At 39.6% G+C, this 72,089-nt stretch overlaps 1 pseudogene; it reads left to right on the forward strand.

Annotated features, from left to right (window-relative positions):
* The first annotated feature begins 22,438 nt into the window (after positions 1–22,438).
* LOC126511291 (phosphoglycerate mutase 1-like) lies at positions 22,439–49,039 on the forward strand (annotated as a pseudogene).
* Positions 49,040–72,089: the final 23,050 nt, after the last annotated feature.

A 72,089-nucleotide genomic window follows, 5' to 3' on the forward strand; every position in this document is an offset into this window, starting at 1 on the left:
GCAGCATCCTTCTCAGACTTTCACCCTAAGGCATGGCCATCACCCCTCCAACAAAACCCAACTGTTTCATGCTGCTGCTCCTCAGGGCTTCAAAATATATCTGGAAAACTCAATGTTTTAAGCTAAGAACAATAGTGATTAGCCCATTAGGCGATGGTAAGTGGGGGTTAAGCTCCAGCTGTCCCACCCAAATTCTCCAGGTATGAAGCTGCGTTCCACCACTTACCAATGAAACCATACACAAATGATAATCTGTGGCTTTATTTTATAATCAGTAGAATAGGAGTAACATGTACTTTAAGTGTTGTTAGTAGTATAGGCTTCATGGAAAGTTTTTGTAAAGTAACTTGAACATAATATATACACAAATGCTAGGTCAATTATTATTTCTCATCATTATTACCAATAAAGTATTTCAAATGTATTATTCAGATGAGTGACGGCAAAACTCTAAGAATGACTGTCTTGATAATAATTTCAAATTCAGAAAACAATTTTGGAGTGCTTTAGGTCTTATTATTGAGACCCATGGTCACCACTTAAGAAAAAGACATCCAAGATAACAAAAGCCATGACACTAATCTAGTGGTTTTCTGCATATTTTACACATACCAGTGGTGTGTAGGGACTTCTGAGAGATATACAGACACAGTCACACTGTGTAACCAGGCTGCCCTCAAATGCTGTGTAGCCTAGACAGGACTTGAACTTGCTGTCTTCCTGGGGTTATCCTTCCTAGTTCTGGAATTAGAAATGTGCACCACCATATTTGGCTGATAGAATGGTCTAAGGGACTGAGTTTTCATGTATAAAGTGTCAAAGATTAACAATAAAGTATAAGTTATCTTTTCTTTCATTTTGCAAAAAAAGTATACCCCCCATGTAGATGGAAATTTCTGTTCTGCCTGGTCTTGCAGCTATTCATTCCCAAAGAAACACACAGGCTTATATTGATTATAAATTGTTTAGCTTATTAGCTCAGTCTTATTATTAACTAGCTCTTACAACTTAAATTAACCCATAATTCATATCTATGTTTAACCACATGGCTTGGTACCTTTTCTCAGTAAGGCATCTTGCTTTCTCTGCATCTAGCTGGTGACTGACTCTCTGCTTTTTCTCTTCCCAGAATTCTCCTAGTCTGGTCACTCCATCTACACTTCCTGCCTGGCTACTGGCCAATCCACATTTTATTAGACCAATAGGAGTCACAAATCTTTATAGTGTACAAGAGCATAGAACTCAGGGTCATGGGTTCAAGCCTCATGTTGAGCGCTATTTTTAGACAGAATTTATGACCAGCCTGGTCCTGCAGCACCCGCCGTGTCCTAAAGATTCTTCAGAGTTTAAAAACATGACAAGTAAGGAAAAAGGCAACATTTAAAACTTGGCAGTTTTTTTAATTAATTAATTAATTAATTAATTTATTAAAGATTTCTGCCTCTTCCCCTCCGCCGCCTCCCCTTTCCCTCCCCCTCCCCTAATCAACTCCCCCTCCCTCCTCAGCCCAAAGAGCAATCAGGGTTCCCTGCCCTGTGGGAAGTCCAAGGACCACCCACTTCCATCCAGGTCTAGTAAGGTGAGCATCCAAACTGCCTAGGCTCCCACAAAACCAATAGGTGCAGTAGGATCAAAAACCCATTGCCATTGTTCTTAGGGTCTCAGTAGTCCTCATTGTTCGCTATGTTCAGCGAGACCGGTTTTAACCCAGGCTTTTTCAGACCCAGGCCAGCTGGCCTTAGTGAGTTCCCGATAGAACATCCCCATTGTCTCAGTGTGTGGGTGCACCCCTTGCGGTCCTGAGTTCCTTGCTCGTGCTCTCTCTCCTTGTGCTCCTGATTTGGACCTTTTAAACAAAGAATCCAGAAACAAAGAACTCTTAACAAGCATTTTGGGGATTATGAGCCAGACAGCTTCCTTAGTTTTGGAAGAGATAGACTAGGATTTAATCAGTTTTTCGGTTGGCAGATCATTAAGCAAACTTTCCTTACTCAATCTTCTGAGGTAAGCGTTGGCAATTCATACCTAAGGAGCATTATCATTGGACTGTGTGGAATTCTGTTCCCACGCCTAACTGCTTGATTATGTGAGCACAGATTGTCTGTAAAATTGCTATGCCTAAAAATTAAAAATGGGAATGAAATTAAATGCTCAAGATTTTCATATTTTAGCAATGAGACAGAGTCATTCATGGATACCTACAGTAAATATTAGAAAGGAAAACAGTTCCGTGTAACATTTTATCCACTTATATTACATCCCACAAATTTTATATACATATTTAATCAATTGTTTACTAATTATTATAGCAATTCAATATAGATAAAGTTTCAAATGTTGAAATTTAAATATATAGAGAGATGTATACTTGTTATAATGAATATTATAAGGTAGTTAAGGTAAGACTTTTAGGGCAAAGTAGCTATTTTAGGATAAAATTATGTGGCAGTAAGGATATTAATTCAAACGTATGTAATAAAAATTTCAAATAGATATGTTCACTTATTTCAATATGAAAGAGTGACAAATTGTTATATTTTTATTTCATTTGATATGTTTTTAATGATTTAAAGTTTGATAATAATGTGTACAATATGCTGAAATAATATATCTTTCAGTATCTATCTAAATTTGTAGGAAAAACATTAGGCTTGAAGATGTGAGATGTATAACATCTTAGCCCTTTTAGGGACTAAACATGTGAAAAGTATTTGCAGATCAGTGCACTTTAGCATCCTTTTCTTTAACTGCTAGCGACTACTCTAGGACCTGCAGGTCATGTGCTGAGACCAGTGTGGTCAGAACTTAAGGTTGCCAAATTTCGCAGAAGGAACTCCACCACGTGTATCTGATGACTGATGTCATGTCGCATAATCCTTTTCCTCTGCTGTACTTCCTGGGTCTCAACTTCATTCCTCTTGGATGAGCCTTTGGTCCAACTACTCGTTGGATATCTGGAGAAAGCCTAGTTTTGTTTTGATTTTCCCCCCAGAAAATTGAAGTTTAAGACTGTCTTTTCTACTGTTTTTATAATTCCTTCCTGGGTTGTGGAGAAAAATGACATAATTCTAGAAAATTTTGCTGATACCCAACTATGAACCCGCAGATCAGAGAGAAAGGGTTTGAGAAATCTGATTAAGAAACAATGAAAGATGAGTTCAAGTAGGCAACAAGCAACAGTGTGAAGCGGAGGGATAGGATAGTATAAGGATGAAGTAGACCACAGTTGAGCCCACAGTGCCTTCTTATATTAGCCATTAGGCAGTTTGTAGTGGGGTGGGGGTAGGGGAATGAGCAAAGAACAGATATGAGCCTAAGAAACTAGGGAAACTTGCAGCAGGAGGTTGAGGAGCTCTGTAGGCTGGCTTTCAATCATGGTATAGATGAAATAACTGAAGTGGTTTAAAAGCAGCACTTTGGGGCTTGCTTCCAGGTAAGCCGATGCCAGCTGATAATTGGTTTTATGCATTAATCCTTTGTTTATGGAAAGGCTATGATTATGGAGCACCATTCAAGACTCCAGATAAACAGACATGGCTTTCTTTGTCTAGGATTTTATAGTTTAGTTGGAGGCAGTCATTGAAAGATAAATAAGAACTACAGTAACTGAGGGTGTGGACTGCAATAAAGACAAAGGAGAGAGTGCTATGAGATCGTGTTAGAGAGTACTTTATGGTACTTAATCAGTGTGCAGTTTCCCTGAGGACATCATACTGCCTAGTACCAAAAAATGTGCTAAGAAGTAAAAGTAGACATAGTTAAGGCTTGGTTATTTCTGAATTAACTGGAAAGACTGATGGAGGAAACAGGATAATGTAACTGATTCCCAAAGCCTCCGAGAAACTGTTCATTGCCTTCCTCACTTACTTTTTGTATACATGCCATCTTCTTCTTGCATGCAGCCTTCTCTTGAGTCTAAACAATTAACAATGCATTCCACTAGAAGTGAGAAAACATTGTGCGGCCATCATTTTGGGAGAGAGATAGCAGGTATGAATAAACGGGAAAAGCCCAAAGTGCGTTTCACTTTTTCTGGGTGGAGGTGGTGGAAAGTTGCCCATGATAAAATGCAGAAGTACCTTCTGCTGGAATGTGCCCTAGGTCCACTGAGTCATCGCATGCCCCGGTGTAGAGATGGACTTTTCTCCCTTACTGTGGTGGGTCCCTGTGACTCACCAATAGAAGATGTTTGAAAGAATGCTGTGCTCATAGAAGAAAAATGTGACTCCCTGGGAAAAGCACAGCTGACAGGAGAATGCGTGCCAATGAGAAAACACCAGATTTATCAATGCAGTTCAACAGAAAGCAGCACTGTGTGGAGCGAACATGGCATAGCCACCTGCTGTCACTGGAGTATGATCTGCTTTTAGGATCTCGCCTTTTACCAAAGACAATAGACCTTGTTATGTTTCTGTAAGGCCGGCCTTGGCAAGGGTGAGGTCTGGATATGTCTTAAAATTTTCCCAACATACCAACTAAAAACCAGGACAACTTTCAGTTTTTAGGGTGAGAAATGAAATACCTCCTCATCCTGGGGACTTTTTGTCAGTATCCCCGGGGAGCCTCTTGGATGGGAAGAAATTAAAATCTGAGTAAGGTCCACAACTACTGGACTTGTGGCTCAGCTGCAGTCTCAGAGAACCCTACAGAAAGTTGGGTGCCTCCTTGGCTCTTGGATATATCTACCAAGGTCCAAAACAATGAGCCCAAGAGAATGTGGTGATGTTGGTCAAATGCTATGAAGCTGGAGCTAAGGGCAATGGATTCTAAAGATCTATAGAGGAGACACAGGCCTGGACAGCTGTATAAGACTGGATGACATTATCAGTACAAAACAAGAATCATGTGAGGTTGTATATTTGTTAATTAGATACATTACACAACTCCATGATTCATATCCAAAAAATTTTAAAATGGCATGCTATTCATGATAGATACATACAATATTTACTGATTCAAAATAAACACATGTAAAACTCAGCATTTAAGTAAAAACAATTGCTATAATCTTAGAACAAGATTATAGGCCCATAATTCATCTATTTCTAGAAAACAAAGTAAGAAACAACCCAAAATATCAAGAGTAAGGCATTCTGTTAATCCCGAAACCTTCATACTTCTTTTTGTACCCATCCATTCACCCATAATGAATCCAGCCACTCATCTATCTATCCTCTCATTCAACCATTTACTCATTCAGCCATTCACCCATGCATCTACCCTTTACCCACATTCATCCATTCATCTATCCACCTACCCATTTAGCCATGAATCCCCCATTCAACTATCCAGCCCTCAACCTATTCATTTAGCAAATGTTAAGTAAGCCATTGTTAAGTTTCTACTTGAAGTTTCCAAGTCAATAAAATGGTTCCTTTCTTCAAAAAATAATTGAGTTTTTCAATAAATTATTCTACAATTGCATAGCTTAGGTGCTAAGGGAACTCAGGATGGAGTAAGGAGTTGGGATGAGTGTCTTTAAGGAAGTGTTATACATTTGGCAGAGGAGAGGAGGAAATACTGTTCAAAAATAAGGTTGTAGGCTAGAAAGACAGCTGTTGGTAAAGTGCTTGCTGTGCAAGCATGGGGACCTGTGTTTGATACCCCAAAACTCATGCAGAAAACCTGGATATGGCAGTGCATGCCTATAATTCCAGCACGAAGGAGGCAGAGATAAGAGAATCCCACAGATTTGCTGATCAAACACGTTAGCTTCACGTTCAAGGAGAGACCATGTCCCAAAATGTAAATAAGCTGGAGACCAATTGAGGAAGTTATGCAATATCAGTAACTGGCCTATACACACATATATACAAATGTGCACATGTTCCTGTATGCACACAAGATACGTACAAACACTCAAACATGTATATATGTACACACATACACACAAAAAAATAAGGATTTTCTGTTTATTCCTAGGTAAGATTTACCCCTGCTGAGCTTGTAGTCCAGTTGGGTTTTTAGTGGGCTCTGTAAGAAGTCAGGAACTTCCTGAGTCTGAGACAGGTACACACAGAGAAGAGTTCAGCAACCTAGCACTCCACTTGACTTGGGCTATGCACACACTTCTCCTCTAGTGCATTTGGTAACCTGCACATACTAAGTCTACATGCCCATACACACTAAGTCTACACAATTCTCTCTGCACAATGAAATTGTTAATAGCCTAGGACCTCCAATGATACCAGTCTACAAACATCCTCTACTCTGAACAGTGGGATATGTTTCTCTTTTCATTATCAACCATAAACTTGAACAGTTTCTATTCAAATGTATTTTCAATATATCTGGGAACAAGAAGGAGGATGAATCTGGCCACAATCATTTTTGAATAGATGCTCAATAAGGAAAACTTTATCCTCTAAGTGAACTTTTGTTTTTTTTTTTTTTATGAAAAATCCTGTTTCTCATTTTATGCCTCTGCATATTTGAGTGCACCTATGACTTATGCGTTATGGAAGGGACCTTGAGCAAAGATTTACACAATCCCAGTCTCTCAATTAAATGGAGAACCACCTGTTATGACCTAAGCAATGGAGCTCTGCCTCATCTTGAACTCCTAAAAGAAAGTCCCTGACAATAATTGCAGCCCTCGAGTACCCTTTCACTCATGTGGCTCACCATCAAATTTGAACTGTATATTGCTTTGAATAAAGCTACCTTGCTAGTTGTGTGGTCTATGTGCCTTTACTTCATTCTGGAAGAAGACACCAGGAACCTGGCCCACCCAACACCATGACCACTACTAACAAGTTTGGAATGTCTACTCAAACAGTTAGCCTAGTTATGCACAGGAATATGTGGGGGCAGCCTAGTGATCTGTGGGAACATGTGGGGGCATTTCAGATGACAACCTAAAATAAAAATATATTGATGAAACCTGAAGCCAATCCAGATGATAATGCCCAACTCTTGTTTTGAAAAAAAGGGGGGGAGGGGCATTTGCTTACAAGAGTGATAATGTTAGGTGAATATGAGAAAGAAAGAAAGAAAGAAAGAAAGAAAGAAAGAAAGAAAGAAAGAAAGAAAGAAAGGAAGTATTTCAAGTGGAGTAAATGCCACATGCCATGGCAGAGTCTGGGGGCAGCACAGAACTCCTTGGAAAGTTAGGCAAGATAAGGCAAGCAGGATGCTTTGGGTACCAAAGATAGGTAGAAAGCTGGGACATTTCTCTGGTGACTAAGGATGTTGAACATTTCCTTAAATGTCTTTTAGGCACTTTAGATTTTTCTGTTGAAAGTTATCTGTTTAGGTCTGTACTCCATTTTTTATTGGATTATTTGTTCTTTTGATGACCAATTTCTTGAGTTCTTTGTATATTTTGGAGATCAGACCTCTGTCTGATGTGGGGTCAGTGAAGATCTTTTCCCATTCTTTAGGCTGTCATTTTGTCTTGTTGACCATGTTCTTTCCTTTACAGAAGCTTTTCAGTTTCAGGAGGTCCCATTTATTAATTGTTTCTCTAGGTGTCTGTAAAACTGGGGTTATATTTAGGAAGTAGTTTCCTGTGGAAATGCATTCAAGTGTACTTCCCACTTTCTCTTCTATAAGGTTCAGTGTGGCTGGCTTTATGGTGAGGTCTTTGATACATTTGGACTTGAGTTTTGTGCATGGTGATAGATATGGATCTATTTTCATTATTCTACATGTTGATATCCATTTATGCCAGCACCATTTGTTAAACATGCTTTCTTTTTTCCATTTGATATTTTTTGCTTCATGATCAAAAATCAGGTGTTCGAAGGAATGTAGATTAATATCCGGGTCTTAGATTCAATTCCATTGGTTCTCCTGTCTGTTTTTATGCCAATACCAGGCTGTTTTCAGTACTGTAGCTCTGTAGTAGAGTTTGAAGTCAGGGATTGTGATGCCTCCAGAAGTACTTTTATTATGCAGGATTGTTTTGGCTATCCTGAATTTTTTTGCCTTTTCCTATAATGTTGAGTACTGTTCTTTCAAGGTCTGTGAAGAGTTTAACTGGGATTTTGATGGGAATGGAAATTTCTTTAAGGAAGCACGTAGCAGCCAAAGGTGACCTCTGTACTGCAGCAGCACTCATATGCACGTGAATGTAGCCAGCGCTGTTTATTTCTTAGATCTGGGTTAGTGATCTCTAATCTCCCAAGAACATCCCCTGACTCTAGCATAGATACTGATGAAGACGATGGGTGTTCCAAGAAGCACACACCACAGTTAGATTTTAGATGGTTAAGTCTTCCTGAAGGACATACGAGGACCCTTCACTTTCTCACCCAGAAAGAGCCCAGTGATCACCTTGAGCTGTCCTTATTCTGTCTTAGACCACTCCTGAGCTTCTTACTGGAGAACTAGAGGGGAAGTTGGTTTTGCATAATTACCAGGCATGAAACTACTCCAAGAAAGTTCTCTCTTGGTTTTTTAAAAGGAGACAAGATAGGTAGCAAACCACAGCTAAAAAAAAAAAAAAGGATAGGATACACTGGGGCTTCCCAGCACATCTTTATCACATAGAAAGAGTAGGTTGAGAAATCCATTCGCAATGTCATTCAAATAAATATTGATTCAAAACTAACTATTTAACTGGAGCAGGGTTGAGTTCTTCAAAGTTCTTCTCCAGGATTTAAGAGAATCATGTTCTTGTTTGCTTTATTTGCTTAAATTTATTTTTTTTCTAGAAAGCAAAGATACTGATGGCCGAACATTTTTTTCTAGTAGAGACCAAACACATTTACTGTCTGTTTATTCTACAGAATTAAACCAAGGGATAAAATGATGAAAGAACAGTAGATTTTAATCTAGAGCAAAGAATTCTGGGATGATTAAAATGGTGTGAAGAAGACTGGTAGATTTATCACATAGTGGAAACCACCCATTCTCCCCCTCTGCCCATTAAGAGGGGATACGTAAACAAAGGCTCGGGCAGATGTCCAGGAAGTCCTTTGTGTGCCAGGGTGCGGATGCCGGTATGGTGAGTATTTTAGAACCAGAGAGCATTTTATGAGACAGAACTGTAAGCGTTTGCGTATCCGGTCGGTGCGATGAATAACCAGACCAGCTCGAGAACAACGGTTATATTTTTAATAATTGAAAAAGAGGGACACTCACGCTAACAGTGAGAGGTCCGAAATCCGAAATGGTCCGGCGAGCACAGCCTAGAGAGAGCGCGGTACTTTTCTCTCCAGTTTGTGTACCTGGCCTCCAGGCAGCCACACCGTAGCCAGATGTGATTGGCTGAGCTTCCCCATCACAGAACTACATAATGAAGCCCAAGGAGGAACATAGCAATCGTGACTTTCACCGTCAGAAGTATGATGACGTGCAGCTGTGCAGGCACAGGGACTCCACTGACACATGTACACCACTGGCTGAAAGGTAGCTAGCTTCTGACCACTGCGGGGCGGGGTGGGGGAGGAGAGGCTTGTCTTATCGTTCCATATCCTGCAAAACCTTCCTACTCCTACATGCTTAAGGTCAGTGTTAGAAACTCATTCTTGCAATCTGATCACGAAAACTTCTGTAACTGAAGATTAATTTATTAACTCACACGTTGTTCCTGTTAGGTAGGAAAATCCACCAACTTGGACTGAATGTACTCTAGCTAGACGTGATGTACTTTTCTGACTCAGGCAACACTAGGTTCTAAAATAAATTGTTGGGTATCTTCCTCAGGATATTCTTGAGCACCCGTAAGATGGGGGAATATCCACAGAAAGAAAACCTTGAAGGTCCTCTCAATTCCCATCAGTCTATTTTTAAATGTAGCTGACCTAAGAACACAGTATTTAGAATAAATCCTGATTCTCACTTCCTTGATGGGGCCACAGAAATAGATTCCTATTTTGGAAGTAAAGTGTGTAATAAGGCAGCCAACATCAGAGTGTCTCTGACCACCTTAGCTTTCTGTAGCATGCTTTTTTTTTGGGGGGGGGGGGTTACCAACCAGCTCCTAAATCATGAAAAGGAGATTTATTATTAATTATTAATGTTCGGCCTTAGCTTAGGTTCTTTTCTTGCTAGCTTTTATAACTTAATTCAGCCTCTTTCTCTTCATCTTGTTTTGCCTCAAGGCTTTTTACCTTTCATTCTGTATATTATACTTTTCTTGATTCTTCCATGTCTGGCTGGCTGATGGCCCCAGGATCTCCTTCTCTTTCTCCCTCATACTCTCTTCTCGAACCTAGATTCCTTTTCCTATTATTCTCTTTGCCCACCAGTCCTGCCCATCCCTCTACTGCCCAGCTATTGATCATGCATCTTTTATCAAATCAGTCAAGTGCTTTAGGCAGGCAAGGTAAAAGAGCCACACAACTTTACACAATTAAACAGATGCAGCATAAACAAACGTAGCACATCTTTACATTGTTAAATTCATAGTCTATTTCATAACAGTTTTCATTAGGCAATAAAGTTATTTCTTGTTATTTCTCTGACTGGTAACCACAGCGTGGGAAGATAGGAAGCCTTTCCTGTAGTCACATGCTCTTACTTCCCCCAAGGAAGCCAGAGTGAGCCAGTGTTCAGGAAGTCTCATTCCTTTGAGAGTCAAACTGAAGAGGCTGAAATCGGTGCTCTAAACGGGCAGTAGAGAGTTGAACGCCAATACCTTAGGAAGCTCATCCTACTGATCCCAACTCCTTAGCAACCCTATTTTTTCCAGCATAGTTATCTTTTCTGCTCGGTAATAAAAAACTCTTAGCTGAAGAATTGCTAGAAGATGATCGTGTCTTTTCCCTAGTCCTATCAGGATATAACATGATCTTCACCTCCATGATCTCCCCGGACCTCCATAAATGTTGAAAAGAAAATAAAAGTCCATTAAGTATCCATCCCCCCAAATACTCTCTGAAGCTACATCTGTGATTTAAAATTCAAAGGATGCTACTAGAAATTTCCAACTAGACAGTGCATGTTAGGGCAACCTTAAGTTTAATGTGCATAAAGCAACCTTGATTTGAGATTTGTCAAATAATTTTTAAAAAAATTAGTAAGTAGATTTCTACATTTTAAGGCTATATGTCATCTTAGTGAGTACCCTACAGAAGCAATGACTTATGTGATCAGAATAATTTCAATATATTTAACCCATGTAAACCACCACTGACATCCTTTAGGTATTCCCAAGAGGGGAGGAACATGAGGAAGTATTGGATACATTTCTCCTTTTGCCAGTGAGATGACAGAAAATCTCTCTTTGATAAATTCTTTCCACAGAGCAGAAATCCATTTCTGCTTTGTCACTAAACCATGTGAAGTGCAGCTGTGATGGGGAGAGAAAAAGCGATGAGGGCTTAATTTGCTAGAATTGTGGTGGGAAGACCTGCTTGTGAGAGGATTACTCCTTCCCAAGAATGGAGGGAGGTTTCTCTCCTAGGGGAACAGGTAATCAGAAAGGAAAACAAATGGGTGGGAACCACATGGCTCTGAGGATGTGCAAGAGAAAGGGGCTAGAGAGAAGTGGAGCTGATTTTTCATAACAACCATGAGTGAATTAAGGGGCTAGAAAGAGATGACTGAAGAAAGTTTTAGGGAGCTTGATCTTTGATGTCCTGAATATAAATCTTCTATTATTGCCTATGAGAAAAGAAAGAACATTTTCTTTCCTTTTCCCCCTTTTATATAAAATATTTTTTTCTCGTATAATATATTCTGATTATGGCTTCCTCTCCCTCCACTCCTAATTCCTCCCCACCATCTCTCTCATTCAGATCCATTTCTTTCCTGTCTCTCACTAGAAAACAAACAGGCTTCTAAGGTGTTCTAATATAATATATAATATAACAAAAATTATACATCAGAATTGGACAAAACAAACCAGCAAAAAGAAAAGAACCCAAGAGAAGGCGCAAGAATTAGAGACCCAGTCATTCCCACATTCAGGAAGTGCATAAAAACACTAAACCAGAAGCCATAATATATACACAGAGGGCATGGTGCAGACCCACGCAGCCCTGTGCATGCTGCTTCAGTCCCTGTGAATCCATATGAACTTTGTAATAAAATAGTACAGTACTGACACAAAAACAGACACATTGATCAACAGAATCAAATTGAAGACCCAGACATAAATCCACACACCCACGAACATCTGATTTTTTTCTTTTCTTTTTATTTTTTAGAGACGGGGCTTCTCTGTAGCTTTGGAGCCTGTCCTAGAACTAGCTTGTGTAGACCAGGCTGGCCTTGAACCCTCAGAGATTCACTTGCCTCTGCCTCCTGAGTGCTGGGATTAAAGGTGTGAGTCATTACCATCCAGCCTACATCTAATTGTTGATAAAGAAGCCAGAAATACTCACTAGGAAAAAAAGATAGCATCTTTAACAAATGGTGCTGGTCAAGATAGATGACCACATGTATAAGAATTCAAATAGATCTATATTTATCACCCTGCACAAAAGTCAAGTCTAAATGAATCAAAGACCTCCACATAAAACAAATACTCTGAATCTGATAGAAGAGAAAATGGGGGAATAGCCTTGAATATACTGGCACAGGAACAGACTTTCTAAGCAAAACACCATTAGCACAGACACTAAGATCAACAATTAATAAAATGGGATCTCATGAAACTGAGAAGCTTTTGTGTATCAAAGGACATAATCAATTGGACAAAGTGGCAGCCTAAAAATGGAAAATGATTTTTACCAACTCCACATCTTATAGAGATCTAATATCCAAACTATATAAAGTACTCAAAAACTAGATATCAAGAAAACAAATAACCCAATTAAAAATGGGGTTCAGATATAAACAGAGATGTCTTAATAAAAGGAAGCGCAAATGGCTGAGAAACAATTAAACAAACAATATCCTAAGCCATCAGAGAAATGCAAATCAAAACTACTTTGAGATTTAATCTTACACCTGTCAGAATGGCTAAAATCAGTAGAACAAATGACAGCTGGCAAGGATGAAGAATAAGGGGAACACTCATGTTTTACAGTCACTATGGAAATCTGTGTTAGTTCCCCATCTACCTCAGGATCCAGCTGTTCCACTCTTGAATGTATGCCCAGAGGACACTTCATTCTACCACAGAGACACTTGCTCAACGATGCTCACTGATGCTCTATTCATTACAGAAACATTACTACAAGATTGCCAATGTCTGTGGAATTGGATGATGGTTATCTATAAGTCACACCTCAGCAGTTCACTGTCAGAGCTGGGTGGTCTGATTTTACTCTGATTAAATAATAATTTTTAAACCAAGTTTATTTTTTAACAATGATCAAAGCATATAAACACATTTGAAATGCCTGTGCTCAAATGTGGAGCCTCAGCTTCAAGAGGGCCCAGTCTGGGCTTGATGGAGTCCTCTCTAATGGGATAATGATTGTGAAGCAGCATCTTTGTTCCTGTGACTTGGAGTTTTAATTGTGTTGTTACTTTAAATAGGCAAGTATCCCCTTGCTTTCTTTGGATCTGTTCTCTGATTATTTAGCACACAATTCTCTTTCCCAAACCCTAGGTACCAAAAAAGTCAAAGGACAGGTGAAGAAATATTAAATTCTCCAGCCAACACCCCAGATTAGCTTCTCTAAATTCTAAAATAGGAATCAGGGCAACCACCTGCCTAAATTACCTCTGATGATGCCATCTAAAATAGCATTGTGATAGGCAGGGAGATTATAATCATTAAAATAACACATGGGTTTCAACTGTGTAAGGACTTAGACATGGTCTGGTATTTGTATTACACTTGAAGATATGAACTCCCCGAGACGCTAAGTACCTCCCCCAGCTTTCAGGACTAGGTAGCCAGAGTAAAACTTAAGACTTGTCTGCATCTGCTCAGTACATCATGAAGATGACTCTAAAATTCTGTTGCACTGCACAAGACTGGTTTGAGTTCCTTAACATGTAATACTTCATTTTTAAAATGTTGGAAGGCAATAGTATACCATTACTATTTAACATTACTTGTTAGACTAATGTTAACTTCTATTGAAGAATACATTTGAAAATGCGACTTGCCTGAAATTTCTACTTTGTCTTAAATCTAAGCTTAGGATAATCACAAATCATGAGAGCAGAGAGAGAAAAATCTAATGCTGTTTGAAAACTTCAAATAGAAGGAAGATTTTCCAGTGCCTTGCGGAAAGTCACAGCAACACGGACACCAGACTACACAGAGAGGAAAGCCTTTCTGATTAACTGCGATGCAATGATACATGAGTGGATATCAATACACACATTCAAGTCAACCGCTGTGAATATAGCTCATGTGTAGAGCATTTGCCAACATGCATAAAGTTCTCAGCATGGCAATAAAAGTACTAGTTAAGATATTCCCTAAAAAATTCAACAACGTATTTTTTAAGGCCATAGTAAATGAGACTTGTCTTCAGAAAATATGAAATAGTTTAAGAAGCATGTGAGCATAATTGACTCAGCTGTGTGGTGCAAGGCTTTAATTCCATCACTTAAGCAGACGCAAGTAGATCTCTGTGAGTTGATGAGAGGTAATTTCCTTGAAACGTCAGAAACAGAGATGGCGGGTTTGAAGTCATGCCATAAACCACAGAAATTGCTGTGACCACTGTACATTTTTCCAGTCTCCCTGGACTGCTAAAATATAGTGCCATGGTTAGGCAATTAATCCCAGGGAGCCAGAGGGTCATATTCCACTTTTAACTCATTTTTCCCTTTTGAAATGAAATATTATGGAATTTTGTCTTGAGTTGTTGTGAGCCATGTTGCAAATACAGCATATAACTATTGATAATTCAGATGTCTACCCATCAGATGAGTAATTTTCTAATGTAGGAGAACTTCATTCAGGCAAGGCTTATGAGACCACAGACTCTGGAAACCAGTTGCTTTCGTCTGTAAATTCACATGTACAAAGCCAGCTGTGGAATCTACCCATTACCATGCATTTTCAAGTAATTGTACATGTAATCTCATTCTTATGGGTACTTATATCTGTGGATAGTCAAGAAAATAACTTCTCATTAAGTTCTATAATTTTGATGAACAGAAATATATTGGGATCTGCTTCATAACTAGATCTATCATTCCATGAGGGCTGTATGACATTTAGAAGCGTGTTTATTTTTCTTTACCAAACTAACATAAGTAAACGACAATTTCTACCTAGTCTAAAAGAAGATACAAACATTTAGTTGGTTTAAAAATCGCAGAACAATTTCAAATTAGGTTGAGTGTCTCTATAAATCAATCATAGGTTTAAAAACTTTACAGATATGCACAAGGACAGAGTTACAGTGTCTAAACCAAGGTTATTAGCACAAAGCAACCTAAAATACTGTGCCAATTTCTAAGTCTGGCTGATGAAGACCTACTCCCTGTACAAACACTCAGCAGTTCGTCTCACTGGCCACTAATCCCCAGCCTCAGATTACAGCCTGTACACCAGGAACCTTGAGGCCTGGCATTAGCACAGTTACTCACTCCCCTCAGCTGTAACTCTGGTAACTATTTTTTACTGAAAGAAGTTTGTTGTTGAATTTGTGTATATAAGCTAGGTAAATAAAGAAGCTAGAGAAAATTGAAAGGAGAACATTGGAACTAAAGATTTAGAACTAGAGAATTGTAACTAAAGATTTAGAACTAGAGAATTGAACCTGGAGAATGAGGGCTGTAAATACAAAAAGCATGCATGACCCTCAGATTGTGTATGTGAGTCTTTTTCCTTCAGACAGATAGGAAATCTTCTTAAGTCCCTGCTACTCTGAAAGCATTCTTTTCTGTAACCCTGGGTGCAGTTCTGGGAGCTGGACTCCCGAGCTACAGTATAATTTGGACTTATTTTTGTCTTAAAACAGTTGTCTGTATGCCTAAGTGTTAGTCCTTCCAATGTGACTACACTTTTATCAGTTTTAAATAAACAGTTATTCTTTTCCTCAGAATTATGACTCTAAAATTTAACAATCAAGATCCCAATTGCCTATTCCATAGTAATTCAAATTATCAAACTAAGTTCACACTTAGGTGGTGAATTGTGGATAGTAATGCTTGTATTTTCCATGGTTCTCCTTCCCAGAGCTCAACACAAATCAGTTGGTCCCCATCAATTGAAAGCCAGAATAGAAACTACAGAGGAAAATCCTAAATTTGCCAAGCCAGAGACATTCAGTTAAGTAACTGAATGAAAGCTATTACAGAAGTGTGTGTGTGTGTGTGTGTGTGTGTGTGTGTGTGTCTATCTCTGTATGAGTATGTGTATCTGTGCATGTTTGTGCCTGTGTGTATGACTTTGTGTCTATATCTCTCTGTGTGTTTGTCTGTGTCTCTCTATGTATTTGTCTACATGTGTGAGTATATGTGTCTCTGTGTGTGTTTGAGTGTATGTATATGTATTCAATAACATAGCATTTTTAAATTTATGAGAGAAATTTTTTCTCTGAAGGATGGAAGTACATTTTTTAAAACTCTAAATCCTGATTAAAGTAATCATTTGCCTAGCTCCCTGTGCTTCTGTCATAGTGTTGAAGGTTGCAGGTCAAAGAATCCCAAGCTAACTCCAAGATAAACCAGTTATACTTTTATTATTATAAGAGACAAACTTACGAAAGAGGAATGAGAAGTCAAACCTCAGTTGTATAGCATGGGAACCACACAGAGAGAGAACCGTGGGTGGTCCAGCATTTTTCCCAGAATACCCAAAAGGTCACACCCTAACCTTGTCTCAACTCTTAAAGATCATTGGCTGACAGAGATTTGCTGAGCCCCCTTTTGTCTAAATAGGAGAGTTACAAACCCAATACAAAACTACATACACTAGGAACAGATATCAAGTATAAATTAGGATTACAACCAACATAAACAATATTAAGTAAAAAACACACGTTAGATGTTTTAATAAACATTTTAATTTAAAGAGTCTAAGTCTTGTATTTGAAATGGGTTGGCTAATTTTTTTTTTGGTTGAAAAGTCATTCTTTTTCTTTTTTTATTGAGAAAAGGAAAAAAAAGTTTCCGCCTCCTCCCAGCCTCCCATTTCCCTCCCCCTCCTTCCATCCTTCTCCCCCTGCCCCCACTCCTCTCCCCTTCCCACCACTCCTCTCCCCCTCCCTCTCCAATCCAAAGAGCAGTCAGGGTTCCCTGCCCTGTGGAAAGTCCAAGATCCTCCCCCCTCCGTCCATGTCTAGGAAGGTGAACATCCAAACTGGCTAGGCTCCCACCAAGCTGGAACATGAAGTAGGATCAAAACCCCTTGCCATTGACCTTGGCTTCTCAGCAGCCCTCATTGTCCGCCATATTCAGAGAGTCCGGTTTTATCCCATGCTTTTTCAGTCACAGTCCAGCTGGCCTTGGTGAACTCCCAATAGATCAGCCCCCCACTGTCTCAGTGGGAGGGTGCACCCCCCGTGGTCCTGACATCCTTGCTCATGTTCTCCCTCCATCTGCTCCTCATTGGGACCTTGGGAGCTCAGTCCAGTGCTCCAGTGTGGGTCTCTGTCTCTATCTCCATCCATCACCAGATGAAGGTTCTATGGTGATATGGAAGATATTCGTCAGTATTGCTATAGGATAGGGTCATTTCAGGTTCCCTATCCTCAGCTTCCCAAGGGACTAACTGGGGACATCGCCTTGGGCTCCTGGGAGCCACTCTAGGTTCAAGTCTCTTACCAACACTAAGGTGGCTCTTTTAACTAAGGTATGTGCTTCCCTTGCTCCCCTATCCAACCTTCCTTTATCCCAATCTTCCTGTTTCCACAAGTTCCCCCAATCCTCCCCTACTCACTTTTCTCTCCCCGGGTTGGCTAATTCTTAAGAGGAAGGTAACTATGACTATTTAATGTTTAAGCCCATCGAAAGCCTGAGAAGGGAGACAATATTACTTGAGTAGGCAGGAAGTGCAATCAAGAAGCTTCCAAAGTGTGCAGTACATGACAGAGACAACTAGTTACCTTAGCAATCACTCAAAATTTTATTTGTAACATTCAAGCAACCAACTTTGGTTAAGGTCTAGCATAACTGACAGACTACTTTTATTTTTTATTTTTTTTTTTTTTCGAGACAGGGTTTCCAGACTACTTTTAGAGACAAAAATTTTTTTAGAAGAATCTTACTCTGTCTTGGCATGGTTTGGTAGTCTTTTTTCATGTGTCCAGCTTATTCAGCCCGGACATCATTGTACTTTGTCAGTGGTCAAGGCATGGGCAGTTCCTTGCCCAAAGGCCAATTGTTCCAAGAAGAAAACGAACTCTAAGTGGAGTGTCTTTGGTGCTCAACATTTTCTTGGGAATAGGTTGGTGCTGTCAGGAGCAATTGTGTTTCATGTCAACAGAACCCTAAGTTATTTAAATGCCATGTTCTACAGATCCTGGAAGGGGTTGAAGATTACCTATCTATGCACAATATAATCTCTATGTATCTAAAGAACCTAATTAATCTGACTATATGTATAACAAACATGAGTGACTATTGACCTATAATACTTTATACCTGTATAACTTAAAGAATAAGACTTTGTATCAGAATATTAAATAATCTTTAAACAACTGTGTTGTAAAGGAGGGCAATAACCTCAAAATATAAACAATGTATAACTATCTTGATCAGAGGTAGAAATGTATAATGCAATATGATAAATATATCTTAAAAATAGTATCAATATACAAGATGTCTTAAACAGAGATAGAAACATGCATGTATACAATATGAATAAATAACTTTACATGGGAGTATAAATATTGTAAACAGAAATAACAAATATAATTTTAATTTATATCAATATACAAGAAACTATACCAATGTAAACTGTCCATAAATTATAGCTCATAACAAGAATTTACTCTATTATTCACTATTATTATTATTAGTGTGAATAAGTTCACACTAAATTACCTATTATCCCATTCAATTTTTCCTCTTTATTTTTTAAGGAGATTTTTGGGCCTACATAATTTTTATCCTAACCCTCTACCCTATACAAGTAATAATCAACTCCTAGTGTTCCTAACCCTGGGTATGAACTTTTTGGGGAGGGGGGACATTGTCTTTTAGAATTGCTTTCAGCTATCATGTGAGTAATGTTCTTTCATGAGATTTTGTAAAAGTAAAGTGATGGTTAAGTTTTAAGATTACTGTCTAGTATAATTGCAAATGATTTTTGAATAGTTGATAGGGTTTTTCCAAAGTTTTTATTTGGAGTTCTTGTAATGGTATGTCCTGTCCCTTTAAGAGACAAGCCCTGCCCCCCCCCCCCCCCCCCCCGTCTGCTGAGGCAAGTAGATCTTCCTTCCACTTCCAGCCTGAGTTCCTTTTTTTCTGTCTGTCTCCTGAAGAGGCAGCAGGCAGCTTCTGCCTCTCTTTTCTTCACCCTTCTCCCCTTCCTCCTTCTCTTCCTCCTCCTCCTCCTCCTCCTCCTCCTCCTCCTCCTCCTCCTTCTCTTCTCTCTCTCTTTCTCTCTCTCTCTGTTTCTCCCTGTTCTTCCCCCTTTTCCGCTTTCTCCTTCCCTTCCATAATCCACTAAATAAATATACAATCTTCACTCTGCATGTCATGTGCTTATCCATCTCTGTCTCTCACCCTTCACATGGCTCGCTGCCTGGGACTCGCTGCCCCTTGTGGCCTGGAGGCTACTCAGGGAATGGTTCTGTTTTACTTTTGCCATAACAGTTCTGCCTAGAACATTGTGAGAATGTGCACCATTTTAGCAGGTGGTACCTAAAAACCTATCACTATTAGCATCATGATGTTATCTCAACCAGGTGAAGTTGTTGCTGTGGAGCCCCATCTCCTTCCTGGAATCTTTAAAGATTACTATAGGAAAAGGATCTGTAGGGAAAATCTACTGTTCATTGTGGAAAACTTAAACATTATTTATATAGGTATATGTTTAATGAAAAATGTGATATAGACAAAATAGGCCTGGAGAAAGTAAAATTTTTTCTAATTTTTTTGTCCCATACCAGATGGTTCCTGACATGAGGCAGAAACTCTGAATTTTTTATTCAACAACATGCATGATTTAGAGAAGGATAGCCATTGTCCAACTGCAAAGCCAGATCTATATATTTATAAACATATATTTATATGTGTATATTTTGATCACCTGTTCTCATAAGTCATATTTCCTTTCTTTTCTTTTTTCTTTTTGGTGATTTGTTTTGGAAAGTTGTTTTTCTCTTTTAGCATCCAAATGTCCAGGAGCTCTTGACTTTTTGAAGATGTGTCTTTTTCTATAAAGACAAGAGTGGAACCCTGCCCCAACCCCATAGGGTTTCCTTACCATGTGTATGGTTGTTATCTTTGTGGATTAGCTGTCATTTTTCTTTTGTAAGAGTTTTTTTTTTTAAAGTGAATCTTTATTCATTTTGATGGTATCCATATTTTTTACCCTTTGGAAACAAGAGTAAACCTTCCCCAATGTAGTCCATCTCCTGGTTTTCATTGTGAGGTCAAACACCCTTGAAATAACTAGCTGATTTAATGTAGAAGCTTTTTTTTATTATTTAGTGTCTCTCTGCTGCCATTGTTTCTTTTAATTAGCATTAGGAAAAATTAAGATTAATAAAGCATTATTGGTGAGACATGTTTTTCATAGTGACTGGGAATGACTGAACCACTTTTGACATGGAGGCATGTGAGAAGTCCCCCCCCCCCAAGGAGTTTCTCGATGGTTTCAGGTTTCCTTGTCTGTCTTTTGTCAACTTACATTTATTGGTCTAATGTCAACCTTTGTCACACCTCCTACATACACCTGAAGGCTGAGTCCTCCTATTTTTGCCATTTTCAGAGGAGATATTATTTTTAGGAATTTCTTGTTTACAATCCCTCTTTAGATATCCTATTTTACCACAATTAAAACATTTGGTAATTTGGTGTCTTCTCATACCATTGGAAATCACTTTTCCTACCCAAGCTTTAGTGCTACAGTTAAATGTCTCAACATTCATTGTATGTAAGATCCATTTATCTATTGGTGCTGATCTGACCTTTTAAAGCCCAAGGATCTTTTTGCATTTTAAGTTGGCATTTTTAAAAGCCAAAGATTTAATAAGTACACATCTAGCTTCTGGGTCTGTTACTCCTAATTGTACAGTCTTAGTTAATCTTTATAAAAAGTCATTAAAGAATTTTCTTTGACCCTCTTTAACCCTAATATATGATTCAATTTTTTTGTTTGTTTTTGAATCCTGTCCCAAGCTTTAAAGCTGCTGTGCTACATAGAGACAAGATATGTCCTTTATAAAGAGCCTGATCCTGAGGATCAGAGTAATGTCCCTCACCCAGAATTTGATCTTGGGAAATATCAATTCCTTTTGCTTTTTTTGTTGTTTTAAAATTTTTGCTTTTTTCCCCCCTAATAACACTTCCAGAGAAGTGCAGTCCATCCTTTAGGACCACTGAGATTAATTGAAGCCAATCATGTGGGGTATCCTTCTTGATTGAAGCCCATGTTCTGATGATTTTCCTAATAAAGGGTGAATGTTGGCCATAAGCCATTATTGCTTGTTTAATTTTTTTAGGTCACTCATACGTATTGGTTCCCATGTATATTTTTTGACTACCTTAGGATATTTAGTGCCAGATGGTCTTTTTGACGAGATTACTGGAAGGCAGTTAGAACTTTGGGTAAGCCATCCTGGAGTTTGGTATGTACCAATGAGGATAAATTTTGTCATTGTACCTTTTGTTCATCAATTTTGATAAATTTTTTAATCTTTTAAAATCTTTTTACCACTGCCTTTTTAAAAGTCTGGATCTCCTCTCTTCTGTTTTGTTCTAATGCCCTTATTGAGGATTTTAAGGTATGAAGTCTTTCCAGTAAATATAATGTCTCAATTTTGGACATAATTTTGATGGTGTACATATTACCTTATTGAAGAGACACCTATCCATTAATCTATTATAACTGTTTAGCAGATTCCAACTGATACATTTAACAGTATAAATTTTCTCAGACAATGTCTCAGCACCCTCTGTCACTGACTGGGTTTTGTCCATCAAATTGGTCATTTCCTTTTTTAGAGTGCTGATTTTTCCTTTTAGCTGGTCATTATCAGTCTGTAAAGACTGTATCATTTTTAAAAGTGTCTCATTTTTGTCTCTATTATTAAGCCATTTTTTTTAAGGAGAGAATATGAAAGACAAAGCTAATCCCTAGAATTAAATACAGGGATAAGCCTTGCATAATACCATCCATCGTAGAAGTAAAAAAGCTGTTGAACTCTTGTATCATTAAATTATTTGTAATCTTGACCTTATAAATTATAAATTTGACCTTATAAATTTCACCTGTAATGCATTGGAATAGGTTCAATAACTGTTACCAGCCAGTAGATGTCACAGTTGTAGCCGCATGGCCGGCTTCAACAGTTCAAATTGGTTTTAGCGCATTAGATACTTAAAAAATAAGCTTAAATTAAAAGCAGTTATTTAGTGAAAATCAGACTGTGCACTCCGTCAAGATCCCTGACTGGGTAGCAGCAACACAGGGACAGCAAGGCAGCAATGCTGACAGGGATATCAGGGGAAGCCCATGGCCCACCTGTGCTACCATGGAGCACTGGTGAAGCTGGACCCAGAGTGGCTCCCCCGAGGCCAGAGTCTGCTACAGAGCCATCACGGGGATGATCAGTGGCCAAATACCAAAATGTACCACAAAGAGCCCAGTGGTAGCTGGATGGAGCCACAGGGGTCCCGAATCCCAAAGCCCCACATTGGGAGTCAACTGCTGAAGGTCATGGGTCAAAGAATCCCAAGCTAACTCCAAACCATAATATATTATATATATAATAGGGAGCAAACAGAAATAAGAAATCCAACCTCAGTTGTGTTCCCCATCATCACAGGGCAGAGGAGAATTCTTTCTGAGGTTTGCCAAAGTGAAAGTTGGGGAGAATAAGTAAAGGCAGCTTCTTAGCATGCTCTCATACCTAACTCCTGAGAGCAGGAAGTGTGGTGAAAATGCAAAGGAAACAATCGTCTTAAAGTGATTATTTGGTAGTGATGGGTTCCAAGTTAAGCCTTTCTAAGAGTTTCTTTTTCCAGATTTCTCCAATGCCTTCTCATGCTTTTGCTCATCCTCTAACATCCACATCGGACAATTCTTTTACACACTCCTATTTTTCCTGAAAGAATAAAAAGCCAAAGCAGTTCTTGGAAATATCTTCCAGTCCTCCCACCCACATCCCCCATTAAACAGTGACTGTGTGCAGAAATATGAGTACCCTTGCATAATTCACAGCCCAGGGCCTTTGAGATTACACTGTCGCCACTCTCCAGGGGATTTTATTTGAAACTGTATTCTTATGGATGGACTGTAACCCCTCTGGAGCCACATGCCCAGAATAAGCCCTCGCTTCTCTAAGTGGTCTTGGCCATGGTGTTTTTTTAATAGCATCAGAAAAGTAACCAATTTAGACTGTCTCTTGGCCTGACTCCATTCGGTGCCCGAAGATTTCACTGGCAGATGTCCAGCACTCCTGACTTTGCCATCATCCTTTACATACTGCCCCTTCAGGAGCTTCAACCGTTGCTCCCATTGCCTTTCCTCACTAGCATTTTTCTGGAGCCTCCATGTAAGCCTCCACGATTTCATAACCCTTGTATTCTACATGCCTACAAAATAGCACCACATGAACAATAAAATTCTGCTGCTGGCTCAAGATTCTCCGCTACTGTCGTCATGAAAGGTCACTGTGTGGCTGCTTAGAAAAACCTGGGAAAACATTTTTCTTGGTGTCCCTATTTGTGCAGCACATTCCTACAGTGGCACTCTCTTTCAGGTATTCCTTTATAAATGAAAGCTTTTTGAAAATGGTACATGCACAGCCTGAAGCCGTTGATCAGGGAGCACTTACTTGAAGGTGCCTTTTATATTGTCAGAGTAAAATGTGTAAGGATTCTCTTTAATGGGACTGATCTCATTAACAATTACACCCATTTTGCAGCACTAACTTTGAATACAACTTTAATTTAGTTCACATTCTTCTTTCTTACCAAACTGAATGTTTCCCCCCTCTTATTTATGTATTTATTTATTTATTTATTTATTTATTTATTTATTTATTTATTTATAGAAATCTGGTTAACTGTAGTAAGTAGTAATGACACAGGCTAAATTCTATGCTGTCATGAAGTTTTATCTAACAAATTATTTATGCCATTACTTTTGAACCCAGCCTTACTCCAGCTATCAGGACACAGACAAGACACAGTTAGAGTCTGTAATTGGAATTTTCCTTGGGCTGCCTACCAGCTCTGAAACAAAGACACAGCGACTTATTATTACTTATGAATGCTCAGTCTTAATTGAGGCACTTCCCACTAGCTCTTTTAACTTAATTTAACCTGTTTCTATCATCTACATTTTGCCTCAGGGCTTTTTACCTTTCTTTCATTCTGTATGTCCTACTTTCCTTCTTCCTCCCTGTCCATCTATCTGGCCCCTAGCATCTCCCTGTCATTTCTCTTTTTTCTTCCCCTTTTCCCGCAGGCCTAGATTCCTCCTCCTACTTATTCTGTCTGCCTGCCAGCCCCACCTATTCCTACTCTGTGTACCTATTGGCCACTCAGTTTTTTATTAGACCAATCAGGTACCTTAGACAGGCAAGGTAAAATAGTAACACATCTTTAGCTAGTTAAAAAAAAATTCTGTTCTGCAACATGAATTCCCTCTAATCCAATTTCTTCCTGACTAAAGTCTGATGGGAAAAAATAGTCTTTTATCCTGTCACTTATATTATTTTAATAAAACGCTGGCCAGTAGACAGGCAGAAAGTATAGGCAGGGAAGCCAGGCAGGAAGTAGATGCAAGGCAATGAGAACAGGAGAATTCTGGGAAGAGGAAAGAATCAGTTTGCAGTCGTCACCTAGACACAGAGGAAGCAAGATACAAATGACTTGCTGATAAAAGTACCAAGCCACATGGCTAACATAGACAAGAAAAATGGACTAATTTAAGATGTAAGAATTAGTTAATAAGAAGCTTAGGCTAATAGGCCAATCAGTTTATAATTAATGTGGATCTCTGTGTATTTTCTTTGGGAAGGAATGGCTGTGGGACTGGGCATGACAGAAATCTCACTCAACAAATGGTGCCAACATGGATAGCCGCATCCACATAAAACCCAAGAGAGCTTGGGAAATAATTCTAGTCACAAAAGAATAGAGTTAAGCACTGCTTATTGGTAGTAGCATTTTCTCGAGTGAGCTCTGTTTGCTAGAGGTAAGGACTCTCATTTAAGAGAGGCTTCCTGATTCAGCTTTAGCTATGAAGCCTTGTAGCTATTTTAAGAGGCTCTGCCACCAAATACTTAAATGGTGTTTATGAATTTCCAACAGCATGTTTCTTGGTGGTGTCAGGGACTTTGAAACTCCATAGAGTTGTGGCAATAAACATAGCTCCCACAAGTATCTTTGCCCTGAATATAGACTCTCATAAAACTAAGGAATGAGATGGATCCAGTGGTCAAAGCTATGGCTTTAATCCTAGCCACATTGCTTAGCAAATTAAAGACTCATGTGATCAGAAAAAGAGAGATACAGTAAAGATAGATTCAAAGATGAAGAACACCTCTAAATGGTTTACAGTATGTTTAAAAATATATGTATGCTTGGAAGAGAAAGAAAAAAGATAAAGTCTTTAAAATAAAAAAGAAAGAGAGTAGTTGGGTGTGGTGGTACACCTTAATCCCAATGCTTGGGAAGCAGAGGTAGGCAGATCTCTGTGAGTTCAAGGACAACCTGGTCTATAGAGTGAGTGCCAGGCAGCCAAAGATACATAGAGAAACCTAGTCTCAAAAAGTTAAAAATAAAAAGAAAAGAAATAGAGTTTAAAATAAAGCTATGTAAAGATGAAAAATACACAGAGAGTCTGGATACTGTATCTTATTGTGTTGTCTTTGAATGATATGACTGCTGTGGAAGGAGCAACAGCTGCTAAAAGACATTTGATTATAGATGCCACTGGATTAATCCAATATATGTATTTTGAAAATGAATTGAATTCAAAATTTAAGTCAAAAGATATATTACTCTGGAGAAGAGGTTTTGTTTCCACAGGAAATGAGAGGCTGTGGATTCATTCTGAATTAATAAAAATAAGGTTTGATCAAGGAAGACCTCCTGAGACATTTCTGATAAAAACAGATGGTCCAGATGTCTGCATTCTACATCCAGAATAGCTTCAAGATTGCTGGCTGAGATGATCAAACCTCACAGAATTTTCCAGTCAGAACTTGACCATAATCTTAAATTTTCTTTAGGTCCCCATAAGATTATCAGTGCCCCCAATCAGGAGGAAGTAGCCTAGAAAAACTACACCTGCATTCCCCCCAAAATAGATTATGGATATTTATCTTTGTTTAAAGTGTTGCCTGCAATATGTTATGGATAATGGTCTGGACAAAAAACTAAACAAAAGATATCAGAATCAGAGTTCTTGTTTTAAACCAAGTGGGGGGGGAGTGCTGTGGGACAATAGTATTTTATCCTGTCACTGGTATTATTTTAATAAAATGCAGATTGGCCAGTAGCCAGATAGGAAGTATAGGCAGGGCAACCAGGGAGGAAGTAGAGGTAGGGCAATGAGAACAAAAGAATTCTGGGAAGAGGAAAGAGTCAGTCTGCAGTCGTCACCTGGACACAGAGGAAACAAGAGGAGAATGCCTCACTGATAAAGGTACCAAGCCATGTGGATAACATAGACAAGAATAATGGGCTAGTTTAAGATATAAGAATTAGTTAATAAGAAGCTTGGGCTAATAGGCCAATCAGTTTATAATTAATATGGACCTCTGTGTGTTTTCTTTGGGACTGAATGACTGTGGAAGCAGGCAGGACAGAAAACCCAGTCAACAACAGTGTTTACTATCTGCATTTTTATCAGAACTCGGGCCTTCCGGACTCTCATGAGAATTGCTCATTAAAATCCATTTTCGGCATTCTTGGGTTCCTATAGCTTGCAGCTAAGAATTCTTCCTATGCTGGTTTGTTTTATATCAAGTTGACACAAGCTATAGTCATCTGAGAGGAGGAAACCCCAGTTGAGAAGATGCCTCAATAAGATTGGACTATAGGCAAGTCCGTAGAGCATTTTCTTTAATTAGTGATTTATGGGGGAGGGACCAGCCCATGGTGAGTGGTACCATTCCTGGCTTGGTAGTCCTGGATTCTATAAGAAAGCAGGCTAAGCAAGCCATTAGGGGCAAGCCAGTAAGCACCAGTGCTCCTTGGCCTCTGCATCAGCTTCTGCCTCCAGGTTCCTGCTCTGCCTGAGTTCCTGTCCTGACTTCCTTCAATGATGCAATGGAAGCATGAGTGAAATCTTTTCTTCCCCAAGATAATCTTAACTAGGATACTTTCTAAATCCCAGTTCTAGAGTCTCTAAGGATCACATGATTGGTCTCTCTGACATTCTTTTTTTTTTTTTCCCAACGGTTACTTCTATTGTCTGTGACAAAAATACCCTAACCACAGTGGTTCTCAACCTTCTTAATGCTGCAACCGTTTAATACAGTTCCTCATGTTGTGGTGACCCCTCCAACCATAAAATAAATTTCATTGCTACTTCATAACTGTAATTTTGCTACTGTTATGAATCATACTGTAAATATCTGTATTTTCTAGTGGTCTTAGTTGACCCCAGTGAAAGAGTTATTTGGCCTCCAAAGGCTTACCACTCATAGTTTGAGAACTGCTGTCCTAACAGAAAAGAGTTAACACACACACACACACACACACACACACGGCTTAGGGATGCCATGTTTGGGGAAAGGATTGCTGCTGAAATTGCATTGTGTCCATAGTGGCAGGAACATGAGGTAGACACCTCAGATCTTAACAGGCTGAGAAAGCAGAGAGCTAGACCAGAAGCAGAAAAAGGCTCCAACCTTCTAAAGCCTGGTTCTGGTGATCTGCATTCTCAGTTGGCCTCATAACTCAAAGCTTCTACAACCTTCCCAAGCAGTGCTCCATGTAGAGATTACATGTTGAGACACATCTGTGGGAGGCATTTCACTTTTAAACCATGATATTAAACCACCAGGAAAATCATGCCAAATGATTTAACATTTGGTACTCTTTTTTAAAATTTCTAACTTTCTTACAGAAGACAATAATAAATAATCAGTTTTACATCTAGAGAAATTCAGGCATCATGCTTGCATAGTTCATCCATTCAGATATGCCACCAAAACATGTATAATTTAATATCAGCTTGAATGAAAGAGCTATTTAGAAACATTGGATTTAATGATCTCATTCAAAGAGGGATTCACTCAATACTTTTTGCTTTTCTAAGGCATCACCCTGGGGATTCCATGGATTCTAAGGTTATAGTTTCTAAGCTCTGAAGCCCCAAGAAAAGAAGCACAAATCAAGAAACTTAAATTACATGCTATTGTTTAACTTTTAAAAGTAAGAATTTTTAGAAAGAAGAGGAATAAATGTACTAAGAAACAGTAGCCTTCAATCCTCCTAGTGCTATGACCCTTTAATCCAGTTTGTCATATTGGGGTGACTCCCAACTATAAAATTATCTTGTTGCTACTTCCTAACTTAATTTTGCTATTGCTATGACTCATAATGTAAATACCTGATATGCAGGATTGATATGTGATCCTTGTGGGGGTCGTGTAGGTTGAACACTACTGGTTTAGAAGTCATACACCGGAAATATAGTCATGATTCGCTTGGAAAACAGTGCAATTAGAGTTTTGATTGAAAAAATGAAGCCCAAGACAAACGACTCTGAATGCAGATGTGCTGTTAGGTTGGGTAAGAATGTCCAAAGAGCAAGAATGGAATTCCCACGGGGTATGAGAGTTATAAGTTGACTTGCGAAAAAATAAATGGAAAATTTCCCTCTAGAATGTTCTCTATCAAGATTCATTTATTGTGTCCAGGTTCCTCACTCCCAATTTCAGTTTTAATTAAGAATTTTTCCCCCAGCTGGAGATTAGAGTATTCAATCGTAGAGGACTCCATGACTCTGAGATGTTTTGGTTTCACTGTTAAGTGAAATCTATAAAAGTGAACTTGTGGTCCTCTGTGACCCCTTGTAGAGAACAATATGAGGATGTGCTCCCTTTGAATGGCTTACACCCTTTTACCTAACCCTAGCTCTTAGTAATAATTATTCTCCTGAATAATTTGGAGAGTCATGCGAAATGTTAACCTGTGAAAATATTTCGTGCTATATGCCACATGTGGTTTCATAAAATGTCTACAGAAGGTCTATATACATCTTCAGTACATGTCTTAAGACTCAATAACTAACAGTGTCTAGTGAACACATACCAATAGCAGTGTTAGTCACTGCTTTCTAAAACTAGCTAGTGTGCATTCTGAAACCTATGTGAAGCATCAGAGGCTTGTTTAACTTTACCACAGAGGCAGTACATTCAAGGCTTCTATAAGGTCAATGCTACATCATGACATTTAATTTTAATGGCAGAGAAACTAAATGCTAAATGGTATTACTTCAGGCGCAACATACAGCTAGTCATTTGTTAAATGTCAAACTATGACTCCCTCTAAATTGAAGCATATCAAACATGATTTAAGGATGCTATTAGCTAACTACATTATAAGCTTTCAGGCCAAGTCCCATTAAAAAATGATTTATACATTTATTTTAAAGGCATCTTTCAAACACTTTCATATTCACCAATTTAAATAAATATGCTTTATAATATATAGGGACATCTTGCAGTTATTAATATGACCCAAATTCTTACAGTTACTCCCAGACCTAAATATTTAATCTCATCATATAGAATGAAACCTTCTTTACAGTATGTTATTTTCCCTAATCTTGTGCCCAAGGTTACATACAATTTAGAATGCTCACTTATCTATGGCTAGAGATAGAATTTAAATGCAAAAACATTGAATTCTATTCATGCATTGTTAAAAATTCAGGTTTCTTAAAATATGATTTAGAAAATTTCACAATTGTTATGTTGACAATAACTTGTATTATCTATTCACATTACATATATATGAAAACCATGCTTGTCATTCTAAAACATTGACACTAATAGCAAATAAAACTTATGTAATCAGCATTCATTTAACACCCTAAGTCATTTCCTTTATATTTTTTCATTTGTTCAATATTTAAAATTTAAAAATGAGGCTAAAGAGATGACTCAGCCATTAAAGGCTAGACTCACAACCAGAAATATAAAATTTAAAAATAAATAGCAAAGTAAATGCTTCATTTATCTTACTTATACTTTTCTTCCTGAAGTTTTCATTACCGAAGAGATACTGAATGTCTCTAAACCAGGACCAAAGGACCAAGCAAAGATGGAAGACAGCATCCATAATAGACAACCTAGAATAGTTGGCCCTTGGTCACCTAGGGTGTGGTCAATGTAGTCCTCCTACTTTCCCTTCCTGAGGAAATTCTGACAGAAGAAAGGGCAGTTAAATTAGGACTCCAGAAAGATATACTATTACCTAAGTACTCAGAGACTATTTGCAATTATACCAGACAGTAATCTTGAAACTTAACCATCATTTTACTTTTACAGGATCCTATAGAAAGAACATTGCCTCTATGACAGCTGGAAGCAATTCTAGAAGATGACATCCCCTCTCCCAACAAAGTTTGTCCTCAGGGTTAGGAACATCAATTAGGGTTTGATTATAATTGGTATAGGGTTGGGGAATTGGTTGGAAATGATGTAGGCACAGGGATCTCTTTGGAAAAAAACAAAAATTGGATGGAATAATAGATTAGTGTGAGCTCACTCACACTAATAATAATAGTAATAAAGTAAGTACTTGTGAGCTATTTATAGGCAATTTACATTGGTATAGATTCTTGTACATTGATACAAATTCAAATTATATTGAATATGTTCCTATTTCTGTCTACAATATTGGTATACCTAGCCAAAGTTATTTTGTCATATTGTATGCATGCATGCTTCTACCTCTGCTTAAGACATTATGTATATTGATCGCTTTTAGGATATACTTATTATATTGCACTATACATTTTGACCTATGATCAAAATACTTATACATTCTTTACACTTTGAGGTCATTGTCCTCATTTGTTGCAAGTTGTTTAAAGATTGTTTAATATCCTAATATGAAGTCTTAGTCTTTAAGCTATGAAGATATTAAGAATTATATATCAATAGTCATCCGTGTTTGTCATGCTTATAGTTAGACTAATCAGGTTCTTTAGATAAATAGAGATTGTATTCTGTATAGATAGGTAATATTTAGCCACTTCAAAGAGCTGTAGAATATGACATTTAAATAACTTAGGGTTCTGTTGACATGAGACACGATTGATCCTGGCAGCACCTATCTACTCCTGAGAGAGAATGTTGAGCACCAAAAGCACTCCACTTGGAGCTTTTCTTTTTGACAAAACTAGCCATTTGGGCAAGAGACTATTCTTGCCCGGACTGCTTGATGTTATGCTGTATGAACTGGACATGCAGGACCCACAGAAAAATGGCTGTTGAACTTGCCTAAACGTGAACCATTTCTTCAGGTTTGCTGCTTCATGAAAGAGTCTGCCAGACGTTTTGCAGAACACAGAAGAAAGTGACTGACAAACTGCTAATAAAGGCAGAACTGTCTTTGAAATTTGCTGCTTCATGGAAAAGTCTGCTGGATACTATGGGCCTGTGAGCTGAAGACGAATGCCCCAATGATACAGAAGAACTTTGAGTGACTGTCCAGGCAGCTAGATGTCTCTGTCAATTCTAGAGTGTTGGAAATTGCTTACACTGTACTTCTTGTTTACTTAGGTAATATTATATCCTTCTGGAGTCTTTGATGGAGTTGAAGAATAGATAGTTATAATTATAGTTTTCCTTAGTTATAAAAGATAAAGTAGGTATAAATATTGTAACTGATTCTTGCTTGATACTTATCTTGTTATTTGTAATTTTATTATGTTAAAGTTAAAACCTTCCTTTTTATTTAAACAGAAAAGGGGAGGTGATATGGAATTCCCCTCTGTATGCTGTGATTACCATTGGTTAATAAAGAAACTACTTTGGGCCTAAAGCAGGGCAGAGTAGAGCTGGGTGGGGAAAATAAACTGAATGCTGGGAGAAAGAAGGCAGAGTCAGTGAGAAGCCATATAGCCCTGCCAGAGACAAACCCCAGAACCTTATATGATAATTCACAGCCTCATGGTTACATAGATTAATGGAAAAGAGTTAATTTTAAGATATGAGTTAGCCAGAAATACGCTTAAGCTATTGGCCAAACAGTATTGCAAACAATATAGTTTTTGTGTGATTATTTTGGGAGTCTAGGAGGCTGGGAAATGAACAAGCAGCCTCCTACAACAGTCTTTAGATACAGTAGAAAAGTAGTTTCCAACTAAATTGAGGTATTTTGAGACAAAATTTGATTTTATTTGATTTTATTCACATAAGCCTGAGTTGAAAGATATAATGCATGCCTGTAAATCTACAGCTAATGAGATGTGGCAAGCTTGTATGCCCACCAAAATTCATGTTGGTTTTATAAAGACAGAAAAAATGTTGATTTCTAAAAATTCTGGGTTTGAAAAAGCATACTCAGGAAAAGCTGACCTTCTTAGAGATCCTTTAGGAACTACCGCAGACCAGGAAAATGCAAGTAGGTGTAACTGATGCTTCTGTCCTCATCTACTGGTTTTAGAGCACTGTTGCTTTCATTTATTTTAAATATAGAATTTTTCTATTAAAGTTTACCTTTTTAAGCATTCCTTAGAAAGAGCTCTAGTACTGGGGGTGAAAGAGGAACAGAACTGTAGTTATAGAGCCTACAACCCATGTGGTTGGAACCCAGTGGTTCCAAGGTCCTCACAGATGTTACCTTCTTTAGAGGATGATAAAATTATCTCAAATCTAAAAGTATTGAAAATTTTCAAATAAAAAGTCCAACAGATAATGCAAATTAATCAGATACACATGAAGACAAGGTAGTATAAGTGACAATCAACAAAAGTTACAAGCACAGACCCAAGAGTGTTGAGATAAGAGTCATCATGTGAGGGTCTATGTACTTCTGCGCATGTTCATGTGTGTATGTGTGCAGGGGGTGCATGTTTTATGTGCATGTGTGTGAGAAGGCCAGAGTTCAACTTCAGGTATCCTTCTCCAGCATCCACCCAAGTGGTTTAATTGAGAAAGGAGCTCTCACAGACTCAGCGCTCATCTAGTAGGCTAGGCTGAATGGCCCACAAGTTTCCAGGCATTCACCTGTTTCTGCCTTCCCAATTCTGGAATTACAAGTGTATGACACCCTGCCCTGCTGTTTTTATGTGGATTCTGGGAATTGAATTAACATCTTCATGTTTGTAAGGCAAACACTTTACCAACCAAGTTATCTCCTCCCCACCCCCACTCGACTCATCATTTTTAAGGGCATAGAAAATATTGAAAAGCTCAGAAAGGATTCGGAATTATTTTCTTCTTTTATTTACATTTTAGAAACGTGTTTGTGTGTAGGCAAGTACACATGACTGCAGGTCCACTCAGAGCTGGAATTACGGGTGAAGGTGAAGTGAGCCTCCTGATATGGGTCCTGGGAACTGAATTTGGGTCCCTTGGAAGAACAGTCATCATTTTTAACTGCTGGGCCAGTTCTCTAGACCTGAAACTATTTATTTAAAAGTAATAAGTTAATTAAAGAGTCTCATAAGTCTTAGACAACTGAAGTCAGCCAGAACTACTTTTGTGAGTTTTGCTTTGTTTAAGCTAACTAGAAGACAGAAGAGGTAACCTACGGAGATAGGCAGCCTCGGGTGAGTGGACTGAAGTCAGCATTAATAGAAGTGGAAAAGCTGAACTGACAAAATGGTTGACTGAAAGGCTGATTAACATATGCAGTAATTTCCTTGACAAATTATTTCAGGATGGGCTTGCTAGGGTAGGGAGGTTATATGTAAACTTCCAAGAATCAGATATTTCTGGCCTGAAATTTTAAAAATGAATCAGGATACTCTTCTATATAGTCCCTAGAAGATAGGAAAATCAGCCGGACCATGGGAGATATGAGGACACTGGGGAATGGTGGGAACAGAGTTGAGTGAGGGGAGAAGAGAGTACAAAATTATGAGCCATAAAACTGTAACACTTTGTCTTTTCAGTGATATTTAAAAGCTTTGAAGGAGTGAGGTCCTGCATTCTCAAAGGTCCATCTCACAGTGCCCATCTTTTTATCAAATAAAGCATGCATTCATGCATACCCTGTTGGAGATCTCAGAGCTTTCCTTATATATAAGACCTAAGGTCCCAAAGAATTGAAGGACCCTAGCTCTTTGGAGAAGTAAAAAGAACACCTAACGATCAGGTTTCAAAGGCAAACTCTGTTCACCATGTTTGATGTCCCAGTGTCATATTTATAATAGTTTTCGATGCAACTATGGTCCAAATGACTTTATCTCTGTCAGGTTCTGATTCAACGGGTTGGAGAAATAGACACTGCTCCAGGACAAGGGGAGCAGTGTAGTCACACTGAGTCAAGGGCAAGGGGAGCAGTGTAGTCACACTGAGTCAAGGGCAAGGGGAGCAGTGTAGTCACACTGAGTCAAGGGCAAGGGGAGCAGTGTAGTCACACTGCTCTAGGACAAGGGGAACAGTGTAATCGCACTGAATCAAGGAGAGCCTACAGTGAAAAGAATGCTTTGCTGTTTTTCTTTCCTTTTGTTTTTGGCTTGTTTGTGTAAGGGTCTCTATATTTAGCCCTAGCTGTCCTGGAACTCACTACATAGACACAGTCTGGCCTCAAACTCATGGGGATTTCCCAAGGCTGGGATTAAAGGTGTAGGCCATCACACTTGGCTGTTTTGTCATTGTTGAAATTGATACACTTACAGAGATGAACAAAGGTAAGGAATATTCTGTTACAAACTGACAACATTGTCATCTCAAGGAGAGGATCAACAAGTGATAACGCTTTATTCACGTGTGTTCAGCTGATGTGACACAAGCCTGTCCTACCTTCAATACATTATTCTTGGCAGCAAACTTTGGCGAATGTAAATGCCGTGGTGGTTGTACATTTATCATCAAAAGTTACATCCATACTCTAATGAGTTAGCCTAGCGAAGAGCAGATAGTGGGAAGAAAATGTCCAAGTCTATGTACCGACATCATAGCTTCGTTGGGGAAGGAAATCCCATGAAGCAATGACTTTGCTGACTTATCCACAAAATGGTTTTATAGTTTCACAGCTCACAGATTGTTTTCACCGGATACATGCAGGCTTCTAATGCTGAGTTTCACTTTCAAATGTCAAAGCCACTTTCAGGAAATAAGCACAGCTTGGTCTGTTACCTTTGATTGTAAAAAATAATCACACCTTCAGTTAACAATGATGGATACAAAGGCATTCTCTGGTCTCTGCACCAAGAACCAGTCATATCTACTGTCCTAGGAACTCTGGTTTAGAATTTATGACTCAGTATTTGCAAAGAATTTGATCAGGTGTCCATTCCTACTAGGTAGGAACTGTAGTCATTCCAATCTATAATAATACTTTAATTAATACTACTTTGTTCGTTCTCTGTCTACCTCTCTGCAAATGTTAATATCCTTCATCTCCATCTCCACCAAAGGAATTTGAGACAGACATCAGATTTACATATGCAGATCTTTCCTGCAGCATACTGTGTAGACGCCACTTTTTCACTGAAGTGTGTTATTGTGACTCACTTTTCTACTCTTCTTCAGTACACAACACACAGACTGCAGTATCCAGGTGTTTTTTCCCTTGCATTGTGCATCCAAGCTTGATAGGACTTTCTTCAGGGTTCATCTCAAAAATCATGCTTTTGACAATCATCTTCCCATCTTACCTTTGCCCATCTCTGCCTTCTTCGCTTAACTGCCTGACAATAACACAACCATGTTGTCCTGGTTGGTTTTCTGTCAATGTGAAACAAGCTAGAACCACCGAAAAGGAGGAAACCAGTTGAGGACCCCCTATCCCCGCCCCGCTGCAGATCTGGCTGTAAGACCTTTTCTTAATTACTGATTGATAAGGAGGGCCCAGCCCGTTGTGGGTAGTGTCATCTCTGGACTGATGGTCCTGGGATCTATAAGAAAGCAAGCTGAGTGAGCCATAGGAAGCAAGCCAGTAAGCAGCACCCCTTCATTGCCTCTACATGAGCTTCTGCCTCCAGGTTCCTGCCCTACTTGAGTACCTGTATTGACTTCCTTTGATGAGGAACAGTGCTGTGGAAGTGTAAGCCACAAAACCCCTTCCTCCCTAAGTTGCTTTGCTCATGGTGTTTCATTACAGCAACAGAAACCCTAATGAAGACAGGTGTTAGGATGTCCCAAGCCCCATGGACATCCAAAGACAACTTCCTCAGATAAGAGAGCAAAGGCAGCCATTTACCATACATTAACTCCAAACTTTGTATTTCTAGACCCCACTAAGTCATTTGGGAAATCATGGATATGAAAGCCCTTTGATCTTACAGCATCATCCTAGAAGACAAATGGCTGACCCACTGTATTTCACTACCCAATTTCTCAAGACAAATGAGTCACTAAAGAAAATTAGCTACAGTCTCCAGATGATGAAAACAGATTTTTTTCAGCATTGTGCCTCTTTGAATACATATGACTTTTGTGTATTGAATACATATGACTTTTGTGTATTGTGTATTTGTTTCACAGCTTTAACATTAGAATTCACTGAAAATCTTTTCTTCAGAAGGTATTTGGCTTTGGGGTTATTTTTATTATGTTTCTTTGCAAGTGATAGGTTTTTAAAGTGTTTTTATTTGTTTCAAGTCATAAGTCATTCTATTTAACCAATTAACCATTTAATTTAAAACAGGCCTTTCTCATACAATATATTCTGATTGTGGGTTCCCTTTCCCCAATGCTTTCCAGATCCTCTACACTTCTCCACCCACCCAAATCCACTGGGTGTACAAACCACTCAGAAGTCATTTTGAATTTATTGATGTTGCTTTCGGAAATTACATTTTTTTCTCTGTCTAAATTATTTGAAAAATGATAAAAATGCATTTGAACTGTTTAATCATTTCCTTTTAAACTTAACTAAGTACACACTTGAAAACCATTTTGTTCTTTTTCTGTGATATTTAACTATGCTTGATGTTTTTGTAAAAGAATTACACCAAAACATTTTTTTTATTATTAATTAAAACTTTCCCATTTATTTTACATCCCAATTGCAGATTCCCCTCACTCCTTCCCCTCCCATCCCCCCCCCCAGTCAATAAAATCATGGGCTTGGCACATCAAACTGAGCTAGGACCAAGCTCCTTCCCTTGCATCAAAGCTAGGCAAGCCAATCCAGCATGGGGAATAGGTCCCCAAAAGCCAGTTTAAAAGCCAGGGCCAGTCTTAATCCCACTGCTAGGAGCCCCACAAGCAAACCAAGCTAAACAACTGTTGCACACGTGTAGAGGGCCTAAGTAGGTCCCATGCTGGCTCCCTAGCTGTCTGGAGCTCACTCAGGTCAGCTGTCTCTGTGGGTTTCCCTGCCATGACCTTGACCCCCTGTCTCATAAAATCCTCTCTTCAGCAGAACTCCCAGAACAGAGCTGAGTCCAGTGCTTGACTGTAGCTCTCTGAATCTGCTTCCAACTGCATGAAGGCTCTCTGATGACAATTAGCATAGTCACCAACTTGATTACAGGAGATGACCAGATCAGGCACCCTCTCCACTACTGATTGGAGTCTTAGCTAGGGTTATCCTGTTGGTTTCCTGGGAGTTTTCCTGGCATCAGGTTTCTCCTTGATCCCGAAATTCCCCTCCCCCAATCAAGACATCTCTTTCATTACTCTCCCCCTCCAACCCCAAACTCTCATACACTGGGGATTCCTCATGTCCCTCACCCCAGTTTACTTACAATTATTTCTCCTTCCCAGGGAAATCCATGCACCCTTCTTTGGTCTTCCCTTGTTATTTAGCCTCTCTGGAGCTATGGATTGTAGCATAGTTACTCTTTACACCTAATATCCATGAGTACATTACCATGTTTGCCTTTCTGAGTCCTCACTTAGGATAATTTTTTTTTAGTTCCATCCATTGCCTGCAAATTTAATGATATCTTGCTTTTTACAGCTGAGTAATACTCCATTGTGTAAATGTACCATATTTTCTTTATCCATTTCTCGGTTGAGAGGTATCTAGGTTGTAACCAGGTTCTGGCTATTATGAATAATACTGCTATGAATATAGTTGAGCAAGTGTCCTTGTGATATGATTGAGTATCCTTTGGGTATACGTCCAAGATTGGTATAGCTGGGTCTTGAGGTTGATTGTTTCTCAATTTTCTGAGAAACCACCATACTGATTTCCAAAGTGACTGTACAAATTTGCAATCCTACCAGCATTAGAGGAATGTTCCTCTTACTCCAACATAAGCTGTCATCAATGGTTTTGATCTAGCCAGGTGTAAGATGGTATCTCATAGTCCAAAACATTTTTCCAAAGGGAAAGTCAAATCTCCAAAAGGAACACATGACTGCCTAAGTTTCATTTCTCTTGTGAAGTATCTTTGAATAATCTGTCATAATTTAAGGTGCTATTTTGACACTGAACAAAGGAAGAGATGATATGCACTTTCTAAATCTCTTTCATTTAGAAACTGGATAGCTCATCTTGATTTCAATAACTGTTTTCAACCAATTTACTTCTAGAAAATCACCTGCCTTCAATTTGTACATCATTTGAATTATAACCCATATGCTACATTTTCTACTTGGAAAGTTAGAAAGGTTTTCTCTCTCCTATCTCTATGGTCTCGTTATTTATGGCATGAAAGGGCTTCATTGTCATTTGGTAAGCAAACTGATGTGAGTAACAATTTCATCAGAAAGTCTCACTGTAACCATCATGGAGGCTTGCAGGTCTCTTTTTCTGTGGAATGCTAGGAGTTCCTTTACATCAAGGCCTTTTCTCCACTAACTTGATAACACTGTGGAATTTCGATGGGAAAACTCAAAAGTCTTTGTTTTCCACATTTAAGTGACTATGTTTATCTAAGAGCAAATAACATATGTATAGTTCAAACACTGCATCCCATAATATACAATAGTCTCAAGTCCAAGCTGGCATACTTCAGGCAGAGTTTGTAGGCATTGTGTGGCACGAGGGTACACTCTGGGTAGAGTGCACATACTATGTGTTTAGAACCAAGGCTGCAGTGAAGTTAAATGCAACACGAGCAAGTGATTCATTATACACTTAATTCTAGGTTAATATGTGACACTTCAGTTATGGCCTAAATGGCATCACAACCTACAATGTAAGAACCATACTTTAAGATGGCAATTAGCTTCATCTTCCCACTTCTTCCAACCTTTAAAGATTTTTCCCCATGGAATCTACTAGAGATTTTTTTTTTTTGTTTTTTGTTTTTTGTTTTTCGAGACAGGGTTTCTCTGTGTTGCTTTGGTGCCTGTCCTGGAACTAGCTCTTGTAGACCAGGCTGGCCTCGAACTCCCAGAGATCTGCCTGCCTCTGCCTCCCGAGTGCTGGGATTAAAGGCGTGCGCCACCACCGCCCGGCTACTACAGATTTCTTTAGCAACTATATACACTGTATTGTTATCTTTCATTATACGTTTCTGTCTTTGTCATACAAAACTGTAATTAGAAGATAGATGGATCAAAGAAGAGACAGTAGACAAAGAGCTAAATGCCATCCTGACTATCTTCAATGTAAAGACAACCTTGAAGTACAGGAAGTCTGTATTTGTGTTTGTAAAGCTTATGCAGTCACGGGTGGAACAATATTCTTGGCCCAGGCCCATCTCCATGGTTCCAGAACCCTTCCTTCTCTATATAGGGGCTACTCTCAGTGCTGTGTTCGTCACAATACAGTATCAATATATCACAACAGTATAGTAACTCTGAAAATGATAATTATTGGTGTCTTCTTGTACTTTGGGAATCCCTGTTCCTGGAATCCTGGTGCGTGCTAGCACTGGTGACCTCTTCTACCATCGAGAAGCCAGGTAGTCTTGGAAGGGAATGATCAACTCAGCAGCCTTGCCATACAAGATCTTACCAATGGACTAGAAAATGAGGCTCTGAGATTACGTCTATCAAAAATGGAAATTCAGAAATCTTTATTAAATAAATAAAAAATAAAATAAAATATGAATGAATAAAATGGAAATTCAAACACCAATAGCAAGTAGAATAAAACTGTTATCAAAGTTAGTTCTTCAAACAGTAAGCTTCTAGTTCCAAACATATATGATGTTCTTTTCTATTCCAAGGAATAGTTTCTTTACCAACAATTTTATTTTCCTTTCCATATTCTGGGACCAGGTTGTATTATGCATGTGTCCATTACATTTTGTCACTCTCCAAAGACAGAGCCTGAGACATGGATTCATGCACCAATGATTTACTGGGAAGGTCAACTGGGAGTAGAGAAGTGAGTCAGGAGAGGGGGAGGAAAGAAGATTAACTGTGAAAAAAGTCTGGGAAATGGTCTGGGAGACATTCTTTAGAGAAGACTTATGGTGTGTCAAGGAAGCAGCTGAAAAGTTTACGCACCAATTTCCTCCAGCTCTTGCGTCAGGGTTGCTGTGGGGCCTGTGAACAATCTGGTATTTCAGTCTGACACAAGCCTGGGCACAGCACCCTTTGATGACCACGTAAAATGGAATGGGATGTATGCTAGTCTTATTTGTAAACCTTTTCAGTGTTCATTGGATAACATTTCCTTGAATAGAAACTCGAAAGGCATGAACCACCTACAGCCTAGAGTCCATCTTCCAAACACTATCAATTATTGATGCTGCCAATCAGTATAAATTATTTTCTTAAGAGATTGCTGTGGGACAACGGTCTTGTATTAATAAAATGCTGATTGGCTAGTAGCTAGGCAGGAAGTATAGGCAGGGTGACCAAGCAGGAAATAGAGGCAGGGGAACAAGAACAGGAGAATTCTGGAAAGAGGAAAGCTCAGTCTATAGTCATCACCCAGACACAGAGGAAGCAAAATGAGGCTGACTCGCTGATAAAATGTACCAAGCCACATGGCTAACACAGACAAGAATTATGGGTTAGGATATAAGATATAAGAGCTAATAAGAAGCCTGAGCTTATAGGCCAACCAGTTTATAATTAATGTAGGCCTCTGTGTTTCTTTGGGACTGAATGGTTGCAGGACCAGGCAGGGTAGAAACCTTGGTCAACAGAATGGTACTAACATGGACAACTGCATCTACATAAAACCAGAGAAAATTTGTGAAGTAATTCTAGAAAAAGAACAGAGTTGAGCATGGTTTCTTGGTAGCAGCATTTTCGTGGGTGGGCTCTGTTTGCTAGAGGAAAGCATGTCTTATTTAAGAGAGATGTCCTGACTAAGATTTAACTGTAAAAACCTTGCAGCTCTTTTAAGAGGCCCCAATACCAAACACTTAAATGATGTTGATGAATAGCTGATAGCATGCTTCTGGTGGTGGCAGGGACCTTAAAACTCCATAGAACTGTGGCAGTAAACATGGCTTGGGCTGGTACCTCTGCCATGAGGCTAGACTCTCAGAAAGCTAAGGAATGGATTGGATCTAGCTGTCAAAGCCACAATTTCAATCCTAGCCATATTGCTTAGCAAATTAAAAACTCATGTGGCCAAAAACAGATACAGTAAAGATAGTTTCAGACGAAAAAGTCTCTAAACAATTTACAGTATATTTAAAAATATATGTAGGCTTGGGAGAGAAAAGAAAAAGGATAAAGTCCTTAAAATAATAAAAAATAAAGAGAACAGTTGGGTGTGGTGGCACATACCTTTAGTCCCAACACTTGGGAGGCAGAGGCAGGCAGATCTCTGTCAGTTCAAGGGCAGCCTGGTCTACAGAATGAGTTCCATGACAGCCAAAGACACACAGAGAAACCCTGACTCAAAAAACCAAAAATTAAAAAGAAAAAAAAATAGTGTTTAAAATAAAGCCATGTAAAGATGGAAAATACACAGAAAATCTGGAGATTGTATGTTATTGTGTTGTCTTCAAATTGTTTGATGACTGAGGAAGGAGCAAAAGCTGCTAAAAGACATTTGATTATAAATGCTGCTGGATTAATCCAACATGTGTATTTTGAAAATGCCTTGACTTCAAAATTTAAGTCAAAAGATGTTACTCTGGAGAGGTTTTGTTTTTGTTTCTACAGGAAATAAGAGGCTATGGATTCATTCTGGACTATAAAAATAAGGTTTGATTAAGTAAGACTTCCTGAAACATCTCTGACAGGAGCAGATGGCCCAGATATCTACATTCTACATCCAGAACAGCCTCTCCTCTCTGTCTGCTGGCTGAGATGATCAAGCCTCACAGAATTTTCCAGTGAGTACTTGACCATAATCTTAAATTTTCTTTAGGTTCCTATAAGATTATCAGTGCCCCCAATCAGCAGGAAGTAGCCTGGAAAACTATGCCCACATTCCCCTGAAATGGATTATGGATATTTATCTTTGTTTAAAGTGTTGGTTACAAGTTGTTATGGATAATAGAAAAAAAGCTAAACAAAGGATATTCGATTCAGAGTTCTTGTTTTGAAAAGCGGGGGTGGGGATGCTGTGGGACAATGGTCTTATATTAATAAAACACTGATTGGCAAATAGCCAGGCAGAAAGTATAGGTGGGGTGACCAGGCAGGAAGCAGAGGCAAGACAACGAGAATAGAAGAATTCTGGGAAGAGGAAAACTCAGTCTACAATTGTTACCCAGACACAGAAGAAGCAAGATGAGAACGTCTCGCTGATGAAAGGTACCAAGCCACATGGCTAATATAGACACATAGACACAAATTGTGGGTTAAGATGTAAGATATAAGAGTTAATAAAAAGCCTGAGCTTATAGGCCAACCAGTTTATAATTAATTATAATTATGTGTGTTTCTTTGGGACTGAATGACTGCAGGACTTGGTGGGACACAAACTTCTGTCAACAATAGATAAGATAAACATAATTTTTCTATGTATTTGGTCCCACATTCCCAACATGGAGGATGTTTGTCAAGCATTTGTTTGATTAGATCAGCAGTGGTAGCTATAACAGAAGTTCTTGGTATAAATGAAAGAAATGAGATGACTTTGTAGAACAGGGAACTAGGTTGGCTAATCTCTCTTCTCTCTCTTTCCTCTTTCTCTCTCTCCTCTGTCTCTCTCCTCTCTTCTTTCCCTTTCCTCTCTCTCTCCTCTTTTTCTTTCTCTCCTCTCTTTCCCCTCTCTCTCCTCCTCTCCTCTCTCTCTCCTCTTTCTCTCTCTCTCTTCTCTCCCTTGCCTCTCTCTCCTCTTTGTCTCTCTTATTCACAGTTTTTAAGACAAGAAAGAAAGAAAGAAAGGAAGGAAGGAAGGAAGAAAGAAAGAAAGAAAGGCTGAAGTGTTCAGTGTTAAGCCTTAGGATTGATACCTAAATACAGTAAAAATAAAAATAAATTAACAAATATATAACTATGTTCAAAACCTAGAAAAATATCATTTCTAAAGAATGAGAGTGTGGGGCTGAAGAGACAACTGGGCAGTAAAACACTTACTGCTCTCGCAGAGGACTCATGTTCAATTCCTAGCGCCCACTTCAAGTGGTTCACAGCTATTTGTCACTTCAGCTTCTGTGAATCTGATGCCTTCTTTGGCATATGTGAACACCTGCACTCATGTCCGCATATGTACACAAAGACATATACATAAACACGTAACTTCTTAAACAATTTTTTGAGATTATAATATGATTATATCACTTCCTCTTTCCTTTCTTCTGTCCAACTCCTTACATGTGCCCTTCCCGGCTTTATTTCAAATTCATGGTCTCTTTCACTTTGTTTATATAATAAATAAAACAACTAGACATATCAATAAAGAGATTGAAATTCTTAATAAGGTGATAAAGCAACTTTATCTAAGAAACATCTATGTGACACTCCATTCAATAATAACAGGATTCATATTCTTCTCCAGTGTGTATTTTTCTGCTGCAGATTTTAATGTAGGTCATAAAGTTAACTCAATAAATTTAAAAAGTGAAATTATACAATGCATTCTCAGATCAAAATTAAATTATAAATTATCAACAAAGGAAAATTTGGAAATCCACAAATAAGTAAAACAATGTTAACAAACAAATCAAAGAAAAATAATCCAGCAATTTAAACTAGAAAAATCATGCTCCAACTAAATGTTATAAATGAGAATGAAAATAGCATAATTTCCTACAAGTTTTCTATGAAAAAGGATAAAGGTTAACGCAAAAATAATTTCCATAAAAATAGAAAACAGTAGATGAAAGCAATGAAGTCAAAAGTTGGTTCCTTGAAAAGATAATAAAATTGGCACACCATTAGCTAGGGTGACTGAGAAAAACAAAAAGATAATTTCAGTTATTATTATACTAACTAATAATTATCAAAGAGAGGACATTATTTGCTAGTCTTCCAAAAATAAAACCATAGTAAGAGAACACTCCGAAGAACGAATTAGATAACTCAAGCAAGATGGGAAAATTCCAAAAAGATACATGTGCTAAAACTGACTAGCTAATAAAATTTAAAATTCAAATATATTTATTACAAGTAAAAACCTAGATTAGTTATTTAGAAATTTTTCATAATGAAAAGCACAAAATATACAATGCCTCTGGCAAATTCTAAGAAGTAATATCAATTCTTTATGAGCTCTTCCAAAATATGATTTAAAAAAGCACTATAACATTTTCTATAAGGCCCAAATCACCCTGATGTTCAAACCAGACAGTCATTATGAGAAAAAAATAAAGCAAACACCAGCATCTTTATAATAGTGGTAGAAAAATTTATAAAAAGTAGCAGCAAATCAGCAATATTTAAGAACTTTAAAAATACATACCAGGTGGTGGTGATCCCAGAAACTCAAGCTCGGCTCAATGTAAAGAAAATAAAGTCAGCCAACGCAAATACACTTGACAGATCTATGGAGTCATGTGCTAGTAGTGTGCCCCAGCACCGTGTCAGAAGGGGGTGCAATCACCCACGGGCTTACATTTGCTCTTGGAGTAAGGGTACGAAATCTACACCATGGAGGTGGCTCTATGATTCTGTGACTATACTACACTGTTGAGTGGCATTTTCATAAGCTAGTCTTTTGATATGCAAATTACATCTTTTTATGAATATGTTGAAAGATAATAAAGCATAAACCATTGATTTGACCATAGGTAATATTTACTGGAAAATAATGAACAGTTAAGGCATTTAAGTGGGATTCTGTACATTTTTATCACCACTCCTGACATCCAAAAGACTGAAGTGAAGTTCCAAAATCTTCAATTTATTAGCTATTCTCAAATCCTTGGAGTTTTAATTTAAATAAATTTAGCAAATGTATACTGCATACATACATAATACTACATGAAATCGAATACATGTATATATATATTTGATACTTGGGTAGATGAACACATAAAGCTCCATTGAAAACCTAGATTTAAAGCACATATATAATAATATCTACTCTTAATAATTATAATTTATGGGCAGTGATGATGTATACTTTTAATCCTAGCACTTGGAAGGCAGAGGTAGGTGGATCCCCAAGTTCAAGGCCAGTACAGTTTACAGAGTGAGTTCCAGGACAGCCAGGGCTACACAGAGAGACCCTGTCTCAAAAAAAAAAAAAAAAAACAGAAAGGACCCCAAAAAATGCCTAAAATACTGATAACTTCTTTTATGACAAACTTCAAATCACATGACTTAACCCCATGAGCTTTCTACTTCATTAAATATTGTCATTTATGAATTACCTAAAATTAACATCAACTATTTAAAATATATTTTATATGTAATTTTTATCTTTAGATTATCTGCATTAATACCAACTTCATGATATTAGATATCTTATTATCTGGATATAGTATGAAAATGTAAACTTTGGAGCCTCTCAAAAGTCCTGGGAAATTGTTATTTCATTACAATTTCTGTACCTGGAATCATGTATATGTAGATAATAAATTGTGCCCATCGATAGGAAAGCTATGGTCAAAGTGGTAGCTTTTTACTTTACTTGTGAGTAAATGGGGCTTATTTCTTCTGACCCTAACTCCAATGCTCTTTCAAACACCCTCAAGACCAAAAGCCACCCTTATGTAAGAATGGACCTTCAAGAAAGCTAGGTGGAATCATACATCTGAAATTGTTTCATAGCTTCCTTGGTCACGGGAAGGAGAGCCCAAGGAGAGTATGGTGTTAGGAAAGCCATGCCAAGCATTGAGGGGAAAGACCAGAGATCCAGCCACACATTCTGTAGACACATCTTGGCGTAGAGATCAGAACTGGGTTTTATCTGGGATATGCTACAAAGTCCTTGTGATCTTTGAATCATCCCACTGTGCAGTAAATCATTCAGCAACAAATCATAATTAATGTTCCACTTTCTCCCATGTTTTTAAAAATGCTTGTTAAACCCTTTTAGCCTCTGCTTTTTCCTTTTGCTGTGAACTGTCTAGACAGCCTTAGATCTGTGGCTCTAAGCCTCTTCGTGTTGGTTCCACTGCCAGATTGATGTTTTTATTGCCTTGTTCCATTTCTAATCAATCTCTAATTTTCAAAGGGCATTTCCTTACATGCTTGAACATTTTCTTTTCTTGCGTGTAGGAAGCGCTGGTAAATTTTCTAAACTTTCCTCTCTGCCTTTATCTTCAGTTCCATCAGTGACCACTTGACCTTTGATATTTTTCATGGGCTTCTGCTAAGGATGTTGACACTTCAGTGGGTCTAAGAATAATTGCTGGGCTGTGTAGTGGATGAGATATTTTGCACTGTGGGACATGCTGATATATCAGCAACAATTTTGAGAGGCATGAGATCATAACCTAACGAAGAAATGTCACACAGGATGACTTCCTTGGCAAGGTAACTGCCCTTTAGGGTTGTGTGAAGGTATGTTACTGACCTCATACATTTCTACTGAGTTGGGACTGAAAGCAGCATGGAAGACTCTTTTTGCCAGGAGAAATGTAGCTGATCTGTCTGTTGGGAAGTTTCTAGCATCCTGACTTCAGTTATTTGCTCAGTTTGATTTAAGCCTCAGAGAAGTTGAATTTCTCTATCCTCTCTCTCTCTTTCTCTCTCTCTCTCTCTCTCTCTCTCTCTCTCTCTCTCTCTCTTTCTCCCTCTCCTTCTTTCACCTCTCTCTCTCTTTCTCTCTCTCTCTCTCTCTCTCTCTCTCTCTCTATCTCACTCACAATCATTCAAAAAACTCTCTCTCTCTCTCTCTCTCTCTCTCTCTCTCTCTCTCATTCTCTCTCTCTTTCTCTCTCTCGTGTGTTTGTGCACACTGCATTCATGGGTGTGCACATGTGTGTTGCTGGTACGCACACAGAAGAGAACATCTGGTGTCCCACTCTATCATTCTCTTCCTTACACCTCCCAACACAGGATTTCTCGCTGAACCTGAAGCTTGCAATTGTAGCTAGGCTGGCTGACCAGCAAGCTCCCAGGGTCTACTGGTTTTCTGCCCCAAGTGCTGATAATACTGGCATGCACAACCATGTTTGGCTGCAATTGGGTTCTGGGGATTCTAACTAACGGTCTACTGCTTGCACAGGAAATGTTCTTGTTCACTGAGTCACCTTCACAGTCTCAAAGATGAATGTCTTTTTTGTTCAGCAATGATGGAATAGTATATTACCAAAGTGAATTAATGTTATGCAAAACATCACCAGAACATTTGTGCACACAGGCAAGTTGCCAGTAGACAAGGCAGAGTCCTACTGTTAAGTACTTTTGCTCAGAACCTTGAAAACATTTTATTTATTTATTTTTGTTTGTTTTTTAATTTTTTTATTGCACATCACTCCTTTATTATACTGATCTGGAAAGAGATTTAGTACGCCCAAAACAAGTTCTGAACCCACATGGTAGGGTCAAACAGCTGAAACATGATTCAGACAGTAAAAAAAACAAAACCCTGGACATGATCAAGGGGCACTTCCCCTCTACAAGACCAGGCGAAGGGATCCTAACACACAGTAAGAGACACTCCTGTCCCTTGAGGACAAGGAGCTTATCTCACTTGATATGAGGGATGGCTTATTTTCTGGTGACCACATAGGACTATTTCAATCACCACTAGAAACCTCAGAGGGGCTTTTGTGTGCTGATAAATATATGTACTTTTTTTTTTTGTTTTTGTAAAAGTAAATGTAACACATAGATTTGATAGGATTGATCCCAACCTTCTGGGGCCAGCAGCTCCTCTAGGGTCAGAGAAGAAGGTAGTATCTTCTAAATCATCTTTTAAATGCAGGCTGCTTTCACCTTCCACTGGAATGACTACAGCCCCTAGTTACCTAACCGCGGAAGAGTGCAGGACAGGCTCCAGGGACAAAACTTGGCTGCAGCATTTTACTGGTCAGATCACAGCATGGTTCCTCCTTGACGTCCTCCTAAAGCAGACCCTTGTAAACAAAGGATCGCCATGGCCGCCTACAAGCTAGTCTTCATCCAGCACCTGGAACTCGAAGAACCGCTTTAGCCTGACCTAAGCCTGGCCGGCCACAAGGAGGCAAAGCATGGCGAAGAGATGCTGGCTATGAATTCGACATCTGCTTCACCTCCGTGCAGGAGAGAGCAATCTGGACCCTCTGGACAGTCCTGGATGCCATTGACCAGATGTGGCTGCCAGTGGTCAGGACCTGGCGCCTCAGTGAATAACACAATGGGGTTCTGACTGGTCTCAATAAAGCAGAAACTGCACAGGTAAAGATCTGGAGTCGATCTTACGATGTCCCACCACCGCCAATGGAGCCGGATCATCTCTCTACAGCAACATCAGTAAGGATCGCAGGTACGCAGACCTTACCGAGGACCAGCGACCGTCCTGTGAGAGCCTGAAGGACACTATTGCCAGAGCACTGCCCTTCTGGAATGAAGAGATTGTGCCCCAGATCAAAGAGGGGGAAAGAGTCCTGATTGCGGCCATGGCAACAGCCTTCGGCGGGGATTGTCAAGCAACTGGAAGTCTCTCAGAAGAGGCCATCATGGAGCTGAACCTGCCAACAGGCATCCCCATTGTCTATGAATTGGACAAGAACTTGAAGCCCGTTAAACCCATGCAGTTCCTGGGAGATGAAGAGAGGGTACGGAAAGCCATGGACGCTGTGGCCTCTCAGGGCAAGGCCAAGAAGTGAAGGCAAGCAGACAGACTTCTACCCCAAGACCCTCCTCCCTCCCTGTTTCTGCCTCCTGCGCCCTTCCCAGCACCGGTCACTGACTCCATGTTTAGGATCTTAAGTTTAAGTTGTAGCTGCAGATGGGTCCCGTGGCTCTCATTTTTGTTTTAGTATTTTATCCCCTGCACCCACTCCCTTCATAGAATCTAGTCAGAGTAACACCTCTAGGGTGCAGGTTCTTGGTCCACATCCAGGGAAGGCTCCTCTTCCCAGGGGAGTTGAGAGGCAGTAAAAATATTTTAAATTGTCTCAAAATCTATACCCAAACTGTTCTTTTCTTTGACCCTTGGGTGTGAGCAGCAAGCTCAGAATCATGGGTTCAATGCTTGGGGCTTGACTTTGGTGTCTAGAAAGTTTTTCTGAAATTAAGGCTAGTTTACATTGCTAGGTAGAGTAGGGACACTCAGTTACATGTAAAAACTCATAGGATCTTTCTTCCCAGTTGGAAAGAGTTTAACACAGTCACAGTTCCGAAGCTGGAACATGGTGTGCTCTGGTTCTTAGGTGTCATTCTCTTCCTGCCTAGGGGGCTTTATCTAACTGTGAGTCCTTCGGTTCCCTCCCACTTCTCCCTCCAGGCTGAGTCCCTGGTTGGTTCACTGATAGTCAGATTATCATTCGTCTTCTAGCTGTGCTGATATCTGTGCACTAAGACTCACTTCTAATTCTAGCTACAGTGTCTCTACCTACTCCGTCCTCATACCCAGAACTCCAAACAGTAGTCAAGAAGTGATCTGAGGTGACATGTCAGGAATCCAAAAGGAGGCTTTCGGTGAAGTCTCCCCTATACCCTCAAGGGTCTGTGTGATACCGAGAGAAGGCGGCCAGAGATGTTCTGTCCCAACAAGGCCACCATGTCACTTAAAAATTCTAGTTTCGGTTGTGCACTACTGTTTTATAATGATATTAAGATGACAATTTGATGGACAGTTTAAGACCAGGAGGCAACTTCACTTTGGAAGAAAAGCAGAAAACGTTCTGTGGCAAGCCTAGTTCTAACGTGTTTAGGGCTTGAGGTGTAACTAACTCTCTTGCTTCTGAAAGCTGCCTTGAGGCTTTTAAGAACCACACAGAGTCTGTACGCCAGTCTCCACTGCCAGCTCATTTAGGGCAAGCCCAAGGATGGTGAGAACCAGATCGTGAAGGTGCATTCCTATGAGAAGCTGCCCAGTGCTGCTTCCCTCAGCCTCCCCAGACCCCTAGTAAAGCTGAGCAAGAGAAGGCTCCTGTGAGTGCAAACCCTGGCCTCTGCCAGCTGCCTGTGTTACACCTCCTCTAACCGCAGGGGACTCTCTTCCTCCACCCCCTTCTTTAATCCTGACTTTCTTGTTTTTTCTTCATTATTTTATTTATTTTTCATTTTACATACCAACCCCAGTTCTCCCCCACTCCCCTTTTCGCACTCCTCCACCACCTCCCTCTCTTCCCATCCTCCATTCACTCCTCAGAGGGGCAAGGCTTCCCTTGGGGCGTCAGCAAAGTCTGGCTTACCAAGTTGAGGCAGTACCGGGACCCTTCCCCCTGAATTGAGCCCCCAAAACCAGTTCATGCAGCCAGGATAAGTCCTGGTCCTTCTGCCAGGGATCCCACGAACAGATCAAGCCACACCACTGCCACCCACATTCAGAGGGCCTCGTTCAGTCTCACGCAGGCACCCCAGCTGTCAGTCCAGAATCCATGAGCTCCTACTAGCACAGGTCAGCTGTCTCTGTGGTCTTCCCCATCATGATCCTAACCCCCCTTGTTCATATGTTAATCCTGATTCTCTTAGAAAGAACTATTTTCTAAAACTGGTCAGTTTAATGCTATAAATCTGGTCAGTGGTGTGACATCGTCACAGAACTGAAATCCTAAACCCCAGAGAGACGCTCTTCTCTAGAGCTGTCTTCCTATCTGCAAAGGCAGCATGGAAGGGGTCAGCGAGGTAGTGAACCATGAACCACCGACACCATCTGTCTCCTTCCAGCGGGTTTCCCTCTCCACCCCTGTAGGAGGGGAGAACAACATGAAAAGACCCCCAGGCACATCAATATCAATATCTTCATACAACATATAAACTCTGGTGAGGAAGGGTGAGTGGCTAAAACAGGGAGCCTGTGAGACTTCATGCAGCTGAGGCTATCCTAAGTCACAGCAATACACAGGTGCAGGCTGGGCTGGTAAGAAACCCACTCAGAGAGGGAAGGAGAAAGGGTCATGTTGGGATGCTGGGTTTGGTGTCTCATCTTCCTCACTGAAGTATGGTGCCCTGAACATGCACGAACCACATCTTCCTGATTTCCTGATATATTCCCAGGACTTGGAAATGTGCCTGGTTCATTAGAGGCTCAAAATGTTTGTGGGATCAATGGATTAATGAATAATTAATAAATAAAGCTGAAAAATAATTGATGAATAAAGTAAAAATAATTAATGACTAAATGAAATAACTATAATGAATTATAGTTATAAACATAGTTATAAACTATGGTCGGAACCAGAGTCCATGACACCCTGGTTAGCTCCTTTAAGTGTTCTGCCCCAAATTTGCATAAATATAGTAGGTAGAGCACACTGTGCTCAGACTTGTGAGGTACAGATCAGGATGACCAGGTAAAGTAACTGACTTCACTATATTGCACGTCCACATTTATTCCTCCTAAATTCTAGCTCACCCAAGAGGAAGTACCCAGCCCCTGAGGAGCGCTGCTGAGTTCATGTCCCTGGTTGCACAACTGGCTTAGCACTGTGACCTCAGGCTCTTTGCTTGTAAATTCAAACAGATCACCTCATTAGGTTGTAAGAATTAAATAAACAAGGTATGTAACAGAGTCTAATACATCACAGTTTTGCTTAGCTGTTTTCTATTATCACTCTCAATTAATGAGAATAATTTTCATTTCTCAGATTCTACTCTTTTCTTAGGAATTTCAGTCTTTTTTGTATGCTATAAATTTTGACATTCTGGTAATTCATGTTTGCCATTTCTCATCATAATACTATAAAAACATATATTGCATAAGCTATCAATGAAAACAAATTATACATCACACATTTTTTGACTGATGATTTGGTAATAGCTATTTTCCACACACTTTTTATAGGAAGAGATACCAACTAAATTCATAGTTATTCTAATATTGAATCAATGACAGGCACAAATAATACCCTTTCAAGTTACTGGCACCACAATGGAAATATTTGTGAGCTCCATTAGTGGTACAGTCTCAGCCACTTCAAACACGGCGGTGGCTGATGTCAATAATTAAAGGGAAATCTAAATTTTAGTTAGAATTTGGGGAAAATGAAAGTTCTTCCCCTGTTGAGCCTCACAAACAATCACATGTACAGTCCCTAAACCCAGGTTGAGAGCTGATGCTATAGAGCTGTACTTAAGCCACCGTAACAACTAGCCAGAGTAATATTCCCAACTGTGGGTCATGTAGTATATATATGTATATATATATATATATGCACTTCAGAAGTAGATATAAAGTATATGTGATTTGACTTCTAGGCAGAAATGCACACACACACACCACAACTGTAAACAAAAATAATTATTAACACACTGTCTAAAACTGCAAAAGACCCATACAGCTCAAATATCTAGCAGTAGCCATTGAAAATAATTTTTATAATCCACACATTATGAAATACTAGGTTTTTTTTGGTTAACAAGAAAAAAGCAAAGATTGACAATCATCTTTATGCTGGCATCAAAGAAACAAAGTTACAAATTATATATAGTATATACAGTTACTGGTTAACAGTGGCTATGAGGTGCTGACAGTGGGAAACTTCTACTTTCTACCCATTTTGGTAAGCATTTTATTTCCTACTAAGACTGTATCTCCTATTATAAAAATATGAGAATGTTTATTACGGGATAAAAAGTCAAGCCTAGGTTTTTCTGGCACCCAGAAGCCAATATTTTATAGAATGTGTAGGAACTAAACATCTCTAGTGGTACTCAAATGCCTGTGGGTAGTGTGAGAGAAATAACCCCTGGGGATTTTCCCATAATTCCTAGATAAGGATAATACCTGTGGTCCCCAAGCAACAGTCTGATGGTTTTTTATTACTCAGATATGAACTACCGTTTAATCTCAAAATCAAGTAAACATTTTTGTTCTAAGTCTGCAAATATTTCCTGTTGGTGGGTCCCACGATTTCCACATTCTTTAGAACTGCTAATCCTTGATACAAACCAGGGATTCAAAGTACACCCCTTTGCCCATTTCACATGCTTTCTCTTCCCTTTAGTGCTCCTTCCCCAGGCTGAGGCCAGGCCTGTAATTTGGTCTCTTCAAGATCAAAGGCCCTTCCAGTCATTGTCACGTGTAGTACTACCATGAGAGAAGAGCAGACACACAGGACAACTTTTATGAGCATAACAATGGGAAAGTATGCAAGAAATGTATGTGCTTTTATAATAAAGATACCTTTTCCCATGTCTAGTAACTTGCCAGTTTACAGCTATGTAGTTCTGTGCCTTACATGCATGTCTTTACTGCACACGCACCTGCGATCCTCCTCTTTGTCCTTCTAGTATTTGAATCTGTTCCTCATTCGCAGCCATAAACGTGCATCCTTCCTCCTGCCATCCCTAAGCAACAGCCTGATGGTTTTGTGTTACTCAGATATGAACTACCATTTAATCTCACAGGGACCACGTTTGTGACACTGTGACTTCCTATCTCTCAGAGAACCCTCCACTCATCTCTTAAATGTCACAGTTCCCTAGAATTCTATTCATTCTCATAAAGCAATGACTCACAGCATCTCCAAGCTCAACACCCTACCTTCATCACTTTTCTCCCCAAACATTCTCTTTTCTCTGATGTCCATTTACTATGCCAAATCATGCCATCTTGATTTTCTGTTTACCGTGGTCCAAACATTAGTTATCTTGCTAGACGAGTCCTCACACGGCATCCTGTATCCAATCTAACTTTTGAATCTATAGATTTCACCCCAGGATTTTTTTTTATTCAGTTTACCCACTGTTACTACAATCCTGGGGCCTCATTACCTCTCAGTGGGGCAACTATGCCTTCTTTATTATTGCCTCTATTTTGGCTGCCTTCTCTTTATATATGCCTAAGCTATCTCTCTAATGCCCAAATTTGATTAGGAGATTTGCTTTGTTAACTGTATATCTTTGATAATGATAGGTTTCAGAATACTAATAAAATGACACTGTTGAAATGTCAACTTTCAATTGGTCAGAGAAACTAGAGAGGAGATCTGACTAGGCCAACTGCTGGACAGACAAACAGACACATGGGGACTTTTTTCTGAGGACCAAACCAAAGCTCAATTCTTCTTTTTTTTTTTTTCTGCTGCTTGTTCTACCCTATTCCTTCTTTCTTCTGTTTTCTAGCCTCTTGTTTCTCTTCTTCTTCCTAGCTGTACTCCTTCTATATCTTCCTTGAATTTATCCTACATCTTTCCTTCTATATCTCTTTATTTTTTCCCTTACTGCTGCTTATACACCCCGGCAAAATCTTTCAAGCAATATGAAAATTACAATGTGGTACATTCTACTTTTATTCAGTGAATGATTACAATGAATATAAGTAAAAGCCAGCATGCTTCTTAATACCCTTACATGATTAAACATTATAGTACTATAAGCGAAAACAAATTCTTCCCAAGGACTCACATTCATTCGTGTCTAAGCAATTTGTCATAGGTTAACAAAGTGCAAGCAAGCAAGGTATTTTTCTCAGCCAGTTCTTTTAACGGCAGGCTTAATGGTGGTTAAAAAGAAATGATCAATCATTTTATTATTTATCTCAAAGGGTAATCTTATAAAGACCTTAAATTAAAAGAATAACAAATCTAAACTTTTTAAATAAAATGATCAGTCATTTCTACTTTACATCCTCAGGGTGGATAACCACTCATCAACAGTTTTTTATTAAATCATATCATGAAACTGAGGGAAAAAATGGGTACAAGGAATTAATCATCACCTTTGATCACCATCCATCTTTAGCAAGAAAGCTACACCAGTCAGCAATAGCCAGATTTCCTTTTCTCTTGTTCTCTGACCTCAATGAATCCTTTGTTCAACTATTAAAAGTCTGTCTTTCTAAACTTTAAAATGTTCCCCCAAGATTTTCTACATCAAAGCCATTAACAAAAACATCTTAACCTAACTTTACTAAAAATCTACATGTCTAAATTCCCTTTAAGTGTGGTGGTTGAATCATTTATCTGCTCCAGCAACAAGGCTTGGAAAAAGTCAATCACTCTTATTGTAAGTACCAGTGACAGTGCCCGGTGCGGGGCCAGAAACCCCCTGAGAGTTTTCATACAACTCATAGGTTATGAGGGATGTGCAGGAAGTAGAGCCATGTTGATAACTGCACGAGGTCCTTAGCCCACGTAGTCCTTGGGGCTCTGCCTTTCCAGTGTGTCTAAGCTGACTGCTGAGCCATGTTCCACGAGTTTCAATGCTGCTTGCTGTCACTTTCGCACAGCCCCTGACACAATTCTTTATTGATCAACCAAGACCCTTCATGATTTTATGTCTGTCTATCTTTCTAAGCTTATTTTCTTGCCATTTCGGCTGCATACTCCTAAACCCACTTTTGTGAAATAATTTACATGTCTATGTAGTCATGCATGAGTCTCTGTTCTTGAAGCGTCTGATTGCCATGCATGTCGCCATCATTACCTTACATGCCCGCATCTACACACCAGCTATGTCTAGTTGATATATACGCACACCCGTCCTTCAAAACTCAAGCACAGTGCCACCTACCCACATAGCATCGCTTCATTCTTATCCCTCCTTATCAGTCTGAGTTACATTTTCTTTGTACTTTGTATCACTCTCAAAGGCTACGCCACCAACCTGGTTAGAAAGGGTTCAGAGACAGGTGCCACACCTTGTTAGACTGAACAGCACTAACTACTGAATGCTCAACAAATACTTGCGGAATACATAAATGAGCAGACTGTAATAAAATTTACCTTATGTCACCAGCGCTGCCCACTCTACCACACAGCTCCCAAAACTGATAATCAGTTCATGCCACTCACTTTCTTACACAATTCCTTCATGCTACTAATAAAATGTGATCTGGGTTAGGTTTTCAGTACTATGGGAAAATATCAGGATAAAAAAAAATTGTGTTAGTAAGAAAAAGTGTTATCCAAAGTTTTGGTCCTGTTGCTTTGAGCCTTTGGCAGCATGGAGAGAGGGCTTGGCTGATGAGGCTGCCCACTTCACGGTAACAAAGAAGCATTAAGGTAGGGGAAAGGCTGGTTTCCCAACATTCCCTTCCAGAATGTATCTCTAATGACAACGGAGCCTTTACAAATGGGCCTTTGGGAGATGTTGGTCCAGACTCCAGCTCCCACCCTGCCAAGCGCTGACCCTCCCACAGGGTATTTTGGGTCGCAACTGGAACAAGTAACACAAGGCTTTAGGTTTGCAGTGCGCTCCCTCTGTCTTCCCACCGCCATGCTCCCAGCTACCCGGGAGTCTGCCGCCTATTAAACTTGGGCATTTAATTTGGCTTAATCTGGTCTGATTAGAATTCTTTGCACTGACAGAGAAAATATTCTTAACAGATAGATGGAGGTTCTCACCACGAAGGGTCTGTTTTTTTCCCAAGGACCCAGGGCCCAGAGTTTCCTGCTGGAAAATGCTCTCCTTGTGTGCCCCCTCTGCCAGGCAAGATTGGCTTCACTTGGTAAGTTCCCCTTTTAAACAGCTTGCAGGTAGGGTTTGGGGGTAACCCATTCGCTTTTCGGGTTTTTGTTGAAGTCTCAGCTGTGCTGAAAGCCTAATCCTAATCCTAATCGTGCTGAAAGCTGCGGTGAAAGCCATTTGCTGAGATGGGACTTGGGTGTCAGGAGACATCTGTCACCCACTTCTCATGCACCCCCGTTTTTTGGTTTTTGTTTTGTTTTGTTTTGTTTTTAACACAAATACTGTTCAGTGGACGCACCACAACAGGATTGAGTCACACAGACACGTGCTTGAAATCTTGAAATGGATTTCTTACGATTCCAATGATCCCAAGCCTAATACAAAATGCCCTTAGGCAGCCATTTATCCTTTTTTATTTTTATTTTTATTTTTTATTTTTTATTTATTTATTTTTTTGGTTTTTTGGTATTTGGTTTTTCAAGACAGGCACTAATTCCAGGACAAAAATCCTTTTAAACTGGGACTCTCCAACCTGAATTAACAGTGTTCCAAAAGCCCGCATTTTTAGATGCACGCCCTCATCCTCCACCCCTTTGCTCATTGGAGGTCAGCGGTTTGTCATGCCCAACTTCCATTTCCACAGCTGCTCTGCTCCTCCTTCCTTGCTGCTTCCCTGCCAGGCCTAACTGCACCAGGAGTTTTAAGTTGGTCAGCTGACACAGGTTTCCAAAAGTGTCCTATTTGTCTGTCTGTTAAAATGATGTGGCCACAATATGTTTATGTAAGTATGTTAGTGTGCTTTCCTGGTGTGCTTAATTTAAGTTTCTGTATGCATGTGTGCTTATGTTAAGATCAGTAAAACTTATATCTCCAGATTACAACAGTCTGGAAAAAATACAAACATGAAAAAAAAATAAAATAAACGTGGGCAGCCACCATTTTAACCTCACTGCCATCTTTGGTAAGGGTAACCACATGTGCTAGCCACCATTTTAACCTGAACGCCATCTTTGGTAAGGGCAACCATGTGTGCTAGTCTGCCATCTTTGGTAAAAGTAACCACATGTGCTAGTATTCTATTAGTATTGGTAAACTGTAACTAATTGGATAAAATATGTCTCTAAATTTAGCTTATACACCCAGTTTAAAATAATAGGTAATGGTACCTGGTTCTCAAATGCCTTTACAGATATGAGGGCATCACATTTTAACAAGAGCTTCTAACACAGACATGCAGTTTCCACAGCATCCTTTAGCTCCTCCAAGAAGACAGAAGACCTTCTGCCTCCATGCCTTGCCTCTGGGTTTGGCAAAACAACCCATAAAGCAAAAAGCGGCCTTTCACTTCTTCAGCTTCCTAGATGCCTTTTGGGGAATCAATTGTCTCATCCTGCCAAGACAAGTAGACTAAAATCTTTCCCCCATAGGAAAAATCTTTGGGCCTCTTGTACTCAAGCACTGCTTCTCCGACTGGTGTTCTCTAAGGACTAAGGAGAGGATTTGGGATTGTCTGCATAGCTAAAAAGCTGTCTCATTTTTGCTCATTTATCCCTTCCAGATCTGTCTAAGGGCATTTGACAACTTAAGGTACTGTTCTTTAACAGGTTTCATAGTCCAGGATTAACAGGGTTCAGGTGTATCTTCAGAGATTCAGAGTTCCTAATTTACTTTAATTGTTTTCTAAAATGTTCATACCTTTTAACCTAAAGCAATAGCCTTTTGCTATGACATAAATTTCTTCCAGTTTTCTTACAGGTTCCTGGAAAATTTCTACTGCTGTATCAAATTCAGATCTGGAAAAAAAAAAAAAAAAAACTAAACAAAACAACTAACAGTCTCCAGAGCCTTTTGCTAACCCCAGCCAGTTTCAAGCATATTTTACAGGTCACTCCTGCTGCCTGGGCCAAGACCAACTCGCAAAGTGCTCTCTAGATAATGCCAAGCACCTGCACCAGCTCCTGGTACTTTACCATTGGTACCAACTCTCGTAAATGAAGGACACCTACCTATTAAAATCTGGTTTTATCTGATACACCCAAATCTCACCTGTCCAACCAGGACAGTTCCCTGTTCCATTCTTTCTGGCAGTTAAAGCGTAGGACCAGAAATAACAATATTTTTTTTCCTAGCCACCTGCCTTCTCTTCTCCCCCAAAAAGCAGCTGCCTGAAAACTCCAGGATGACAACAAACTGGATGCCACTCCAGCCACTCTCACTGAGCGTGAGCCCACCAACTCCCAGCTCTCCCCTCTCCCACGTTGCCCTTTGCCCCCAGGAAGTAGCCAGACTTGAGCCAACACCCATTTATCCAAAGGGAGTCTAAAATGTTGGTCATAAATATCACCTCAGCTCCTTGTCAGACCCCTTATATCCAAAGAATCTGGAATGTTGGTCCTGACTCCAACTCCCAGCCTGCCAAGTGCTGACCCCTACCACAGGGTATTTAGGGTCGTGCCAGAACAAGGAACCAATGGTTTTAGGTTTGCGTGTGTGCTCCCTCTGTCTTCCCCCTGCCGTGTTTCAGGTCACCTGGGTCCACCATCTATTAAACTCAGCATTTAATTTGGCTTAATCTGGTCTGATTGGAATTCTTTGCGCTGGCAGAGAGGCTCTGCTTGAGAATATTCTTAACAGGAGACAGTTGAGATGTAAAACACACAAAATCTGAACCCATCAATCAAGAGCCCAGAGATCATGATCCATTCTGCAGCTGCCTTTCGTGAATTATTTCTGGCCATGGTGCTCAGAGACCTTGGGCTATAGCCTTGTCCTTGCAGGCATCCTCTCCTCAAGTCTTACACTTCCCATCTTTGGCTTACTGAACTCATGGATTAGTCTTCTCTGGGAGACTTGGTTCTCTCTATGAAGAAGTCACTTCTCATTCTTATTCTTAACACAATGATGCCTCTATTTGGTGCTGAGTATATTTTACTCCATTGTATTTAATTGCCTCTCTCCTCTATTCGTCCTTAGAGGATTATCTTCTCTAGTTTCAACCCCATGATAGTCATTTTAATATTGAATTAAATTATTCAGCTGCTAAATTTCTCCTTATTAAAAAAACTTTAAGATTTGAAGCTTTATAAAACAAACTGTGCCCACATTCCATGTAATGGTCTAGTGACTTCTATGTGCTGGAACATCAAGAAAAAAAATACAGGATTCTACAACAAACCATGTATAAAATGAAGAGCTGATATATAAACTGTGGGGTGCTCCCCATCAAGTAAATATGCCCACCCCCCAAATCTGATTAAAAGTTTAACAAAGGTACTATATAGACATTGAAGAAGATGTGCAAAAGTGACTTTAAGGAAGGTTCAACTTCAGTATTATCATGGAAATGAAAATTGAAAATGAAAATCATGATAAAAAAAATCACTTAGTAATAGTCAGAATGGCTGTTACTCTATACCAGAAGATGTGGAGAAAAGGCAGCCCTCTGTACCAGTTAATATGGAAGGTGGAAGAGGTTACAAATGTACCTCAAAAAATTAAATATGAAATCACCATCTGTTCCAGGAATCCCATTTCATGGTGTGCATCTAAAGAAATTGCAGTTGGAGTCTTAGATATCTCTTATATTCCTCTTATATTCACAATAGCCTAAACTCTGGAGCAACCCATATGACCTCTGATGGATTATTGGATAATGAAATGTGATAGACACAAATAAATGAAAACCAACACTCAGCCTGAGAGAAGGAAATGGTTGGCTTGGGAGGTTTGTCCTGCTGGCCACTCCATCAAAATCTGGAAGACAGATATTGGCCGGAGGAAGGAGATATGTCCACAGCTGGCCCTGAGGAGAATAGTGGAGCCTTTTGTGTCACAAATCTCTATCTTCAGGAAGGTCCAGGGGTAGAAAGGTACTATATGAGACACATGTGACATGAGACAATGCATGGGAAGTCTCTGTGCCTGGGAATCTTCATCATACACGAAAATGCTTTCTTCCTCTTCTCTGGCAAATGCCACACAATAGATGTTGTTTTCCTGCATTTAGTCAACCAGAACCTGAGGAAAGACCTTCCTTTGGCAAAAAAAAGGATCAATACTGGAGAGCAAAGAGCAATTTCAAATGAACCACTGCTGTAGTTCTGGCGCAAGATCTAGTGGCTTCTTCACTTGGGCCTTTTAGTGGAGGTTGCGCATCATAGTGGGAGTGTAGATAGAGCAGATGTCATATTTTAGGAGCAGGAAGTATAAAAGAAACAGGAAGAGGTCAGTATTCCAAAATTTTCTTCAAGGACACATCACCTATGACAGAAGGACCTCCCAAAGCCTTCCCTAACATTAGGATTCTACCACCTCCACTATAGCACCACCCTGGGGACCAAGCTATTCAACACCACAAAGATGTATCTACCAGTGCTCCGGGATTGTCAATGAGGTCACGGCAGGCTAGTGGGATAGGAAATGTCAAATCTCTGCTTAGTGAACTCAGAGCCAATGGAATAATACAATTCTCAAAAGAGGAAAAAAAGCGATAGCTCTTTATTTATTCTAAAGCAGCCTTGAGAATGGACCTGAAAAGGGGTATTTTTCTTGGTCTGCCCTGCACTCTTCCACCGCAGGGCGGGGGGGAATTCCAGGACTCTCTTATGCCACTGACCAGATGAGCATGGTGAATGTGATAGGACTGGGTGGTTTTCTCTGATTGTGTCAGAAACCCAACTCTCTCTCCAGGAATTACTCAGCTTGCAATTCCCTTAGTAAATAGAGGGCTTTGGCCTCAGACAACAATGATGCAAATGAATGTAGGTGAAGGTGACAGATGCTGGTAGGGATAAAGTCTACTAGTAAAGGGAGGAAAGAGAAACAAGGATGCAGGGAAATTCCCTCCCTGGTCCTGGGGTTTTGGTTTTGTTGTCACTGTTGTTGTTGTTATTGTTGTTGGTACAGTATCAGTTGCATTAACTGAGCTTTGTGAGCCTGTTTGTGAGCTTGGATTTCTGTTAGACCTTTTGAAGTAACGAACTTCTGGGGTGGTCCATTATTACACAGGAAAACAATTAGAAAACCACAGGAAATTTGGTTATCAAAGTTCTGTTATAATCAAGTGATTCAGAATTTCTGCTTTGAATAATCACAGAGAAGAGAACCGGTGGTCAAAATACATAAGAAGAAATATTCTAGAGAATCTTCAGACTAAACTTGATTTGGAAAAATAAATTATTTCAATAGGAAAATGATGGAACTCAAGCTACCAGGAGCTTGGAGAACTAAATAAAACTTGTCATTCATATGAAATGCTAGGAAGCCTAAATTTCTGAAGAATTCTTTCAGGGGTCATTTTATGTTAAACTTTAACTCAATTCTACTTTCCTGGTCCATTATTTAAAAGTCTTAATACTGAACTTGAATTTATGGTATGTGATTTCTTGGTCCACCCCTGTCCACCCTTGGGCAATGGATTTTTAGCCAGTGAAACAATAAAGATAAAATCTTAAGGTCGGGTGGTGGTGGCACACGCCTTTAATCCCAGCACTCGGGAGGCAGAGGCAGGTGGATCTCTGTGAGTTCGAGACCAGCCTGGTCTACAAGAGCTAATTCCAGGACAGGAACCAAAAGCTACGGAGAAACCCTGTCTCGAAAAACCAAAAAAAAAAAAAAAAAAAGATAAAATCTTAATAATTAACTAAATCTTTCTTCTTTTCCTTCCTCAGAAATGTAATCCCCAAATCATCAGATATGGTTAAGGTGTGTTACTTTTTTTACGCTGTGGAAGATTTTCTTAATGATGTAAAGATGTGTTGCTTTTATTTATGTCCCATTTGTTTAAATCTGTGAAACTGTGATTCTTTGCCTGTCTAAAACATCTGATGTCTAATAAAGAGCTGAACAGCCAGTAGCAAGGCAGGAGAAAGGATGGGTGGGACTGGCAGGCAGAGAGAATAAATAGGAGGAGAAATCTGGGAAGGAGAGGAACCAAGAGAGAACAAGGAGAGGAAAACATCAGGAGCCAGTCAACCAGCCAGCCATGGAGTAAGAGTAAAAGTAAGATATACAGAAGTAAGACAAGGAAAATAAGCATAGAGGCAAAAGGTAGCTGGGATACATTAAGAAAAGCAGGAAAGAAATAAGTCAACCTAAGGCTGGGTGTTTATAAGAAAGAATAACCTTCCATGTCTGATTCATTTGGGAGCTAGGTGGTGCTCCCCCCAAGAGTAAAGAGAAAAAAAGAATAACAACACAGATAGGGTTGAGAGTTTAGTAAAATAGGCGGCTACATGTGGATGTCTCAGGGGACTACCTTGATGCAAGCTGGTGGACCCAATGAATGATGAGGGTGGAGGCTATAATAGAACCCAAGAAAGGTGCAGAGAACGTGCCTACAGAAGTTAGCCAACTTAATTTGGGTGCTGAAGTCAGAACCACATCCTAATGGATATGAACTGAGGGTGGCCCAGCAGGGAGAGTACCCTTGAAAATATGTGAGCTGTATATCTTCAAGGAGCTAAGGACAGGTGAGTCAGGATGTGTCAGAGCCCAGGAAAGACCTAGAGGGGAGGGGATATCAGAGATCAACTGAGGGATGAGGAGAACTGCATGGAAGGAAAATCCAGGTGTGTAACAGAATCCACATGGGTTGATGAGGGCACCCACAGGAATGGAAATTTCTATACAGGGTGATCTCAATATGGTTCATCAAGGTGACTTGGGGCTATACATGAGAAATGTTCATACACACACACACACAGGAGGCAGGGAGAGAGAGAGCAAGAGAAAGTGTGGCAAAGATTAAGAATATGGTAATAATGCATTATGATTTGTAGTAGAAGGGAGTGGCAGGCAGTGTTCCTGGCGCCTGGCCGCTTAACCCCCAAAATAACCACACCCAAATTGTATTCATTTAAACACTGCCTGGACTATTATTTCTAGCCTCATATTGGCTAATTCTCACATCTTAATTAATCCATTTCTATTAATGTGTATTGCCACTTGACTGGCTTACTGGCATGAGTGTAACCAGTGTCTGTCTCAGAGAGGAGAGCCATGGCATCTGCTTTCTTCCTTCCACAATTCTGTTCTGTCTTCTCCACCCATCTAAGGGCTGCCCTATCAAAGGCAAAGGCAGTATTTTTATTTAACCAATGAAAGTAACACATAGACAGACGGCCCTTCTCCATCCAGGCCCTCACTGCATATTTTCTTGATTGCTAATTGATGTGGGAGGACCAGATCACTATGGGTGGGAGCATATGTAGGCTGTGTCCTGGGATATATAACAAAGTAGATGAACAGGAGCCTAGAAGGGAGCCATGGAGCAACATTCCTCTATGATCTGTGCTTCAGGTTCCTGCACTGACCTTATCCTGGCCTCCTTCTATGATGGAGTGTAGTGTGAAATGCAAGCTCAGAACAAAACAAATCAAACACAAACACTTTCTTCCTCCAAGTTGCTTTTGGTTAGTGTCACATCACAGCAACAGAAACCAAATTAGGATACAGCCACTTCAAGTTTAGGGAAACCCTATAAAGGCTAAATATTTATATAAAATATCTTTTACATTAGGTCAATTTCTTCAGAGGAGTGACTTTTTAAAATATCATTTTCAGTCAATAAATCAATAAATATATAATAGTTTTACTATAATAGCTAATACATTCATTAGCTTGGATATTTCAAAAGTAGTATTAGAAGTCCACACACTAGTTTGGCACCAGGATTCAGTTCTCTGACCTCTACTAATTTCCTACACTGGGTTTTTAAAATGTGGCTTACAAAATATTAGTGTTCTGATGTCAGTTTAGAACATCATAACCAATATTTTAAAAATGAAACAAAATTAAAAATGTCAGCGCATAACATTTGTGCACTCAGATTTGGTCTTTGAAAGTTTTTAATCAGGAGGAGGTGTGTGTGTGTGTGTGTGTGTGTGTGTGTGTGTGTGTAAGGTAATATGAATTTCATATTGTTGTCTGAAATGTTTGAAAACATTGCTTTAAGTGGTTTCATTAAGTGTCATCCTTTTGCACATCACTGCTGTGCTAATGATTTGTGAATCAAACTTATGTCTTCACAGGAATTTGACTGACTGCCAAACTCCAGATCTAGCTCTATCCAGATGCTGAGCTAATATACAGATTTGGGTGCTCATCGTGTTCCTCAAACTAATCTGAGCAAATCTGAGCATCTGGGGCTCCCACATGCACGCCCCACCTGCTCCTTTCCCTCTTCTCAGATACTATGTGTTTCTCATTCCCTGGGCTAGAAAATCTGTTGTCACCTTTAAGATTTGTGTCCCTCTCCTGGTGCAGATTCACAGAACCACCAATTCCATCTCTTCATACTGTTGCAGCCATCAAGAATCAGACAATTCTCAGAACCAAAACTCTTGCTCTCTGCCTGTTGTGGCTTGATAGCTCTTCCAGATTGCTGTGGTAGCCTCCTTCTTCCTTTGCGTTACATAAAGTGGCCTAGCCTGTGTAGTGGGAGCTGCGGGCTGCGTTCCTGCCTCCTGTCTTCTGGCTGCCTGGCTAGCTTATGCCCCAAAATAACAACACACAAATTGTATTCTTTTAAACACTGCCTGGCCCATTATATCTAGCCTCTTCTTGGCTAACTCTCATATCTTGCTTAACCCATATTTAGTAATTCGTGTCCCGGTGTCTTACTGGGAAAGATTCAGCATGTCTGACCTGGCGGCTTGCTCCATCGCGTCTGAGCAGAGAGGAGTGGCATGGCATCTGGCTCAGGAAAGGAGAGGCATGGCATCTGCTTTGGAAAGGAGCAGCATGGCGTCTGCCTCACTTCCTCTTCCTCCCAGCATTCTGTTCTGTTTACTCCACCCACCTATGTTCTAACCTATCAGGCCAAGCAGTTTCTTTATTAATTAACCAATGAAAGCAACAGATTGATATGACACTCCCACATCATTTCCCCCTTTTCTGTTTAAACAATAAAGAAGGCTTTAACTTTAACATAGCAAAATCACATATAACAAAACAGTTTGTGTGTTGTTATTTCAGGTGTAAAGCTAGCCAGGTGGCCAGGAGCCAGGCAGCAGGAACACAGCCCACTGCTCCTACAACAGGCCTGTGCAAATATCCAACAGAGCATCTCTGTCTTCTGTTTTAAAACCTATTAGTGATTCCCTAATATCATGTAAGTAAATCCACAAGTCCTACCTGATAAGCATTTAATCTTCTTAGTCCAAGTACTCTATTGCTGTATTCAATCCTCATTTAGAGGCCATCTTACAAACAAACCCTCTCATTCACAGCACACATGGCCTTTCATGACTAGCCAATTCTCTCCTTAGCACCCCTTCCCTTACAGATTACACGGTAGAAGAACCAACTGCTGTGCAGATCTATCTGTAACTGCCCAGAGAAACCACAACATCAAATAGTCATTTTTCAGGTGTGCTGCTCATTCAGAAATACTTCTCTGCCCCCTTCAATAAAATCAGTCGTCTCTTCAGGAGCTGCCTCTTCAGGAAAGTTCTCAGAGAATGTGCTCCTACATGCCAGGTGCTGTGATTTAGGATTTAAAATAAATAAATGGATGGATGGATAGATAGATAGATAGATAGATAGATAGATAGATAGATAGATAGATAGATAGATAATGCCTGTGCCATCAAGGAGCTACAGCCTATGTCTGGTGTGTGCAGTAGAAAGAATGGACAGGCAGACGGGGAAGTGAACATATTTGGAGGGGTGGGTTAGCGAAGAGAATATGTGGGAAAAGCCTCAGTCTATTCAGTAACTATCTGAGCTCATGTGTGGCAGGTACTGAGGTGGTTTTGAAAAGTCAGGAATAAAATTTGTTAAATGGTGTTATATATGAAGTTATGATCTGATGAGAGAGTCTGATAAGCAAGCTTCCATCTCTCTTCACCAGCCCACTGCTCCAGAAATGGCCAGTTCCCCGTCTGCATATCCTTCCTCTCTACTACACACACCAGATGTAGGCTGTAACTCCTTCATGGCTCAAGCATTTTTTTTTATTTTGAAACCCAATGGGAATAATCGCAGCACCTGTGTATAGGAGCATATTCTCAGAGCTTTACCCAGCGAGGGGGAACAGAATGGAGAGATGGAGGCTTGCTTATCTCCCATCAGGACCACACACCCTGTGAGAGTGGCAATGCCACCCAACACATTTCATTCCCGACTTTCCAAAGCCACCTCAGTGCCTGCCACACTATATGAGCTGAGATAGGTACTGAAGAAATGAACAAGGGTAAAGCTAAGAAGGCCAAAATAGAGTGAAATTGGAGTATGAGAGTGTTATTTAGGACGATATCTCACTTCCTCTCAAAAGTTGTGAAATTGTCATGTTTCTGCAAGAGAAGATAGAAACGAAGAGTTGAAATGGCTAAAGTAATTTACTTTAGTCAGTACATTGATCCTCCCTGTCTCTGTGAAGAAGGCATAGAGAGGGAAGACAGAGCCAGGACCCCTGGACACCTGAATATGTAGAGAAAGCAGTGCTCAACAAGATCGGTTGAGCAGTGCTTAACCAGAAACACAGACAAACTGTGTCAGCTGGGTTGACTATAGGGCATGCATTCAGATTAGAAATGAAGTCAGGATGAGATATCGCAATTCCACTAAATGAAATCTCATTCTCTAGGATGTTATTATTGAACTAATAGGAATAAACAACAAAGCTGCGATGGGAGAACTGAGTTAACGGAAGGAAGAAAAGTACGTGGCTAAGAGAAACAAAGAGATGTAATGGGGAAGCCCCAAGCGGGTAGAACTCAGGAAGGTCCTGGAACCCAGGAAAGGCAGACAAAAATAAAAAAAAAAAATTGAAAGAGATTTTTCAACAAGAGCAGGAAACATTCAACGGTTTAGAAACAATATGAATATTATCAGAAGCAAACCCACAGGACCTTTCTGCAACTTCAGCGCCTCCAGCTGCTAAGCTGTTTACTGTAAAATCCAGAAGTAGGGCAGAAGATCACTACGTGGGAGTTCCAAACCACACTCCAGAGTCAGGGGGATTACCAGCAGTGAGGGCAGGGACCTGTCCAGGGCTTGAAAGTTTTATCGGAGGTGGTCTGTGGTGATATTTTGTTTGTACTATAACAAATAAAGCTTGCCTGAAGATCACAGTTCAGAGCTAGCCACACTTGTTACCCATAGAGGCCAGGTTGTGGTGGCAGATACCTTTAATCGCAGTGCTCAAGGAGACAGAGGCAGATAGATCTCTGTGAGTTCAAGGCCACCCTTGGATACAGGAACGCGATCCAGTCTAAAAGAGAAACAGAGTCGGGTGGTGGTGATCTAAACTCTTAATCCTGGTACTTGAGAGTCACAAGCTTTTAATCCCATCACTAGGGAGATGGAGACAGGAAGGGATATGAGTGCTAGAGAGAGGAATATAAGGCGGGAGGAGACAGGCATACAGGCATTCAGCCTGAGGATTCATAGAGACAGAATTGCCCTTTAGGTCCGAGGTAAATGTTAGAACTAGTGGCTGGCTGCTCTGCTTCTCTGATATTTCAATTTTCACCCCTGGTAGCTGACTCTGGGTTTTTATTATTAAGACCATTAGAACTAGCACTCCAGTGGTCGGGGCAAAGTTGAGGAGGTGCATAGAAGAGGGGGTGCATAGAAAACTGGGATATAGTCTTCATGCTCGTTGACTGGAGGGACTCACTGGAATGCTGAAGGAGCTCATAAGAGCAATAAGTAGGAAACAGAGACATTGTACAGGGAGCAACTTCATGATCCCATAGCTTCACATATGACTTACACTTTAAAGGGGGGAAGGTGCAGAAGAGTAGAGAGGGATGAGGGTGTTTTATAAGACACACCCTGACACCCTGAGCAAAGACTCTAAGGTAGAAATTGTCATACAAGTGACTTGTGTGAGCATGCACGCATGTGCACAAGGGGTAGAGAGGATTGCCAGGGGTCTTTAGATTTAACCTTGGTTTTGCTTTTCTTATTCATTTATATGTGCGTACTCACGTTTTGTATGTGCATGTGTAAAAGCCAGAAGAAGGATGTGGGATATCCTGTTCTATTGCTCTCAGTCTTATTTCTTTAGGACAGAGTCTCTCACTGAGCCTGGAGCTTGCCCCTTTTGCTCCGGTAGCTGACCAGCTATCAATAGTGATCCTCCTGTTACTATCTACTAGAACTAGAACGTGTGGCTTTTAGACACAAAGCAAAGAAAACCAGCCTACAATTCACAATCCCAGAGAACCTAGACAACAATGAGGACCCTAAGAGAGACATCCATGGATCTTGTCTACATGGAAAGCAGAAAAAGACAAGATCTCGTGAGCAAATTGGAAGCATGGGGACCATGGGAGAGGGTAGAAGAGGAGGGAAGAAGAAGGGAGGGGAGCCAAGAAAAAATGTAGAGCTCAATAAAATCAATAAAAAATAAAAATAAAAAAGAAGCTGGGTGGTGGTGGCGCACGCCTTTAATCCCAGCACTCGGGAGGTAGAGACAGGCGGATCTCTGTGAGTTTGAGGCCAGCCTGGTCTACAAGAATGAGTTCCAGGACAGGAACCAAAAGCTACGGAGAAACCCTGTCTCGAAAAATCCAAAGAAATAAAAGAAAAAAGAAAAAAGATTAAAAAGCAGATAAACAAACAACAACATGGATGGCAGGTGCTGCAGCTCCAGAATTGGTTCCTCATGGTTGTACAGAGCGTTTTCTTGGCCGCTGAATCTGCTCCACAGCCCTATTATTCATATTTATAGAAGGAAATAAGGAGACAAGATCGGAGACATACCTCTCACAGATCGCAGAATCAGTTTAGGACTAGATGGAGAGGACCAGGGCGATGGCTCAGTCAGTAAAGCACTTGCCATGGAGACCTGAGGACCAAGTTTGTACCCTCAGCATCCACACAAAAATCTAGGTGAGACAGCACACACCTGTAGTCCTCCAGTTGTGGAGGTAGAGGCAGGAGGATCCCTGGGAATGAGCCTCAGGAGGCTCAGTGAGAGACCCTGTGTAAATACAAAGATGGAAATCAACTGACATCAACCTCTCGCCTCTTCATGTGTGCACATGTACACGTGCATACATTTGAACATGTACAATTACATATGTTAGCGCCCCCCCCCATTAAAAACAAAAATCACTAGGTGGAATCCTATAAAACCTCCAGTTCCCCATAGGACCAGTGAATTTATGTGAATTGGAGAAGGTTGTATGAAAACATGAACCACAGCACATCATTTTCTGTTATGAAACTATGATCAAGGTAAAGATAATGTGTATTATTAGAACCTTTCTGTGAAAGTACAAAACCTCCCACTGTCTCCTCTCTATTTCTCTTTCCTCCTCTCTCCTGCCATCTACCCTTCATTTCTACCTCCCTCCCTCCCTCCCACCCTCCCTCCCTCCCTCCCTACCTTCCTTCCTTCCTTCCTTCCTTCCTTCCTTCCTTTCTTCATTGCTCCTTACTAAGTGTTAACTGTATGCTAAGAACATAATAAATAAACGTGACCAACACAATTTGTGGTTTCAGGGTAAAAAGGAAGAGAGAACTAGGGTACCAGGGGAGGACCAGGCTGCTGTGGTCAAGTTCAGTGAACTCGATTTGGTCTTCTCCATTTTTCTCAAGCATGAAGTAGCTCGGCTCCTTGTTTTCCACTTTCATCTCCTCTTCCTGAGTGTGTTAGACAACTTCCTATGAAATGGCCAAGCTTAACAAATAACACAAGTTACTGAAGTAACTTGTAAGTAGTTTTTAGGTTAGTAAACATTGTGATGAGAGTTTTTTTTTAAAAAAAAAGCCTCTCACTCTGTAAATTAGAGAAACAATTTTAAACAAATATGAAACACTATTATAGATTTATTTAATTAGCTTAAAATATTCACTTGACATAGTTATGAATAAAATAATGAATTAGTTTTTCACTTCAGAGAGCCATCTGAGACATAATTATAATCATAGTGATTTTCATCTCTCTCATTTTGGCTATGCATCTCAATATAAATAAATGAGTAAATAAATAAAATTCATGGAGAAAGACCATAAATAACCTTGTTCATAAAAGTCAGGAGACTCAGCATTTCCCACAGTAAACAAACATAGCGGCCATGACCTGTCAGCTTGCCCAGCATTCCCTCAGACTGCTAGCCAGCATTCAGTCTTCACTTTCAGCTCTTCTCATCCATCTTCCAAACAGAGCCTGAAAACAGAGCAACCAGAATGTTCCCTTTTTATAAATGAACTCACCACAGATTGATTCATTTAAATGGAAATCTCTTTTCACATGCCCCATCTAAATTTTATATCGTTTTCACAAATATATTTTTATCTTTTGAGGTGATAGTTTAATTATACCATCTCCCCCTTCCATTTCCTTCCTCTTTACCTTCCCATAATCCTCCTCCTTGCTCTCTTTCAAATTTATGGCCTCTTTTTTTTCATTAATTGTTGTTACACATGTGTGTGTATATGTGTAGACATATGTATTCCTAAACACATAACTACAATCTGATTGGTCTTTATGTTATTTATATGCATATGTTTTCAGGGCTGACCATTTGATATTGGAAGATTAGTTGGATCTGCTTTCCTGGGGTTCTTTTGCAGATAGTACTTTGGAGGAATGTAGTAGGTACTCTGTGTCTTCAAATGAGTTCAGAAGCAAATTATCATTAGGAAAACAAGAAAAAAAAGTGCTGTCCATGGGATTCTGAGTTCTGTGTGTTTCCCAGATGGGATTGAAGTGGTTCCAAAAACTGACAAGGGCATTTTGTTTTCTAGAAGCATTCAAAGTGTTAGTACTCTATAGAAGTCACTTAAGGGAATGTCAAGACATTTATTTTTTTAAAGAAAACCATTCATAAACTTTAATATATATATATACTTAGATACATTATATTTATATATTATATTTACACTATATATATTATATTTTGTTGTCTGTCATTTCCAAGTATTTAACATTACTATCACTAGAAATGTTTATATAGCTATAATTTTGAAAACTCATGACACCTGCAATCATTCTTAGTCTGATTCAACAAATGTTCATTATTACTGCATAAAACTGAGATTCTCAATTCTTTCAAAGCTTTCTCAGGAATGAACTGAATTTCCACTAGTACTGAAACACACACAATAAACTATAAGGCTATACAAGAGGTCAAATGATGTCATGTGTACGAAATTCTCAAGCCGAGCACAAGGGCACGAGTCTTTAATTCCAGTACTTGGCAGGGGGTAAATGGTGGTGGGTTGGGGTGGGAGTGTGACCTGGATACATCTCTGAGTTTGAGGACATCCTGAATTAGTGAGTTTCAGAGGAGCCAGAGCTAAATACTGAGATCCTCTCTTAAAACAACAACAAAAAGTTTTGCTTGTAATATTCTCCACAGAGAAGAAAAAAAGCAAAACCTTCTCTGCTTGGAGATT

The sequence above is a fragment of the Alexandromys fortis genome, unplaced genomic scaffold, assembly GCF_014885135.2.
Source record: "Alexandromys fortis isolate MF-2015 unplaced genomic scaffold, M_Fortis_MF-2015_v1.1 scaffold_97, whole genome shotgun sequence".
Classification (NCBI taxonomy): domain Eukaryota; kingdom Metazoa; phylum Chordata; class Mammalia; order Rodentia; family Cricetidae; genus Alexandromys; species Alexandromys fortis.